This window comes from Drosophila busckii, chromosome 2R (genome assembly GCF_011750605.1).
Source record: "Drosophila busckii strain San Diego stock center, stock number 13000-0081.31 chromosome 2R, ASM1175060v1, whole genome shotgun sequence".
Taxonomy (NCBI): Eukaryota; Metazoa; Arthropoda; class Insecta; order Diptera; family Drosophilidae; genus Drosophila; species Drosophila busckii.
Genome location: NC_046605.1, coordinates 10,650,411 through 10,719,585, shown reverse-complemented (window position 1 = coordinate 10,719,585; position 69,175 = coordinate 10,650,411). Strand labels below are relative to the sequence as shown.

Genomic DNA, 69,175 nt, shown 5'->3' with positions numbered 1-69,175 from the left:
TAACAACATTATTGGCGCACAATGCTTTTTATTCTTATTCTCGCATTTTATTTGATTTGATTTCTTATGGTCATGTAGAATCTCCAATTCGAAATGAATGCCAAGGCACTTAAGTATTTTGGGGCGTCGCTTTACGACGTGTTTGTGTGTGTGTGCGTGTTTATGGCCAACAGGCCTGTGAGCATGAATAATGGCAGCATATTGTCCAAACCGTTTACCGCAAGAATAAAAAAAGAGAGAAGTTTCGTATTGTTAAGTGAAGAGTGTGGCACGCAAACATTTTTGACAACGGTCAGGCCACACCCTGATTGAAGTTGCAAGCACGAAGAATTCAAACGAAAAGCTGTCGCCCACGCAAAGGATACAAAAGTCACATATTTCTTATTATATACTTTTATTTCAAGTATTGCGTTGTTTGGCCAAGAAGCTGCTAATGCCTTAACAATGCACATCCGGCGTAACGAATTGTTTGCCAAGCCAACAGCAGCAACATCCTCCGCTTAGGCAGCCCAAGGTCTTTGGTCTAGCACAAGCCTACAAATCCGCTCAAGCATTGCAAATTAGCTAAACTCGCTGTGCATTGTGCAATCTGCCACTGACCAAGTTAGTAGCCAGCCCAAAAAGAATGCGCCAAGACTCTTATACGAGTTGAAATCGCTGCGCGCTTAATCAATTTCGCATACGCCCCGTTGTACGCGTTTGTCGCGTTCGCTGTCAGCTTTCCTAATTCTATTTAACTGCAAGAGCTGACAAACTGATTTACTGACAGCCTGCGTGGGCTAGAGCGCTCAGCGCGCTCTCACATGATTCTTAGCTTGGTATTTATTATTATTCTTGAGTTTGTGCGCCGCCGCCTCGTTGTTTAGTTTTTGGCATTTGCAACTCTATTTGGTCGACAACGCACGTTTTGTTATTTAAATAATAATAAAAAACAAGAACTCAAACGCTTTCAAGCAGCGCAGTGAATTTTATTTGATGTGTCTGACATGACATCTTGTCGCTGCACCATTTACGGCACCAAAGCAGACACCCACCAGCTGCTTTTGGCCCGACTCCATTGAGCAGGAAGTCAGTCAGCCATTGCGCAACGCGCTCCTAGACAAACAAATGCCAAAAATACAAAGCGAAGCGATGGGTCGCTGCTGCTGGTCTTGATTAATTCGAAATTAATAATAGCGCTGGCCATGACCAAGCTACAAGGTTCAATGAACTTTATGGCTCCATCAATTGGCCATTAGAAGCTGGAGCAAGCGTGCTTACCTTTGGTTCGCGTGAGGTCTCCTCGCTTAGTGCATGATGTTCGCGATAGCGCGAACGCATCTCCTCCTCCCGCACCATGTAACGCTCTCGCTCGCGCTCTTTCTCCTTCTCTTTTTCTTTATCTTTGTCGCGGCGACTGAGTGTGCTGCTCGTGCCGTTGGTTAGACGCGATTGTGTCTCCTTCTTGCCGCTGGACACATTGCTGCCGCTGCTGCGTCCGCTGCCGCCTTGACTGCCACTGCCAGAGGTGCCTGTGAACAGCTGCTTGACCTTCTCAAAGCCGCCCAGCTTCTTGTTGCGCTTCAGCGTGCTGGCGGATTCCTCGCGCTGTTTGTTGGCCGTCTGCTGCTCGCGACGACGCAACGTGCTGGTGGCCACTGGATATTTGTCCAAATGTGGATCAAAGTGTGAGCCATCGTCAATGGAGCGCTCGCGATAAATGTAGCTCTGCTCCCGCCGTGCCTGCCGCTGCAGCTGCAGCTCCTGGGCACTCTCTCGTCGCTCCTTGCGCAAAAATGTCTCGCAAGCTCTCATGTCATCCAAAGCTGTGCGCTTGCGCCATCTGTTACGCCAAAAATAGTCAAAAATTAGTCAAGTGAAAGGCAAACGTTATTACATAATGTATAAAATTAATTAATTACATTAAGCTTTTAAATTTTATTGTTTACATTAGTGAAATACGCGCGGCACTTTCAGCTATAATTGCTAGCTATGAACTTAATGGATGACATTCACTAACGATAACGTCTTTTCAAATGTTATCGCTTCAATCGATATGCGCTTATTACAAATTTGAGCCGTTGTGACTGAATTTTAGTGGTAAATGTGTTAATTACTAATCTGAATGACATTACCTTGTGGTTATATCGCCATTGAATGACTCTTTGCGAAAATCATTCTCAATGCCCGAATCTCCTTTGTCGAAGCTGCGCTGCTGCAGTTTATCGCGCTTGAGGCTGCTTTGCCAATAGTCCTGCTGCTGTGCCTGCTGACCACGCAGCTCTGGCGAGGACCTATACTGATCTGTGCCCGTAAGTTGTGAATCCAGGCTCTTGGGCTCCTGCTCATCACGCGGCGTGGAGCCCAAGCGCTCGCGATGCCGCGACTCACGTACCTGCCCGTCTGTTTGTGTCTCCCTGACATAGGTTTCCTTGACGCCACCATGACCATCATCATAGTACTTGGTGTGGCGATAGCGCGAAGTTTTCTCTGTTTTGGGCAATGTGGTGTCCTGACGCTGATAACGCGGCTCCGGCGCAAGCTCACGCTCTGGACTTTGAAAGTCGCGCTGTTGTCTGTAGTGCGGCGGCTGGCGCTCCAAGGTGGCGCCCTCGCCAAAGCGACGCGTCAAAATGCGATTCTCCAGCTGCGCACGACGATAGCCCAACTCATCCAGATAAGGCGCAGGACTAACGCTGCGTATAACAGGCACAATGGGCGGCTCGGCACGGCGCTCACGCTCCCGCTCACGTTCATCATCATAGTAACGCTTGCGTGTCTCAAAGCCCAGACCCTCATCCTCGTCGCTGAGATTGCGTGGGCTTAGCTGCTGCCAAGGCGAAGGTGAATGAGAGTTACTTACTCTAGGCGGCGGACTGTGCGGACTATGCAGCGCTCTATCGTTGGCGCGTGGTGGACGCGCTGGCGCAAACTCACGCTGTGGCGTGCGTGAGTCACGACGCGCATGCAGCGGCTGCTGCTCATCGCTCAGATCCAGCTGAGCATAGGTAATGCCCTCGTTGGGGCGTATATAAGAAAACGCCGGCTGGCTAATGGCCGGCTGTGGCGAGAAGCGTTCCATGGACAGACGCTTGACCAGACCGTCGACAGTGCGGCCTTTGGTCAGCGGCAGTCGCTCCGCCGGCAGCTGTGAGCTATGCATATTCTCACTGGACTTGGCCTGCAACGTTTCAATGCGATCGCGTATGCCTGCGGAAATGGAGGCGCCTGTGGCTGCGCTGGTTGTGGCTTGTGGCTTTAGCAGCGGACCGTCTAGCTCCGCTTTGGAACGACTGCGTGTCAGCAGCTCGGCTAGACCCTGCACGCTCTCATGCTTCTCACGCACGGTAACTGCGTCCGATTTGCGTCGCTCGCGCTCGCCAAACTGTTGCTGCTGCTTCTCAAAGTAATCCTCGCGCTGCGCTTGCTCTATAATGGGCGTCAATTGTGGCTTTGCCGTATTACTGTTGGACGTATCCGCTTTTCTGCTTAGACGACTGCGCGTGTCCTTTTGAGCGCTGCCCACATCACTTTTACTACGCACTAAACGTCGACCGCCGCCGTCTTCGAAGCGCGGATCTCTGTCCAACTGTGTGTCGCTCTTGCGACTGAATAGACCAAAAATGGAAGGACGCTTGGCGGGCTTCTTGGCTGCTGCGTCACTGACGCTGCGTGCCACAGGCTTGCCCTTCTTCTTGCGCGTTGGCAGCGAATGAAAGCGCTGCGAGTCGCTGCTGCTGGTGGCTGCGGCGCTGCGCTTCTGTTTAACTCGAAACGTGGGTATGTTATCACCGTTGGCCGCTTTGCTCTGATGCTGTCCAGCCTGTGCCAGCACCAAAGCCGCCTCCTTGCGTATATCCTCGGGATCTATATCCGGTGGCAGCTGATGATAGCCCTGCGTAGGCTGCAAAGTCGTTGATTCGTAATCGTAGGGCTCAAGTTCACTATCGCGCTTGGCTGCAAAAATAAAAATAAAATGAAAATAATTAGTAAAATAAATTAAACAATTCTAACTTTATATCAATTTATGCAACAAATGTTGTTTACACACTTCTAATATACAAATTTTAAATTTAACAGAGTTAAAATTTGCTGTAAGATCTTTGCGTCGACTGCTTAATAAAAATAAATTCAATTTAAATACATAAATATTTATATAAGAAAACCTTCTCTTTATAACATTATGTGATCAGATGATCACAGATAATGATGGAATTTTATACTTCGAAATTAAATTATAGGACTTAAGCAAAAAGAATTGTTGCTTAAACTTTTAAGTTTATTTTGCCTGATTCTGTATAAGTTTCGTTTTATACAAATTTTGATTGTAAAAATTACAATTGTTACCATTCCTGTTACTGACTGATTCAGCGTTAAGAGCAATAGAACAAACAGCCGGCAATTAGCAAAAATGTGTTCTGAACTAGTTCGCGTGCTCATGTAATGACAATTAGCACATTAGTATGACCTCCGCTCACCTGGCCTCACCTCTTCTAAACTCTCGCAGTCAACTCGGCTCAACTTAGTTGAGCTGATGATGTAATATTTGCTGGCCAAGCCACTTGGCCAAGCGAAAGAAGCTAAAAAAAAAATAAGTGTGAATTGGCAGCAGCTGCCTGCTTGGCTGGCTGGCTGCTAAATAAGGCAGCCTGAACTGAACTGACTGACTAACTTACTGAGTGACTGAGTGACGAGCTGTGTGTTGTGTGTTGGCCTGGCCAACAATGGATTTGGCATTAGCCCACGTCTCAATTGGAACGTGTAGTCTGTAATCGGGCGCTGTAAGCGCTAATGGCCATTGAAGCGGCACACTGCAGTGTGCCTATGCCCAGATCATAAAGATTCTTCCACTTCCTCACTTGTTCATAATCATTATTATATAATACGCCGAAAACAAAAGCAAAAACAAAAACAAAAAACATGCCGCTCTATCTTCAAGCAGCAAAACAAAACGATCATCGTGAAGAAAACAAGATTGCTAAGCAGAGCTTCAACAGCAACAACAACAACGAAGACGACAACGACGACGAAGAGCAACGTGCGTGCTTTTAGCTGATGGCTTTTCAGCTGTGGAGCAGCTGCTGCTGCTGCTGCTGCTTCTGCTATTTTGTTGCCTTTCGCTTTGGCCAGCAGAACGGGAGCAAGCTGCTGAGATTACGCATCTTTAGTCGCTGCTAGTTATGCTAAGCTAAAGCTTGTTAAGACACGTTCGTTGCCTAAGTCTTTTGTTTTTTTCTTTGTTTTTTCTGCAAAAAAGACAATCACTTGTCACCTTTGCGCAGCAGCACCCACAACGGCAGCCAGGTAGGTAATGGAGCTGCTGCTGGACAACAATCAATACTGACAGCCTGGGCGTGTCCAAACTGTCAAATTGGCTCTACTGCCATGCTCAGCACTCAGGCAACTCACGCGTTGTGGCATTAGAATGTAAATGACAATAGGCTAAAACTATCAGATCGCAAACTCAGCTTGACAAATAAACAACAAAGCAATTTGGGCAAGGCGCAAAAGCAAAACACTTGACAAACAAAAAATAAATTGAAAACCGAGCATCAAAGGAATTCGTTTTTAATTGTTAAGCAGCACACAATATAAATTCTAATTAACGATAAGCGTATTTATTTATGCAATCATTAAAATCTTTATATATTTTTAATAACATTTTAAAAGCCAAAACCTGACGCTGCACGCTGCTGTCCTCAGGCCTGCCTGCAACTTGCCACAATGAAACATAAAACGCGCAACAGCAACAATCAACTGTCAGCTGATATGTGTCAAGGTGAAATGTTGCTACTAGCTATAGGTTTATACACACACTCAAAGCTGAGATTGATCGCAGTTGTAAACTCATCAGCTTAGTTGAGCGTCTTCTGCGCTGTGGCTGCTGCAGGCGACTTTTATTTTTATGGCTGTGGCTGCCTTTTGGGCAACAGGAAGGCATAAATTGCTACAAAGCGACAGTTGGCTGCAGCTAAAGTCAATGTCAAGTAACTGTAAAGCGTTAGCCCAAAACACAATGCCGCATTCTCAGGCGCGCTCAGCTCAGCTCAGCTGTTAACAACAATGATCTGGAGCTGCAGTGCGATGATTGATTGAGCACAGCAACACCTCGCTAGAGCCTAAAGGGGTGGTGTGTAGGGCGGGCGGGCGAGCGAGCAGAGACAAAGCGCTTGGCGCTGAAAGCCATTCATTAATTTAATCAGCGATCCACTTAATGAATTCGAGCCAGGGCCAACGGGCTCTATGATTTGCTTGCCCGTGCCGAATGAGTCCGCAATGGGCCGCCGCCGCAATGAGCCGGAATTAGCCGCCGGCATTGGTCTAAGTGAAATGCAACAACAACCAAAGTAGCAGCAACAGCAGCAGGAAAGTTTCCAAACTTGCTCGCATTGTGATATGAAATCTGAACCACTTTTTTATATTTTTGGTTTGTTTGGTCTGCGGTCTGTGCTGCATGTGCCGCTTAAGCTCTTGTGGCACGCAGCACATAATTTGCTTATCGTGATGGCCACAGCAGCAAAATAAACTGCCAGGCTGACCAAGTTCCAAGTTATAAGCGCGTATATAAATAATAGTATTTATGCAAAAATGGCTGAGAACTTTCACTTGCCACAAGTTGCAGCTCATTAGCTGCTGCTGCTGCTGCTGCAACAAGTTGTCAAGTCCGTGGACTCTGCAAAGTTCGAGTGGCAAGCGAGCTCAGGGCCGCATGCCACAGCGCGCGCGGCACGTTGCGCCGGCGCGCCTTTGGGGCAATTCAATTAACCCGCGAACTGCACTTTCGATTTCATTTGGCGGCCTGCTAGGCTCTGCGCTTTGGCTTTATCTAGGCGCGTCCAGCTTGCCAGCAATGCCAATGCTAAATGGCTAAAAAGAAATATGCGAGCCCGCACTGCTGCTGCTGCTTGGGCTTGTAATTGAATGCCACTGCCAGCCCCCCATAGTTAAGCTGCTGTTGCGACTGGCCTGCCTGGCCGCCTGCCTGCCTGCTGCTAATCACATCAAAAGACAAGCCGCATCGCGTCCTTGAAGCCAGTGCCTGCCACTGCGACAACTATGCAAATAAGCAAACTGTATTGACATGAGTCTGAGCCTGCAATCTCTCAGTCTGTGCCTAGACGCGCAATTAAAATCGCTGCGCTTTAGCGGCTTTCAAAACCAAAACACAAATAGAGAAACTTTCGTTTCAAGAATCAAAAGACTTGGGCGACAAACTTGTTTTTAGCAGCTGTGAGTGCCGAAAAGCTTGTGGCTAAAAATAAGCAGACACTCATTTCAATACACAATTCGATAAACAAATGACGCAATCTGCACAAACAAAACTTTTTGCGCTTTTTTTCGAAACTAAATTGTTAGATTTGTTTTTTTGTTGCCTGAAGTTGCAAATTTTGAAGTTGAGCTGAGCTGAGTGTGTTCGACAACTCCATTTGCCATTTACCCAATTAAAATTTAAGCAATTTGCACTCCAACGCAGTTGACTCCCTATTGCGCGCTCACTCGCACTCACACTCGCACTCGCGCTCGCACTCGTAATTGTTAATTCGTTAGCTTTTATTGCCGCCAGCGTTAAATAGACTTCAAAACACACACGTTTAATAACTGCGACTGCGACCGCGACAGCAGCAACACCCAATGCCAACCAGGCAAAGAACCTGACTGAGCAAAACCAACTACGTTCACGCCGAAGCTCGCAAGAGTCAGGGGGTTAAGCTTTGTGTAGCGGGCGGCAACTGCTGCTGCCTACGCCAATGTCACACACACAGACACACACGCACAGAAAGAAAAAATATAATGTGAGCTAAAAGAGTGCGAATTAGTGGGCAGACAAAGACCAAAAATGAGACTTATTAATTAAGTTTCTTTTTAGGCAAGCTGACAGTTCTTATTGTGGCTCTTATGCAAATTATAAACAATAAAGCCGAAGCGACAACAACACATAAATGGCATTTTAAATGCTGCCAATTGCGTACGTTGCTCCAGCCAAAAAAAAAATAAACTTACGTGCCCCAACAACAACTTGAGCAATAAAGTCATTTGGGCTGCTGACAAAAGATATGAATAAATTTAATAAACTAATTGTTTACACAGTGCCGACAACATTTCGTTTAATCTCTACTAATTTTGACTTAATTTTGTGTGCGTTATTTCTTTCACTTGCTATTCAATATGAGCGTAAAGTTAAGCGCAAGCGACCCCCGCTGTTTATACGGAAAATTTGAATTTGAATATTCCCGAATTTATTTAAACGATCGTAGCATGAACAGCGTGTGCTGAATTTTAAACTTTGTGTGTAACAAAATTGATTTCTTTAGCGCTTAGAGTCGCTGTAGCGAAGCGCTGATTGAACAAGAATATATATGCTTTGCACAACTTTATGCTAGTCTATTGCATTTATTATTTTTCACAATAAATTATTATACAGCAAGCGCGCTGCTTGGCCTCGTCAATTAAGTTTATAGGAAATGTTGCCATAATATTTTACAGTTTTTAGCTGTAACAATTAAATTTGATTAATTTAAATAGCGCGCTCATTAAAGCAGTAAATATTGTGCACAAAATTCCGTTGCGTTGCGCATTTGCTTACATTGAAATTAAAGTTGCAATTGTGCGCAAATTGCAGAGATTGCGCAACAGCAGCAGCAACAGCAGCAGCAGCATTAGCTTTAGGGGATATATATGACTTAAGCGTAGTTTCCCAGTGTTGCTGGCTATAATTTAAATTAGCATAGGCTACAAATATTATGTCATATCTTTTAAGAGAGCAGCATGGGCACTTGCAGCATTGAAGATCAACCTTAACAATAACAATTACAACAGCAATAACAACAACAACTGACAGCTGGTTGGCTTTGTAAAGATTTCTCAGTTTTTTATTACAACGCGCAACTTGTTTTTGCCAAATTCGTCGCTTCACAAGGTTGCCACAAGCCCCGCCAGCGACTTGAGAGCGTATTAAGCTTAATTTACATTCATCAGCTGCTTGATGTTGTTGTTGTTTTGATTGTCTTCAAGTGAATTTTGTACTTAGCAAGTCAACAACAATTTGTTGTTACCAACAATATAAGCCCTGCAGCTGTCTAATTTTCCACACACACAGACACACATGTTGTGGCAAAATTAAATCATCATTTAAAATACGTTTACTATTATTATTATTGTCTCACATAATTGCCACAATTTCCATGCGAACCACAAAGTCATTTATTTTTTCATGTATAAATGCATTTAATAAAAATACATGTGGTTAACTTTTTTAATTGATGGCGCCACTCTAAGCAAACTTGGCTTAAAAAAGAGACAATTAAAATAAATTGAAAGCTTAGCAACAAATTGTGGCAAACGCAAAGTCCTAAATAAGAGTAAAATAAATATTTAAAAAATATTCACATGCAACTAAAACTTGGAACGCGAAGTTAAATTAAAATTGAATAGCACTATAAAAATAACTATTAAATAAAAAAATGCTAATATTACTATCTAGTTAGTAAAATAAAACTTATGATTATCTCCGACTAAAACTAAATTAGCTCAAATTAATTACGCTTTTGTGCTTGCCACTCATTTGAAAAGTAAACAAGCTGCTCAAATAGCTATAAAAATAAATTGCACATAAATCAAATTAAAAGTTCCAAGTGTGCCAAAATTGTAACGAAAATGTTGAGCAATAATTAAGCTTAATTACAAACTTAATTTGGTGGCTGCTAACCATTTAAGCTAAGCAAACAAACTTGAAGTGCGTTAAGGAAATGCAAGTCGCTCGTCAAACAAAAGACTCAGGCAACGAACTTGGCTTGCCAATTACAAACACGCATATGGACGCATGAGTTGGCATAAGCGAGCGAGCGAGCTATTGGGCATCTATGAAAGGCCTGGGCTAAATAATTTACATTTGTGCCGCTTTTGTCATAATCAATTTTTAATTTCTTCATTTTGCCTGGCACAGCGGACAGTCGTCATAAATTCCAAGCCGGCTTTGGCATAAATCGCATTGCACAGCAATTAAATGCGCTGCTGTTGCTTCTGCTGCTGCTGTTGTTGTTGTTGTTGCTGTCGCTGCTGCCAGACATAATCATAACAATAATAATGTAGTCGACTCTGGAGACAATCAGACAGTGCCAGAGTCTAGAATGCGTTTGCCACTGATGAGTTTTTTAGCTGCAGCGAGAGCGTGAGGGGTGGGGAGTGGGCGCTGAGCTGTTGTGCAAAGTGATACTTTAGTTTTAACAGCCAACAGTGGAGATTGTGCCAGTGTTTGTAGCTAGTTGTTGCTTTTAATGCCTTATAAAATATCTACTTATTTAAAATAGTTATATGTGCGAATTCTCGCTCTCGCTCTATCGCGCTCTCTCTCTTTTTGTGCGTGTGTGCGCGCTCAAGGTAAACTACATTTTATTGTTGAGGCGGCATTGTTACGAGCATTGCTTTTGGCATTCGTTCTGACTTATTCGCCCACTTCTGTCACACAGACGCAGACACACACACATACATAAACATAAGTTTAATTGTGCTATTTATATATTTAAAAGTGAGGCATCATAATATTGATTGCATTTATTTATTTATTGTTGTTTTAAATGTCATTTCTTATTAATTGCGTTGCTTGTTGCAGCAGCAGTCGCAGCTGTTGCTGCCACAAAAGTTGGCATAACCATTTTTAAATAAGATGAAGGTGATTCGCTTGCTTTTTATTTGGTCTGACCATCTTAGAATCGCCGCTGACTACGACTGCCCAGTTAATTAGTTAGTTGCTTTTATGCATGTGCTTACATGTGTGTGTGAGTGTGTGTGTGTGGCGCGTGGGTTGTTAGCGCGTCATTGATTGACCAAAATTAGCTCGTGCACATCATTACGTAGCTGCGGCTTTAACTGCTAAGCGTAGCTCGCAGCTTTATTTTAAAGTTATTTTGTTAAGCGCCTGCAGCAAGTTTTTTAATGCTGTCACGATATGCAGGCAGCACATACATATATATTAAATATATATGCAAACTGGGTATTTAGTTGTTAATGAATGCCTTGGCTGCATTTAAAATATTTTCGCAGCATTTATAGTATTTTTAAAATGTTCTCTGCGTATAAATTAAAAATATATATATAAATGTATGAATGAAATGAATGAATTTGCTTTGCACTATTTTGTTATTTTAATTTTATTACTTGTTTCCGTGCAATAAAATATTTGCAGCTGCAAATCAAAAATGTTTATTTAATTTTTAAAACATTTTTTTAAGCAAACTTCCCGTTCATTAGCGTATCTCTTGCTTAACATTATAAATGAAATGCCACTAATTTATTGTTATTAACTAATGTGTAGCTTTTGGTTATAGATGCTTGTTTTTTTATATATGTGAGTGTATTGGTTAATTTAAGCTTATATTGCCTTAACACAACACACTGACCTATGCGCTTCACATGCACATCTCGATTGAAGCTGACACGTGGTCCACCATTGGCTGCTGCTGTTGTTGTTGTTGTTGTTGCTGTGCTTCCCGGCAGTTGTTGTTGTGGTTGTGGCGGCATTTTCAACAATTTAATGCTCATAATATACCAATATGTTTATTATATGTTTAACTTTTGATTTGCTGTAAGCTGTGCTTTTATTTTCGTTTTCTTTCTGCGCTCAGAAAAAGTAAAAAGCTGCTCGTCTTGGCATTTTGTTGATCCGCTCTTTGGCAATTGGTTGCTGCTGTTGCTAGTATAAATTTATAATGACAGCCACATGCGTTTGCATTATGTTTTTGTCTGTCAAAATGTCAAACTGCAAATCGAAATTGGAAGAGAGAGAGACAACATTGAAACTTGTGCAAAAATTTGTTTTGATTTATTTTAGTTTGTTGTGTTGCTGTTGCTGTTAGCGTTGGTTGTTGTTGTTGGTTGTAGACAGCGTTATGATCGATTGTGTCGCTTGTTAGACTCATCACCTCGTTATGTGGCGACCTCGTTATGAGTAGTTGTAGTTGTTTTTATTTTGGTTTTTTTGTTAACTAAATCAAGTTTTTACTGGGCGCTTATTAATGTTGAGTTCACATGCGCTTGGGCTTGTAGCGAAAGTGTTATTAAAATTAAATCAGTGTTTTAGAAAAAATATAGTAAAGAAGGAAGCAGAAAAACAATTTGAAAAAGTAAGCAACCTACTTATGAGTGTGTGAGCAATTACAGCGCCAACTGTTAGAAACAGTTTGTATCTCAAATTTGTGCGTCTTGCTGTGAGCAATAAAAGTTAACAAAAAACTGAAACAAGCTACGTACGACTAGTAAGCACACTTGGAAATTAGTCTGCATTAAAATTCAAAAAAAAAGTTATAAAGACATTAAAGAAAAAGTTTATTTTTATTTGTATATATTAATTATTATGTTAAGCACTGGCATAAGCTAAACTTGTTTTATATATTTATATAAATGAAAGCAGTGTATCAAACTGAAACGTATAATTGCCAATTAATGCAAAGGCAATGGACTCTACCCCCGCCCCCAGCTCTCAACTGCTGTAAGCGTCTTTAAATTAGCGTAAGTTGACAGTGGGGGGTGTTGGCCTGGAAGTGGCCAGAACGAATCAAGTTTGTTTTGCGTTATGCTCGTTAAGCTGCGCGCATAGTAAGCAGCCAGCTATAGCTCTCTCTCTATATATATATAGTATATTTATAACTACGTATACATATCGTAAATATCATGAGGGTGTCTCTGCTAGATTCGCATCAAGTCTGCGGCATTGTCACTTTGCCAATGCGAAATTTGGCGCAGAGTGTAATGAATATCAATATAAAAAGTATACACCAGATAGCTTAAGTATCCCGCATAACGACATTTTGGGTGTGTCCTGTGGCCAAGCCGAAGCAGTGAACAGCGAAGAGGCAAATAAAAAGCAAAGCAACACGAATTGTTGATTGCGATTAAACAAATGCGATAATATTCATATTTGAATACGAGTTGTATGTGAAGCGCACAAAACTCTATTTAAACAATGCAAAAGGCCCGAGGATATGCCGCACACACACACACACACAGAGATAGAGACACGCATACTAATGCACAGCTGGACGCTAAGCAGGCGCAGCCAATGAGCAGCCACTTAGTTGAGACTGACTGTGGCATAGACACGCACCCACCCAAACTGGACACATGCAACACAGGCTGGCTGGCCTGACTCTGTGGCAAGCAGCAGGCTCAGTAATGGGTAGAAAATGCATGCCCATTATAGCACCTGAAGCAACACTGATGAGCAAAGAGGGGAGCGCAACGAGCGAGGTAGAGAGTGAGAGAGGGAGAGAGCGCGTAGTGAGATCGAACGTTGCTCATTCACTTACTGGCATACTTATAGACTCTAACAAGCGCACACACACATACAGTAGAGTAATCGGCATACGCCGTCTGATCATAAGCAGTACACTGAGCGAAAGCAAACAAGCATATTTCATTGATATCACAAACAAACAAAATATTTGTGGTTTAAATATAATTGATTAAACTTTAAGCCAGCTCAAAGATTTGTTCAAAAGACTTTCAACAATTCCAACAAAAAATCGCGTGCCGCTCTACATTTTTTTAAATTATTGTTAATATTTTGCTCATTTCATAAAAAGATCTACTAAGCATAAAAGCTTCTGCATTTATTGTTTAATGTAATTAACATAAATCGAATGCTCGCCTTTCGAGCTATATATGAGTCTACAGTTAGTAGACTGAATTTATATAATGTTATATACATATGCTGCTATATTTTATAAAGTTTTGCTTAAGCTACTTCGTATATTAAGCAGAGTTCTGTGCTATGCTTAAGCAAGGAAATGAATAACTTCTAAACATGTGGCATATAAGAATATGATTGATAGAATTTATAATACAATAATGTTTAAACTCGCTTTATAAGTTAACAAACATTTTTGTTTTCACTGCTATTCATTTATTGGATCAACCCGCAATCAAAATTTAAAACTCTGCTTCTCGAGTTCTAATGTTTAAGTTCTAGGTTTTATTTTTATTTTCAGCTCTAAGCTCAGCGCTCTGTTTTTATTATTTTTATTCATTAAATTCTTCTGGCATTCGCCTATGCTAATTGCTGCTGTCGCTCAAGCGAATGTGTTTTTTATTTATTTTTAATAAATCAGCAAACGAATTTCCGCTCTGTCGTGGGAATGTCACACATTTTTATTGTTTTCTACAAAATATTTGAGTACTGACTCATTTAGTTAATTTAAGCTACACATGCCTGCTTAATTAGTTATGATTTCGCGCAGTGCATTTGTCTGGGCAGTGGAGTGCGCGTTGGGGCGACGCAAAACGCTCGAAGCTGCCAATAAAAATCCTTTACCATATAATTTGAGTGCGCATGCGTGCGCTCCAGCCAACTGTGAGGGACTGACTTTGATGGGAAGCTGACTAGTCAGCGTATAGACAGCCCCACCAGGTCGCCAGCAGAGCCAACAGAGCCAACAGAGCCACCAGAGCTGGAGCTGGACTGCGGGCTCTGTGGCAGATGCCGATGCCTGATGCCGATTGTTGCGCGTTGATTGCGCCATGAACGTGATTTGTTTGTAAACACGCATTATTAAGGTGTAATAAACATAAAATTTGTAGCGCGTACGCGCGTCCTTGTGCTAACTCATGCGCTCTCGCTCCCACTCGCTGCCAGTGGCAAAAAAATAAAAAAAAAATAGCTGCTGTCTTTTGCAATTTAAATCTAATTTCTTGCGTTGAGTGTCGCCAATTTTATAAAAAATTATTTCAAATTATACAAATTATGTACAGTGTATAAAAAAACAAAAATAATTCTCGACGCGTTAAACAAAGAACAATAATGATTCTGAACTTGAACTTTAACACGGCGAATAAAAGTGCAAAGCAACAAAATATAATAATAGCCCAGCCTAGGCCAGTACAGCACCCCCCACACACCCCGTTCCATACACCCACTGTTCATGTCAAGTGAAAACAAAAGTGCGCACTGAACTTGGCAGTGGACAAAGCTTGAAGTTGAAGCTGCTCAACTAAACAAACGAACATTCGCCCACTTTGCGTGTGTTCTCAGCGCCAGCGCTGACCTCTGGCTCCAAGTCCGAGCTCTGGAGCTGGAGCTGGAGCTGTAGCTGTAGCTGTGCTGGGCAATTGAGACTGGGCCTCGTCGCGCTCAAGTGGAAGTGAAAATGAAGGTGTAGTCCAATTTGTAAGTATGGCCAAGCCCCAGGCGCTCGCTCGGGCGCACAGCAGCAACAGACGTCAAAGTTATGCAAAGCTTGGATACCACTGGGGATCTGTGTGTGGAGCTGGACCATTGGACTGCTCGCTGTATGTGTCTTGTGTGCATTTTTCCATGCGTGCCGCCTTTTGCTTTGTTGGTGGCGCTCAGAGTCTTGCAGTCGCCGTCGCTGCCGTCGCTGCTGCTGCTGCATCCATTTGCCGACTTGGCAAATACTTAATTGCATTTCGATATCTATGCTCAGGCATCTGTGGAGTGCATGCCGCACTCTGTGCCTCAATACCTCAATACCTCTGAGAGCTGCAGCTAGAGCCACTCGAGCATGCAGACAGCAGACAGCAACAGGAATAGAGGAACGCGCCTCCGCTCGTTTCGCTGCGTCTTTTGTGCGCGACGTTCAAACATTTTGGTTGCCAACAGACAACTGTTGCTGCTGCTGCTGCCGTTCATGTTGCTGTTGCTGTTTCTGTTGCAAGTCTGGTTCTAAGCCAAACAATTCTTACAACTAAATTCCCTTCGATTCATGCGCTTTACTAAAGAAATTAGTAATTGCTACTCGCCATTTAGAGCCACATTGCATACCATGGCATAACCACAATGATGACCAGAGCGAGACAGCAATAGAGTGTGAGTGAAAGAGCGCACGCCGCTGTTGATGACAAGCGAAACATTGCATTGAAGTAAAAATAACATAAGCTATATAAATTATACTTTTGTTCTAATGCTCAAAGCCGCAGCTAGCGCCCACACAAAGCAGAAAAAAGCAACTTAAAGTGCACTTAAAAAAAATTAAGCTAAGTTTTGACATATTAGGGAAACTTAGTTGCGTAGCTCAATAGTAAAAATTATTGAGATATAAAATATAGTAAGCAATATTTTATATATAGAGCTTCAAACAATTAAGGCAAATAATAAATATTTAAAAATATTATAAAATGAATTTGTGTGAGTAAAAAGTAAGAAAAGTCGCTTATTATTTATTATTTTAGTTTTATATTTTAACTGTGTATTTAATAAATTGAGTGCTTTGCATATTAAGTATACGCCTTAGTTGAATTTTAGGCAGCTTAGCTCTAAGTTTAACTGCGAATTTAATAAGCTTTGCATATTAAGAATACGCCTTAGTTGCATCTTATGCAGCTTGTCGCTAAATTTGAAAACTGCTGCTACTTTTCGCTGAGTGCATTCTGACAAATTTGTGCTGTATCCGCTCGCATATTGTTTGTCATCGTTTTGTTTCGTGTGGTTTGCCCGCTGCTCTTGATGGCCCGCCGTCAATCTTAAAGTCAGTCGCTCACCTCACCGCCCCCCTGCCCTGCCGACCAGCTGTTGGCTTGCATTGTGCTTGGGCACGCTGTCATTTTCACGCTTTGTTAGCCAACTAAACTGTAGTTGGCGTCTAGGAAGCATTATTATTGTTTTTTGTTGCTCTGCCGCCGTCGCTGCTGCTGCTGACTATGTATTTAGTTTATTATGTATGTTAGAAGGTTAATCTCTAAGGCATTACATTGCAAATTTGTTGTGCCTTTGTAGCATTTTCTTTAGCGCTTTACAGCGCTTTATTTGCTTTTGCTCACTTTTCTGGCCAAATCAATTTCTTGTTGCCTTTAATGGCCAAAGGCATGATTAATGTAGCCCTGGTAACAGCGCCAGACAACACAAAAATTTCACTTTTTGTATGCATAAAAAAATAATTAAGCCAAAGCTAATCTAGCCAGACATCTAGCCAAGCTATATGCTGCCAATTCGTTTCTTGTGACTTTTAACCTGCGCCAAAATCAATTAAACACTTAAGTGTATAAACATATAAGCTATATATGTATAAAATGATCGATCGATCTGGCAGCTGGCAGCCCTTAGCGTGCGAAACAGAGAGAGTTTATCAATTAAATGCATCGCATTTAATGTGCGCAATTACAGTTTGAAATATGAAACGTTGCAAGTTTGTTGCCTCAGTCATTTTGCACGAGTGCGCCATCAATGGCAAAGCGTGCGGCAAGTTGCCAAGTTGCATCTTCTCTATGGCCGAGCCTGTCAACATTTCCGGCAAGTTTTGAGTCGCTGCGCCAATGGCAAAGGTCAGCGAAAAGCGAAAAGTTGTTGCTGCTGCTGCTGCATGCAACATGCAACATGCCACTGCCAACAGCCAACAGCCAACAGTGGGAATCACAGCATTAAGGGCGCTCAACAGCTTGTTATGATAGCATTACATGCAACAGCAGCACAGTCCCAGTCCCAGTCCAAGTTCCAGTCCCAGTCCCTTCGCTTTTAATTTTTGGGTCTCTGTTACAAGCAATAAAAGCGCAGCTTGCATGCAACACATCTGGAGCCGCACATCTTCCGCCTTACATAAGGTTGCAACAATAGTTTCACTTTTTTTGTGTATTTTGTATTTATTATGATTATGCAGAGATTTTTTGTCGCTGCCGGGTTAATTAAAGTGCCCAACGGGCTGCTTAACATTTTGTAATTTATGCAAATCTTGTTCAATTTAATTCGTCTGTGTGTTGATTGATAGCAGCCACTGTGACACAGTTGTGTCAAATTTGCTGTGTGCTTTGAATGCTTTGATGAGTTCATTTGACCGCAAACTTTGTTTTGTGAATTGATATGAATTGAATTACAACATTTTGATTTCGATTGAGCAATGGCGCGCGCTCGCCTTTTGTATGACAAACAGCAATTGAAATTAGTAAAATTAGCAAATGCAAGCGTCGAAATGTTGGCTCATCATCATTAGCGGCAAAGTGTTGGTTGCTCCACGTTTCGTTTTGATTTTAATGCACTCAATGTCAGGTTAGTTTTATGATTTGCTTTGCTTTGCTTGTTGGCCCACAAATGACATCACGACAGCCCACACACTAAACAATAAACAAGCTAACAAGTTGGCTTTGCTTTTTGTGTTTGTCTCTTTGTTTAAGTCTTGCGCTAGTGGGAGAAATTTTGGGCTCAGTCGTAGACGCAGTTCTTGGAAATTCATAATTGGCTCGAGATGAAAGCTGAGCTCGCGGCCAGCGGCGAAACTATCAGCGGCCAATACATCAATTTAATGACTTCATTGAAAGCATTTTCGGTTAACATTCAAGCACGCCCAGCAAACGAGAATTCAAACAACACAATATATTTCACTTCGATCTATATTTTATGGTCCGGGCCGCCTGTTGATCAAGATTCTTTTTTTGGCACTCGAATTATCACCAAGTCGAAGACGAAGCTGCAATGCTCTGCATAGTTTTTTAATTAAACGCAACAGCAAAAAAAAAAAATACTTAAGCTCTAGAACTTGTAGCAAGTCTTAAACAAATGACTCAAAGTACTGCAATAAGTTTGGAATTTCTAAATGTTTGTTTTTTTTTAAAGGTTTAACGTATGAATGAAACTTTATTTTATTTTCTTGCTGCTTCTTACATTTATTTAATTTCAAACTAACATTAAATTATATAACATAGTTCCCAAAAACCTTTTAACCAACTTTCTCTTGCTTTCAGCATTTTGTAGCGCATTTGCTAGTCGCTCAGCTCAGCAGCTTCTCAGTCTTGTTTGTTATCGCATCGTTTGTGGCTCGTTACACTTTGTGTTCTCATTTAATTTTTAATAATAATTTTTCAAGCGAATTTTTTTTGTAGCCAGCGCTAACTTTAAGGACTTGAGCTACCGCTTTCGCTACGAAATTTTTAATTACTTGTGGCTTGGAGCAGCAGCAGCAGCACTAAATCTTCCCAGGGCATCGTGTTGCAAAAGCAACAAATTTTGGCGCACCTGCCCCAATGCTAACGGCACACACAAAACACTTGACACCCGATACACTTCAGTTGAGCCAAAGAAGGAGGTCAGACTTATGTTTATATAAATTATTATTTGCTTAATTGTGCGGCTTAACAAGTGCGCATTTCCGCAAAAGTCACAAAGTGTCAAACGATCGATCAACTTCCGCATTGAAGTTCAATTCAATGCCAGTCGGCGGCGCTAAATGCGAGCAAGTTAACTAATTTTTTAACAATATTAAAACGCTGCTTGACTCTTTTAGGCCCACTACAAGCAAAGTAAACAAATCAACAGACATATGTATTTAAAGCTTACGCCATTTGGCCGACTTGAGCTTTTGTTGTTACTTTTTGATTTCAATTTTTTGATTTGTTGCGCCCCGTTGGCAATTAAAGGTGGCACGAAAGTGAATGTGCCACTGCCCATAGTGACTCGTTGTTGTTTTTGTTGTTGCTGCACGATGCGCAGCGCTTTTTTTTTCTCTGCGATTAGGTAAGGTCACAACAACTGGTAACGCATTCATTAACAGCTTGTTTCACTTGAGCAAATAACAAATACTAATAAGTAGGTAAAAACGCAAACACGCTCAACAATTGTTGTCAATTCGTATTTGTCTAGCGGTATTGGCTGATTGTAACTTGTGGCAAATTGACAAATAGCAATAAGCGCAAAGCGTTTGATCTTGCCACCAGATGACGCAACGTTCTTTAACACTCAGGGGGAAAAACTAAGAAGTTTAACAGAATTATGTTGCATAGTTGCTTATTTATTTATTGACAAGCTTTATTATTATAGAAAATATAATAACTAAAGTTGGTGAGTGCTAGTTGCTAAGGCTACATATTTGCTTAAACCTAAAAATATATAAGAAATATATTCACTTAACATTTCCATAATTTCATTATAATATTTGATATAATTTTCATATTTACATATTTGCTTAAAGCTAAAAAATATATAAGAAAACATATTTACATAACATTTCTATAATTTCATAATGATATTTGTTATAATTATGCATATTGTTTGTCATTCTTGTCTCAAGTCTAGTGCTAAGCTGTGCCTAGCTTAACATTACTACAATTTAATAAAGATATTTTTTATTATTATGCATATTGTCCGTTTAGTTTAGTGCTAAACTGAGTCTAGCTTATAGTTTATAGTTTGTTGTTGCTTGTTTTTGTCGCCTGACCCAAGTTGCTGCTTAAATAAATAATTAAAAAACAGCAAACAATGAGTCAAAGTTGCAGTTAAAATAAATGCATGTATTTCATTAATATTTTGTGCATTTTAAAAAACAAATCATCCTTGACGCATGCGCACAGCACCAAAAACGGCAGCGTCGTCCCCACAACAAAATAAATACCCAAAAAAAATACATACAATGTATAAAAATGAAACAAGCCGTAGGACTGCATACAAGGCAAGGCTGTTTGCCATTTTTGGCAACAACTTTGTTGTTGCTGCTTTTTGCCAGAATTTTCAATGTGTGCTGCTGCTGTTTACAGATTTTTGCACACACAGGTTCCTTTTTTTTTTAAGAAATTGACGTTTATTTCCAGACACAACAAACAGACGTTGGCCCCAAAAATATCGCAACTTTCGAAACTTTTTAATGAGCACAAAATGTGTGTGCGTACATGCATGTGTGTGTGTGTGTGTGTGTGTGTGTGTGTGTGCCTTAACTTAATTTTTGCTTGCCGCTTTGGTCGTTTGAACAGAGAACAGAACACAGCGGCTGCTGCAACTTGAAATCCTCTTTTGGCTGCTTGGCTTGGCTGCTGCTGCTGAACAAAACGAGGTGTTTAGTCTGCTTGAAGACACCTACACACACACACAGATACACACACACTTACTTAAAATAAAGCTGACGTCATTTGGCATTGGCATTGAAGTGGAAACTTGCACCCAAAAATTATTTTTATACAGCACAAGTTCAAAAAACGCATCACATAAAATATATATATATATAAAAATATATGTAGCTGCTTTTCTTGCTGCTTAATATTTCCACAAAAGAAAGGGCCTTGTTATATACAGCGTATGCGTAGGATATAGATTCGACAGCGACAACAGATCGGTCAAGATAACGAGAGTTATGCGCGCATATTGCACGCTGGGCAAATGGCAGAGACTTTTGAGCTTTTGAGTTCCAGACATTTTAGTTTATTTATCTATATCTATTTTTCTCAGACAGTTGATCAGAAGTCGGCGGCGCCTACTTGCTGCTGATTTCAAGATAAATCCTTTATAATTAAGTAAATTTAGTTTTATGAGCATTTTTAGCCAATTTGTTTAATGCTCATTAACTATGCATAGAATTTAAGCATTTGGCGCAAATGCATAAATTATGAAGTCTAAGCTTGTTTTAAAAATACAAAAAAAATATATACACTGCGCAAAAAGCGCTGAAATAAGTTTGCAAGCAGCTGCAAAGCTACGAACTTTTGTTTCAAGTGTAGCGAAAATTTATATATACTTAAGTCCAAAATTGTAGAAATTCTTAATTTCCAAACACATTTGCAATGCAAATTTCGAGCCAGGGTGAGGCTTTAACACATTTACTCTAAAGCTTGGACTTTAAATAAATAAATTATAAGCAATTTGAACAGACTTATGCTGATGAGTTGTCGTTTCACAAAAATATGCTGTAATGCTCGCAGATCAGCTCAACTTATTTATTTTAAACATATGTTAAGACAGCTTAACGATTTTTCTCAAGTTCTATTGACTGTAAATGGGTTAAATATAGCTCATTATGCCTGCCGTTGAACTTAGCTCGTTAAAATGAAAATAAAACTAAACAAACTGCACAAAAGCAAATGTGTTATAGCTATAAACTTTCACTATAAGCTTTTGGCTTATACATTGCATTGTAAGCTGAAGTTAATTCTATTTCCGTTTCGAAACCAAACAAAAATCTCAGCTCTCCATTTCGTTGCGAATTAGCAGCATCAAGATTATTGAATGGGCAGGTACACGAAACATTTTTTTTCTTTAATAGCTATAGAGCTTTTATTAACATTATAATTGGTTATTAATTTGCATCCGAAATTCAAAGAGCAATCGCCGTGCTCTGATCGCTGAGCACGGAAACTTGAGGTATTTAATATTATTGATGTGACTGCCATATGGTCGGTCGGAGAGGAAAGAAAGTAGCCAGGTTAATTGGCACACACATACACACACACACACAGACACAGACACACAAATAGCTTCAATTAACAGTCAAAACAAAAAGCATGCAAAGAGAAGAAGCAGAGAGAAAATGCCAAAGCTGTAGATCAATTTGTTCTGATTCGCGTCGAGTCGAGTAGCTAGAACTATTAATCAGTTTATTTTTTAGCGTTAGTAGAATTTTACACTGTAGTTGTGACTCAACTTTCAACACAGAGCAGAGTGCGTTGGTTGTTGTGTCTATGCAACGCCCACATATGGCGGATATATGTATCTGTGTAACTGGCACAGCTCTAGGGCCATAAAAGTCGAGCTTGGCCAGATCTAAGATAAGCCATTTTACTTGACATATTAAATTTGCAATTAGCATAAAGAACTTTTATAGAAAATGTTTAGTGCATTATTTTTGGTTAAATTTGGCATTGGCTAGGGGGTAAAAGTAGCGTTAGACTAGGTTCTACTGTACTTGGGTATATATACATATTTAACAACTTTTATTTTTAATTATAATACTCACCTCAAAGCGTATACGCGCAGCTCTAATTACAATACTCGTTGTTGTCGTTGTTATTGTTGTTAACTGATATTGTTGTTGTTGTTGTTGTTGCTGTTATTTTGGGGTAGCGCACGAATTGTTACACTTGCTCTGGTCAAGTGTCGTTCGAATTTGTTATTTTGAAAATCGTTTGGCAATGCACAACAAATTTTAATTAGTTAAACACACATACACATATACAAATTGTTTAAAACTCAATTCGAAAAATGAACAAAAAACGTTTGCACAATTTAAGCCAATATTTATCACGATTTGTGCCTTATTTGATTTTGCATTTAAACTTTTTGTTGTCGTTTGTTGTTTTTTTGCTGTTTGGTTTTTTATTTTGCTTTTTTTTTTTGTGTGGGTCGAGTGCAGTTGAATGGACGTGCCGATGGTCAGAGTGTAGGGTAGTCGTCGTCGTCGTATCGAAGTGCCAAAATGCGTGAATTTCTAATGCTTTCTGCTAATTGCGTCGCAGTGCAATTTTAAGTTGTTAGCCAGCTGCTGCTGCTGCTGACCAGTTCGTTAAATAATCGTTAAACAAAAATTTTATATGCACGCACACTCACACACGCGCACACACACAGACGTACGCGTTTGAAATTTACACGACACAGACTTGGGAGGCTTGGGGCCCAGCTGAACAGCGTCACGTCTAAAAGTCGTCTGAACGAACTGCGAGCAAAGATCTTCTAGCCGACGTCAAAGCTTGGCTGCTGCCGAGAGCTTAATGAACGATGAGCGCAGCAGCAACAGGTAGCCGGCATTTCGTAAACACGCGCTCGTGCTCTCGTTCGCTCGCGAGTGAGCAAAAAGCTTAGAGAGCGCTCTGCATTAGTCAGGTGCGCGCGCTCTCTCAGTTAGACTGTCTGTCTGGGCGCTCAGAGAGAGAGAGCGAGAGCGAGAGCGAGTGCGAGCGCGCTTTGCTTTTGTCTGAATTAAATCAGAGTAAGTGCGAGTTAGAAGTCAACAGCTCTAGTACGTAGTACGACTAAACGTACTTGAAATTGCTGAAGATGGCGCTGTAAACAAGTGAAACCAGCTCGCCCAAGCATTCTTGAAATGCTGATGCAGTTGATGGCGCCCGGAAAATGAATGTGTATATAAATATAATATATATATGTATGGAAATCTGTTCTGGGCATTGGCACTGACATTGCACAACAGCAACAAACTAAGCAAAGCTGATAGCCTCGCTCAACACTAGTTGCTACTTGTTGCTTTTATTCTTGCTGCCTCTGTTGCTGCTGCTGCTGCTGCTGCGTAAGATAAACAAACAGTAACCAAAAGTTACAGACAGCACCACACCCCAGCTCATCAATCATGCTCTTGTCTCTGCTACACACACACACACACACACAAACACACATAAGCTGGAGTTTTGCTAATTAATTCGTTTTGCAGCTATACGAGTTTAATCTTCAGCCAAATGAAACCATTCTGGCAAGTGTCATAAACAACATAAATATACAAAGTTAGCAGGTAGCTGAGCTTTCAGCTAAAGCTGAAATAAAATAATTCACGCACATATTTCCACACACTTCAATTTGAATATCGCTGTAATTAATCAAAAAATTCAAGAAATAAATAATCATAAGCTGAGAAATAAGCAAAATATACATATAAATCATCAATCGTCATCGTCGTCTTCAACGGTCAAGAAACTATAAAGCACCCAAACAGCGTCCCACGTCCACTCCAAGCTGCTCCCCGCCCACTCTCTCTCTCTCTGTGTCTCTCTCTCTCTCTTCTCTCCTTGAGCCAAGGAGCCCATTTAACTTTAATAAAGTTGTCAACGCACGAACAGCTGTCGCGCTGTCTCTGTCGCACAACATCTTATGTGCCATGTGCTGGCTGCTGCCAAGTGACAGAACCAAGTGCTCAATGATCCAAGTATGCATTCCTGTTCGAGTGTGTAATTGTGCGCAATGTAACGGTACTTTGTATATGTATATGTTTAGTTAAATATTTATGCTTGCTGTTGCTCTTACTGTTGCTTGTTGTTGACGAAAAGAAAGTCCATGTCAGTAGGTGAAAGCCCTTGCTTTGTCTGCTGTTTTGTAAACAACCCCCTGAGGCCCAAAGCTTTCGACCCCCACATCTTCAAGTGAAAGCTCAGCCCAGTGAAGCCTGTAAAGCGCACAATCAAAGCTTTCTTTTCGTTTTCGTAGGCAAATATTTTCTGTATAAACTTTTAATATTCAGTTGTTTTTCATATTGTGAACAGCCTAGCAAGCGCCTCTTGCGTTTTGTCTGCGTCAAGGACGAGTAAAAGTGAAAACAATGAACAACTAATTAACGCAACTAAAATATATTAAATAATGCAAAAAACATTAATTTAACTTAATCAAAATAACAGCAAATCTTTGCGATTAAATTTCTTGTGACAATTGTTGCTCTTCCTCTTGCTAACGGTCACGCAATCACAGTATTAGCCAAGTAGCTATACACGTGCGCTATATATAGCCCACAAAGGTATCTATAAATCTGGCATGCTGTCATCAGCTTCCGAAATGGAAAGGCAATAAATAAAGCGCCCATGTTGTAGATGGGCATGCAGTTAACAATTTGTAATGCCAATGCAAATAAAAATGAAAAGCTTTTAAGACACAAATGTCAAGCAAACAAGCAGAGCTTTCATCCCGTTACCTGCAAACAGCTGATTTGAAATCAGAAATCCCATTAAGCGTACCCCCAACCCATCGCCGACTCACATCTCGCGCTAACAATACAAGTTCATGGTCAACACTGTTGTTGCTGTCGGATTAGCGCGCTCAAGCTGAAGTCCTAGTGATTCCAAATGGCTTTAATACGTTGCTGCTTTGAGCCACCAGAACTGGAGCTGCCCGAGTTTTTCGATGGCTTTATACAGAAATGCACAGATCCCAGTTGTAAGTATAAACGTTAAATCCTGTTTTTGAAAAAAAATTAACACGAGTGTAAATAAAACAACATTCAAATTTATGCGCTCATAGCAAGCGCAGCCAACTTCATGTCACGATAGACAGCGGCTCGATTGCGGTTCGATAAGACTTATCGACATTGCATTGTTGCTCATTCGCTACGAATACAAAGTGTAAAAGGCAGCAGCATAGTTTTTTATCATTAAATTCATTATCTAACGCTGCGATAAACAATAAAAGTTGTTTACGACCTTAAACAAACATGCCCGGTGAGTAGAGTGATTAAGGGTGATTGAGTGACATGACCTCGACCTAGAGAACAGGAAGAAATGACGTTATGCTGGCAAATCGATCAAAGTTTGCCAATTGCCAAAGATGTGGCCACAACATAAAGCAAAGAAACCCACACACATCACGCGACGCCAACTGGCTACTGTAGTAAAAACGACTATGGACGATAAGATAATAGTTAACAAAATGGCTGTCGCACCCAAATGACTTGCTCCCTGCTGGGGGCATAGCTGAGAGAAATAACAGTCATTGGCTTGCAGCCGCGCAAAGGAGTGCGATGACGCATACGCATACGACGCCAACAACGACGCAAGAAAGTCGTCATGTTTACCTATCGCTGCATACACGTTTGCTTGCCGAATCCGTCTAAACGTTGTGCCTTCCCTTGTGCTGTTCTAGGTTGTTGCGGCTGCTGCTCGGCGCTGCGACCGCGCTACAAGCGGCTGGTTGACAACATCTTCCCAGTGAATCCAGAGGATGGCTTGGTCAAGTCCAATATGGAAAAGTTGACGTTCTACTCGCTCAGCTCACCGGACAAGCTGGATCGCATTGGCGAGTATTTGTACCAAAAGGCAACCAAGGATATAAATCGCAAGCGTTACAAGTGAGTGTAAGCTAATTGTTTATATTGGAATGCATTTTAATTTGGTACATTTTTAGGCTGGCTGAGATAGCTATGGAGGCTATGGACCAGCTGCTGCAGGCTTGTCATGCGCAGACTTTGAACCTCTTTGTGGAATCTTTTCTACGCATGGTGCAAAAGCTGCTAGAGGATTCGAATCCGAATCTAAAGATAATGGCAACCAATTCGGTAAAGCTTGAAGCAATGCCAGCTCAAAGCAATAACTAACTTTAGTCTAACTGTTGCAGTTTGTGAAGTTTGCCAACATTAACGAGGACACGCCGTCTTATCACAGGCGCTACGACTTTTTCATATCGAAGTTCTCGTCCATGTGTCACAGCGACAGCTCGGATCTGCGTGATAGTCTGCGCTTGGCGGGCATTAAGGGTCTACAGGGTGTAATACGCAAAACAGTATCCGATGATCTGGTGGAGAACATTTGGGAGGCACAGCATATGGAGAAAATAGTGCCCTCGCTTTTGTTCAATATGCAGGTGCGTTCAAGCTGCAACACTTTACTCTTAACTGTATTTAAAACCAATTGGCGTCATGTTGGAATTTTAACTAACTTGCAGTTTTTGTTGTTTATATATTATATACTTTGTTCAAATGCAAACACAACACACATAACAACAACATCAATAACGAACGGACATAACCGCACAGTTTTGTGTAAACGTTATGTTTGTGAAGAAAAATTTAATGGCGGTAATTGTAAAAGCAAAGAAAATATTCAAATTAGCAAATGCACCTATGATGTAATTGTGTATACATATGTATAAGTAATTCAATTTGTACATGCACCTGCTATTAGCTACTCTACACTCTACGCTAGACTTGCCACAGGCCTCTCCTTTAATTGCCACTAATAATGTCATTTTTATTGTATGCACAAGCAGTCGGGCGACATGGTGCCCGTGGAGGATGCCAGCAATGTGACGCCACCCGTGCTCGCCGAGGAGGTGCTGCGTGAGCTTGTGGGCCGCGCCAGCTTTGGCCACATCCGCAGTGTGCTCAAGCCCTTGCTTACGTAAGTTTGCTGCATTTTTATTGCTGTCACTAAACTTATTGTTTTCGCTGTAGTCATCTGGATCGCCATGAGTTGTGGGTGCCCAACACCTTTGCTATACACACATTCCGCATTGTGATGATTTCCATACAGCCGCAGTATTCCTACACAGTGGTGGAGACACTTATGCAGCATTTGGACAGCAATTTCAAGAGCTCGCCACGCACACGCACCTCGTTGGCAGTGGTGCTCTCCAAGATTATTGCCATTGCGGCTGGCGAGAGCGTGGGTCCCTCTGCCTTGGACATTATCAACAATCTACTGACGCATCTGCGCACCAGCGTTAGCACCACCACTGAAATAACAGCCGAGGAGTCGCAGTATCAGGAAGCGCTAATCAATGCGCTCGGCGAGTTTGCCAATCATCATCCGGACTATCAAAAGATTGAGATCATGCTGTTTATTATGAACACAGTGCCAGATCTTTCGAAGAAAAGCAAAGGCGATCAGATGCTGCAGAATATTCTGCTGAAATCACTGCTCAAGGTGGGCACCCAATACAGCACCGTGTCCTTCGAGAAGGCCTTTCCAGCCTCGTTTCTGCAGCCGTTGCTACGCATGGCGCGTGCACCACACGATCCCACGCGCATTATTGTAATGCAGATCTTCCAGGCGCTGCTCGATCGCCATCAAAACGAACAGGTGCTGAGCACAGTGAGCATTAAGCCGTATCCGGCGCTATCACAGGAGCCGCCTTCGCGCTCAGACATTATCTTTACACATAAATATGGCGCCAATATAATGCAGGCGCTGATCGATAGCATGGCACTGTCCGATCGCGTCGATGCGCTCTCGGCAAGCTACAACACGGCCGCTTTGCTAATTGTGGAAATGTCCTGCAGCGAAACAGTGCAAGAGTTCTTGCTGTTTATACTCGGGTAAGCACAAAGTCTAATTCATATATATAGCATATTAAAATTCAATATTTTACAGCATACAGCAAGTTGCATGCACTGTGGACACTTTGGGCGCCGTGCATCGCTGCAATCTGCATGCCATTGCCATTTCGCTGCTGGTGCTGATTTCGCGCGTTAGTGGCATCAACAATCTGCTCGAATATGCACAAAAGATAATTGAAGCACGCCGCGAGGAGGCGGTTTACTATCTGCCCCCGCTGCTCGATGCCAAGAAGGTGTCTGCGAAGAACCTTAATCTAGCGCTGCCGCATTTATCCATCGATAAGCTTGCTTTGGGCGAGTGCATGCAGAACGCTGGCATGGATGCACAGCGTCTGAACACTGGTGCGCCCTATATGCTCAACCAGACCGATAATCCCGGACATCGTCACTCCTGGGTGGAATCTGTGAGCGCCAACATGACAACGCGCAATAGCTCCGCCGATTTGACAGTATATAATGGTGATGTGGACAGCGTGAATAGCTCGCCAGGCGTTTGCAAGAAGCTACTCGCACCAGAGTACAACTTTGATGCCATGAAGCGTGCGCTGGCCGAGCCCACCGAGGCGGCCAAGCGCGAGCAGCGTGAGCGACAAATGCAAATAGTGCGCACCTTCCGTGAGGGTGAATTCGATGAGCTCATGCGACGCACAGAACCGAAGGTAACTATATAGGCAAACATATAGACTATGCATTTTTAAATTTGTCTTATTGCTTGCAGCACGATCTCATACAGAATCGTCTGAATGAACTCTTCAACTCGCTGGCCGTGGAGCGTCAATTAACGCAGAGCGACAGCAAAGCGACGCAGCAACATGCGCAGCAGGAGAAACCCGTCTATGAGACAAAGTTTCCGGAACTATTCTATTATTAAATGGCCGGCGAATATATTGTATTGAAAATATAAATTATTAGTATATAGCTTGGGACTGGATTAAGTATTAATTTATTGCAAACTCTTTTTGTTAAATTGTGCAGTTATTATTGTTACTAACGAAATGAATAAAAGTACTTAAAACACACACGACAGAGAATTTCTTTTGTAAACATCCATTTATTAAGTTACTTTGAAATGCAGAGTTTTGATGTTTAGTGACACATACATATGAGTTTTGGTTTTGTTTTAGCAACTACTATATTTAAACGAAAACGTTTTCAATTAGGATTGCGCTTAACACGAGTAAACATACATATATAAATTATTACATATACATATCAAAACTTTTGTGCGAGCACGCACATTGTGTGTGCGTGTGTGTGTGTGTTTGTGTAAAGAAACTTAAATTGACATTGCTTTACAAAACAATTTAGTTGTACGTAGGAATATTTAAGGATTAATTGCGTTTTTTTTTTTTTTGTTTAAATGTAAAAGATATACAAAAATATATAGGTGCGTACCAACGAGGGGCGGCATAATAATATACAATTGATTAGATATTTAGTAAGTAGTATGCAAGGATGAGGACTACAACTATATAGATATAGATATATGTACAGATAGCACACGCTAGTCGTGGCCAACAATGAAACGAATTTACAGACTAACGAAGCTCGAGCCAAGAGCGAGGAGCGTAGTCACCAATTGCGCAATTGCAGTTGGGGAAAGGGTTCCGAGGATTGGCGCATGCTCAGCAGGCCACGTCGCGGCATAGCGCCTCCTCATCGCTATGCACCCAGTTGTATCTGATCGGCAGACGACGCGCCGATGCAGGCGTGGACGGTGTCGAGGTCTCCGAATCGCCGCTGGCAACAAACACAGCTGAATCATCCGCGCTGGCGGGCGTCAGCGAACGCTCACAGTTGCCGCCAATCTCGGATATGGGTCTGTCTGCTGCCGACATATTCGACTCTTCGCTCTGCGGCACAATCTCCTTGAAGCTCTGATTGGGCGGCATCACCAGCAGCATGTTGATGGAAATGAGCAACGGATGCACTAGCTTCGGATCCAACACCATTAGCGTCACCTCCTCGTTCTTCTCCAGATTCAGTGTTATAATATCAGACGATTGCGTGAACACCGGTTGCCGCTGCGCATTAATGGACGTTATGGTGGTGCGTATCATGAACTTGCGTTTCGTCTGCAGGCTGAGCACGCGCTCATGCTCGTGGCGATGATGGCGGCGTATGTTCAATCGACGCGAGTCCATAATAAGTATGAGATCCATGCCATAGTTAAAGCCAGTCCAGCGCCACTTTTGATAGCCGGGCTCGGTTAGCAAGCGGCCACAGCGCATGCAGTTCTCAAAGAACTGCTCGTCATCCAAGTGCAGCGGGTTTCTAAAACAGGAGCTAAATCATTGATGACGTATACATACTTAAATATTAAATATTTACCCATCCTCCTGGTGATGATCAATGCGCAGCAACGCATCCCAGTGGCTGTGTATATGCTTGTAGAGCCACTCCTTGGGTATAATGTTATCGTTGAAGATAATCTTCAGATCCATATAGTGATTGGTTAGATATTGTGTGCGCAGTCGTTGGAATACGCGCACATATGGCTGGCCCTCGGGCGTGGCTAAAAAGGAGCGCTCCTCCATGCGATTGGTAAAGTATGTCCACTGCGCCACATCCATGCTGGGTGTGTTCGTCTCCACGCCAGCATTGGTCAGGCGCTCTTGAGTCTTCAGCGCCTCGGCGCGCTGCACTGGATCCTCGGGATCGTAGTGTGGATGCAGTTGCAGAAACATCCAAGTGCGCAGCAGCGTATACAATGAGAATTCGGTTTGCAGTACGTACAGATCGTGACTGGCAGTGAGCAAGTTCATCAGATCGATGGATATGTGCCGCAGCAGATTGGGGTGCTTGTTATAAATGCTAAGTAAATTGATTTGGAACCATTGGAAGGTGGACTTTTTGACGCTTATGACGCCATATTGGCAGGCAGCCTCATAGTACTGTATGGCAGTTTCCGCATTGATGGTGTCGGCCATTACCTCGGCACACCTGTCGATGATGCCGTCCAAATGGAAGAGTGTGGCGGTGGCCAGCACGGGGATCACATCATTGGCCTCAATTTCAATCTCATCCGAGTACATGGAGCCAAAGACAGCATCCAGGCTCTCCACAGTGATGCGCTCATCGAGTATCTTAATGTGCACAAAGTTCTGTTGTGCCTCCTTCCATGTGCCATTGAACATGGTGAAGAAATAGGGACTCTGACTAAGATAGACCTTGTGCAAATGCCAGACCTTGTCCATGGCCATGACCGATACATCCGAGTTCTTCTCCTCCTTGAACAAAGCTTTGTATATATACTGAGTGGTGGTAAGCAGCTTCTTTCTAAAATGGAATAAATAATTTAAGGGTTGAACTTTTGTATAATTTCAATTACGCACTTTTTGGGCGACGCATTTTGCTGCTTTGTGCGCTCTCGCTCCTCCTCCGAGTCAGTGGAGTCTGTGCTGCGTCTTCGCTTGCGTCGGCTGCCAAACGCTTCAGCCACATTGCTTTGCATAGCTCCTACAATCTGGCCCATGCTTGCGGCTCACTCCGGCCCAGACAACAATTCTTGATAAGCACACACGAAAATCTACAAATATTAAAATATATACCAAGTGTACAGAGATTAGTTATGGGGACTAGTCTTATCGATTGTGGGTGTGCAAAGTTGGAAAAGTTCACAGGTGCTAGGCCTACCGAGTGACCCACATTCAACAACGCCCACTGACCTAAAAACCAGGGGTTGGGGCTCAATACCAAGAGCTGCAGTCTCTATTCTGTAGGCGTTTAACAATATCAAGCGCGTGCGTGCTCGGCCCACATAAAAAGCTGACGAAACTCACAAATGCAACAACTAACCACCTCCCCCACACTCTCTCTCGCTCTCACTCTCATTGCTCACACTCTCTCAACTTTTTGCGCTCAACAGATGATGTCACCACATTATAGTGCAAGCTTCAAAGGGAGGGAAAGAGAGACCAGCAACAAAAATAGAATACCAAGAGTCTCAATAATTAACATCAGCAATTTAGTGAGTTTGTAATATTATTTATACTTATGTTTATACTATGCTAGTGGCATCCGATTGTTGTTAGACTCTGGCGCTGGTGTTGTAAGCATGTCAAGGCCGTTAGCCATAAACAAACTTCAATATTGTTATGATTACAAAACGTTTCCAACACACAAGTTACGCACACACTTAAAAATAAGCATTTATGCATGTGTGTGTAGTTTGTTTTGGTGCGGCGCATTTTGAGCTCTCAAAACCAGTTTCCATTTTCTTATAAGACCAAAACAAGAAACTCGGTTGCAATCGTTCGCTCGCTCAGTTCAATTACGTCATAAGTTTTTGAGCGCGTTGTTACTTTTACAATGCGAATACATATATGAAATTAAATCAGCGAAAACCTATAGCTGCCGTTCCAATCATTGCTTATTGTTAAGAAATAAAAAAAAGTTAATGTTGCCCATGTAGTTACGGCTAGATAACGTGAGATATTCGTCTAGGTAGCCAACAAGCACGGGCGGGTCCGAGCGGGAATCGAACCGCTGATCAAGCGCAGTAGCGTAAATGAAAAGACCAAAATGTTTAGACGGCAGCGCCACCCTCACTTTTTAGTTATAGAAACCAAATCACGCACTTAACTTGCACGCACACTCTTATCTATAGATATACTTATGTATATTTCCGTGTATATGTATATAGTGTTTGTTTAAAGCACACAGGAATTGATAAATAGTTTTAATTGCAAAATTATGTGCGGTCTGTGTTTGTACATACATATATTTACTTGAAGTTCAGCGAACTTGCTCAGACACGATACGCAATGAAATTGAAACAGCTGTAGGAGTCCGATTGGCCCTGCTGATGGCACGTTAAATCTATCAAAATTACTGTTGTGCGGCACTGATAGCGCTGCTGCTGCTGCTTCAAAACATATTCACACACATGTGTTTAAAAGACTTTCCAAAATAGTGTAGACAATAGTCTAGACATACTTGTGTATGTGTAGTATATGAGTGTTGTCAACAAATGCAATCGGACAACTTAATACAGGCTTTATCTCTCGCGAAAGACAACACGATTGATTTGCATGTGTGTGTCTGTGTGTCATTGTAACAGTAAATCCTCTCTATAAATAGCGCGCAGAAGTAAATTTGGGAGCATGTGGGGGTTAAATGGAAGCAGGCAAAAACAACAACGCAAATGCAGCTAAGAATACACCACCATGCACAGACACACACACACAGACAGACGTTACTGCATACATACACATAGGCAAATGGGGAAGCGCACTGATAAAACAAACTAAAGCGCAGACAATAAAAATGCATACACTTACTGTAAATCTGCAATTACAGTTTGTTTCTTTATGTAATTTCACTTTAATTTAACTTTTGCAAGTCTTTTCAACCAGTTGCACTATTTATTTTCAATGTAACAACAACAAATTCTGTTTTTTTTAGCAAATGCATTTATTCTGCATTAAATCTTTGTTTGTTACACACTGAAGAGCAATGCGCGCTCTGCCTATTGCGACCGTTCGGTAGAAGAGTAAATTCGTGTTAGTAACACCTTCGTATACAATGTAAACTTTACATCCAAAACAAACGACTATGTTATTAAAATTACGCGGTATCGATATTGAGTATCGAGTATCACGCACGATACATCGTTATTGCGTACTCGATAGTCTCACCCCCGTATTTTCAACATTGCTTTGAATGTAAACAATGTCTTAATTGAAAGGAACCTGTTACTTATGGAGATAATAAGTGGCTTTGATCATTATGTACGTCAGCTAGGCGAGCGACGTCCAGATATATTTGGATTAGATGCAGACATTTTCCCGGACGGCGGTCCCAAGCGCAACTCACTTGTTGAAATTTCTGGCGCTCAAAATACTGGAAAGACATTGCTGCTCATGCAACTTGTTGCCAAGTTTTTATTGCGCGGTGAAGTAATATTTATTAATGTTAGCCATAAAATCGATGTGCAGCTACTTGGAGGCTTCATCAAAGATGAGCTGCGTAGCGCCAACGACAACGCCACACCCACCGAAATACAGGAAAGTTTCGAAAAGTGCATAGGCTCACTAGAGATGATTAATTGCTACTCAAGTGAGGAGCTGGAGATGACATTGGAATCTTTGGACAATCACATGTTACTTGAAAAGGATCGTGTTGGTCTTATTGTCATAGATGCTTTGTGTGAGTTCTACTGGCTGGATTTTACGGAGAGGAAGCGCATGACCAAATATTGCTACTACATGGAAACACTAAATCGCATACGAATGATTTGTAATAAGTTTCATGTTTGCTGCATGTTTACTGTAGACACTAGCTTTATAAATCCGCGCCAAACAGCCTCTAGATCGGTATCAATAGACCATAAGCTTAGGTTAAATGCTCTTAATAATGGCCAGCGTACTTTAAATAGTCGAATTATAAAATTTACCGAAAGAGGTGTTCAGTGTCAAAAATAAAGTAATTCGATTATACGTGCACGCTTACACGATTAACATTTAGAGCTTATCGTATTTGACAACCCTGGCCTTGTGTCATCTCTGGATTCTTCACGAAAAAAGTACAACGTGCTCGTTTTTTCGTCTCCGACTTTATTAGAAAAACTTATTTAGCAAAAAAATGGGCGTACAAGTTGTTCCAATCACTCCCGGCGATGGTAAGTGAATAGCTTGATATAAAACAATGCAGTTTTTCTATAACAAAATGTTAGAATTCAGCAAAGTCTTAACCTTAGATTTGCGGCTTTTCATTGTGTTGAGAAAATTGCTTGAATTTTTTAGTGTGTGTGTGTATAAGTATATCTAACTCTTTCCCTCACTCGCGCATTTATTTTGCAGGCAGCACATTCCCCAAGAATGGCCAAAAGGTCTCAGTGCATTACACTGGCACTTTGGACGATGGCAGCAAGGTAATTATATACACACGAATATATGTATGTATGCATACTAAAAGTAATCTCGCTATAGTTTGATTCGTCGCGCGATCGCAACAAGCCATTCAAGTTCACCATCGGCAAAGGCGAAGTTATTCGCGGCTGGGATGAGGGTGTGGCTCAGTTGAGCGTTGGCCAGCGTGCCAAGCTTATCTGCTCGCCCGATTATGCCTACGGAAGCCGTGGTCATCCAGGTGTCATTCCTCCCAACGCTACCCTGACTTTCGATGTGGAGCTGCTCAAGGTCGAATAAATGCCGCACCGCAGTCTCCGTGCATTTGTGTGTGTTAGCAAATAATACCAATGAACTTTATACACACACACACCAACTCAATCCCAAGTCATGAAAAGCATGAAGAGTACCAAACAAGAACAATCCAACAGCATTTTAACTCTATTCAAAATTAGATTTAATTGCCAAAACATACACAAGATTTATGAAAATGGAAAACGCATCATCTACGCATACAAATAAACATTTATTCAAATGAAATTAAATTCTAATAGCTTTTATTATTATTCCCGTTTGCAAACTGCATCCATAATCTGGTCAATAACTTCGTAGCGCTCCCGCTCATATGCTTGCGTATGCTTTATCCAATGGCTTCGCATCTGCTTCCAGCGACTCATATTTTCCGCCAGCAGCTTATCCTTGTCCGCGTCCTTTAGGCTGCTGTCTTCTGCGATTGAGAGGCGTGGCGGTATCAGTGGCAGCTCTGTCTTACGTGGCTGCGGCAGCTGCTTTAGCACTTTAAGTTCACCGCTTAGCAACTTGGCCAGCACTTCATCGGCGTTATCCTCACGTTTAACACTGGGAAGGCTGCCATCTGTATTGAACATTGCTACGTTCGGATTTCTTGGCTGGTTGGCCATCCAGGCACGACAAATGGGATACAGTGGTGTCATTTCTTTGTACTTGGACAAATCCAAACTGCGCTCAAACAATCGCATCACATACGATTCGCTATGTCCCTTCTGTGATGAGTTACTGCTGTTGGAGCCGCCGCCATGCTTTTTGTAAAGCGAACGCTTGGCCTTACTGCGTCCTGATCCGCTTCCCGTCACTTCTCGTGAAGCTGTCGCTGCATTCGCTGACTTCGTCTCCGTTTGTAACTTCACATTGAACTGGGAGCGCTGTTGTTGCTTTTGTAAGAGCAATTTTTTGGATGGCCGCCCTCTTATGGGTAACTCAGACTCCACATCATCGTCCATTTGCAGCATGGGCAAAGGTGCATCTGAGTCGCCGCTAGCACTACGCTGTGTTTTCTTTGGCGTAACTTTCATGTTGTGTTTTTACAAGCAAATATTTGTTTATTGAAAATGTTGAAAATTTCAAATTGTCGTCGCTGTGAATGTCAAAAATATGTGGATGGTGGTGGGATGTGGTTGTCTATCGATATATCGCCAACAGCGACTGTACAGAGTTGTTGCTAGCCCAAAATAAATTAAAGCAGAACGCCGAATTCAATTATTTTGTAAATGCAAGCAGTATTATGCAAAAGCTAAAATGTATTGTATATAAAATAGCAATAAATTGAGGTCAACTTCTTTTAACGCTACGTAAGATCCCAAAATATGTGTTATAAACAAATGCAAATGCGAGTCGACAACTCTACTTGGAGAGCATAAGTGGACCAGCTGCACACATGTAGTTTATTTTTAATCACAATTGTTTCCGGACTGAAAAGTTGTTGCGTCGTGCAGCATGCAACCGGAGGCTGAGCCAAGCAGCAATGCTAAGAATACACGGGCAGATCCAGATGGCCCTAGCTCCAGCAAATGCTGCACTGTTTGTGGCAGCGCCAAGGGTTTACCCTCGCTCTTGGATTTGTCGACTAACAAAGTAATGCGCCGGCGACTAAACAAAGATTGGAAGTTACCAGTAAGTGAGTGAATCATAAAATGTACTTAGCGACTTGTGTATTTTCTTTAACAGGCAGAAGTTGTGCAGAAAACACTGTGCACTATTTGTGTGGAATGCGTCTGCAAGCTTAACATGCACTCGGAAGTGACGCACACAATAATGCAGCGCCTGCAGCGTGTCAATGATGTGCGAACGAGTCCGGCCAGTAAGCAAGACAAGCCAGCAAGCTCGGAGCATGCAGCTGCCCAATCGCGCAGCAACAGTTCCTTGTGCTCGGTTCTGCAGCCGTATTCCGTGCAACCAGCCGAATCTCCCAAAGCCAATCGTGGCAACAACTTGGATGGCTGGAAATGGCGTACGCGACTTGTGTGTCAATATTGTGAGCGCGCCTATTTTCGCAAGGATCTGTATTCGTTGCATGTGCGTCGCTGCTGGCGTCATCATACGCAGCGGCGCCCCCAAAAGTGTCGTGTGCTCAATGAAGCTAGTCATCATGATGACGCAACAAACGCTGGCAAACTGTTTACGCGCTCCTTTCAATGTAAACACTGTGATATGGAATTCACAGGAGTGCTGGAAATGCGCCAGCATCAGCGAGCTGTGCATCAGCTGCAACATCGCTGCAGTGTCTGTGAGGCAAGCTTTGGCACCAAATACGAGTGGGACATGCATCACACTATATGCAGCGCAAAGCAGGAGGTGATTATAAATCGAAAATAGTTAGTAGTTTGTAAACAAATGTTTTGTTTTCTAGGCACTTAAAACGCAGCAAGAGCCAACGCAGTCGAGATCAACGCGTGCACGCTCGCGCGCATGTTCATCCGCTTGGCACAATGGTGAGCTAGCCGATGAGGAGGATGAAGATGACGAGGACGATGCAGCTGACTCGCAATACGATGAACAGGATGATGTATCTGTGGCAAGCACCAATTACAAACGTCGCATGAACTTTACCGGCGACTGGATTGTTAATCACAGTCGCAGCAATAGCAACAGCGCCCTAAATCTAACAATGATGTATGATGACTATGTGCTGGAGGAGACGCAAATAACCACCGACAAGGAGTACGGTGCGTTTAGCTGCAGTTTACGCCAAGCAATTAAGTAAATTGTGTTTGTTTTTAGATCTTTATTTGCTGGATTTGCTGAAAACGCAGGTGCAGCTAAAGGCGTTCACTTGCTTTGTGCCCAACTGTCGCTATCAAACGAACACACTGGTGGATCTGATGAAACACGACTATATACATCACTGGAAAATGAGCTGGTTCTACTGCAACAAGTGCGGCGATGTGTTTACCAGCAAGTGCGTTAGATTTTTTAAGCAGCTACTGTGTTTTGTATAACAAACTTTTAATATTTTTAGAGTGTTTCTGGACTATCATTTGCATCGGCAGAATCGCGGCGTTTATATATGCCACAAATGCTACGATGAGTTTGAGTTTCAGCATCAATTGGACAGACATCAGCTGCTGCATAGCAAGGGCATTAACTATTATTGCAAATATTGTCGCCTGGAGTTTCTGAGCGAGGCCAAGCTGCTGGCCCACTGTGAGCATGAGCGTCATAGTCCCAACGATGAGCCGCCGCAAATACATATAGATCATGCAATATCCATAAGCAATACTGTGCCTGCGCCAGCGGCACAGCTAAGAAAGTATACAGCGCGTATACTCAATTTGCCGCAAAGGCCTTGGATATCAAAGCGACCCATGGTGCTGCCCAATCACAAGCCCTATCGCTTTGCCATTGGCATTTGTGAATTCGACAATCGTCAGCTGCCCAATTGTGTGAGCTGCACTTGAGTAGGCTCAACTAGTTTAGGTTTAGTTTAAGGTTTTAAATGAAAGCTTTGCGCTTTGTGTATTTTAATATGTATCTTCAGTCATTGTTTATTTCTTTTGCATTATTACATACCGAAAATGTTAGCTAAGCCTAGACAATTGTTGCATTACATGAAATGTTTTAAAATTAACACTAGAGCTTCTCAATAACGGCAAAATACTTAGTTTGCATACAGTTTTTTTTTTTTATATATAATATATATGTGTATTTATATGTCTCTGTACAATGAATGTGTAGTCTAGCGTTGTATAACAAAGGAAATTAACATTAAACATATAGTAGTTAGCAATTTATATAAACTCTATATAGTATATAGGATGTGAAAATAAAACTATTGCATTGCCCCCAGCGCATGTTTGTTTGATTTTTGCATTACAAACTACAAACTAAATGCTAAATTTAAGGCTTACAGTCTAAATTACATGTTTTTATTTAATTTGTACGCATTAATTTGTATTTAAAGTTACCAGTTATATATATATATATATATAATTATGTGATTGGGTGTACAAACGAGTCGGTGTCAGTCTTATAAAATTCAAACCCAGAACATTGAATTTATTTTAATGCTTAATTAAGTGTAATGTTTAACAAAAAGCAAATTTATGCTGCACTTGAGCTAGTTGAGGTAGTTTTAGTTTTAGTACGTTGTGTGTTTTCTTTTTGTTTAAGAGCTAAAGTTTAAGTGCATTTAAGTGCTAGAAGAATTTTTAAAACAAATCACTGGCATTTAAACAATTATTGCTAATTTGTTGCTGATCTGTTGTTTGAGCCTCTTTTACTCTGCCACGCCCCCTTTTTGTCACTGTCTAATGCGCACTATTCTTCAGTCTTACATAATTCATTTATGTTGCTGCATATGCAAATTCGTTTAAACTACTAGTAGTATGTAGCATGTGTGTGTGTGTGTGTGTGCGTGTGTGTGAGTGTGAGGTGCGCTTAGTCTAAGCCTTAGTCTAATTGTTATAACTAATTCTTTACTTTACTTATTTTTTAGGCACAAAGTGATGCTGACAACAACAAAAATGTTTTAATTATTTTTTAGCAGCTGCTGTCCGTTAAGGACTTTTTTTTAAATTGTTAGGTGGGACTTTAAAGCTTCACTACCGCTGTTTGCTGAGCTCGGTTTGGGGCTCGCTAAGTTTAAACACAACAACAACAACAAGAACAACAAGAATTGTTTAAGTTTTTTTTTTTAGTTTTGCACGTTGTACGCCGGAACCAACAACAAAATATTACTAGTGATATTTTGTGGTGATTGCATAAATAATTAAGTTAGGCCTAGCAGATGGAATCGCGGCTATCGGCCGCATACTGCCAGGCCATGGTGAGCATCAATCAGTCGGAGTGCGTTTGCGCCGGCGACTCCTCGCTGGCCAGCAGCTCGCGCTCGTGCTTGAGGCTCAAGCCCAGTGCAGGCGGCGTGGGCGAACTGGCGTTGGCCAGCTCCGCTTCATAGTCGGTCTGCTGCTGCTGCTGCTCTTTGCCGCCATTGGCGTGCATAATGACGCTGGCGCTTTCCATGGGCGAAGCAGCGCGTGGCGGCGGCGGCGAGTAAGGCGACTCGGGTCGCTCCTTGCGCGCCAGCGACAAATCTTCGACTTGATCATGCTCATCTTCGTCGTCGGCATCGCAGCGCTCCTCGTCCATGGCCTCGCGCTTGAACAGACGCTCATGCTGCTGCTGCTGCTGCTGCTGCTCGTCATCGTAGTGGGAGGACGACTCGCCGGCGCCATGTCCATTGGCGTCCGGCGGACTGCTGGACATGCGATTGGCTGCAGCATGCGCCGCCGCTGCCAGCGCCATGGCGTGCAGCGCTTCACGGCCCGCCATGTCGCCGCCGCGATTCTCCAGCGCCTGCTGTAGGAACGCGTGATCCAGCAGCGCTGCTGCCGAGTGCGGTATGGTGGGCGGCATGCCATGATGCGGGCCAGCGTGCTCCTTCTTCTCGTAGTTGGTGGCAGCTGCTGCTGCGGCGGCGGCGGCATAGGGAAAGGCAGCGGGCGACTCGACGCCCACGCTGGACGGACTGCGCTTGGGCGTGCGATGTGTGCCGCGTCCGGTGTTGATGTTCAGCTTGCGCACCTTGTCGTAGAGCGTGCGACTGGGCAGCCCGAACTTGCGGCTGGCCTGGAGCGCGCTCATGCCCTCGCGTACGCACTGGATGGCGCACATCATGTCGGCGCGTGTGTATTGCTTGTAGCGCTTCCACTCCGGTTTCTTGCCGCCGGCGCCGCCGCTCTCCTCGTCGAAGCTGAGATCTGTGTGCGGCGACATGGGCTCCTTGTTGTCGCCATAGTCGGAGCCATTGAAGCTGTGATTGCCGCTGGCTGCGAGCAGCTGCTGCTGCTGCTGCTGTTGCTGTTGTTGCTGCTGCTGCTGTTGCTGCTGCTGCGGCGTCTTCTCGGACTTGAGCAGCATTTGGGAGCTGTCAGCGGGATTAGCTTGGGCCAGCACATTGCGTAGTATGGGCGTGTCGCGACTGCTGCTGCTGCTGGTGCTGTTGAGCAACATGCTGGAGATGGCTGAGAGCTTCTTGCGCTTGAGCGGATTCATGTCGGCGGCGGATTCGTAAACAGAGTTCAACATGGCAGCGGCGGCGGCAGCAGAGGGCGTCAGTGGCCAGGCGCCCGCTTCACCAGCGGCTGCATGCGGCGTGCTGTGTGTGGGGGTTAGCGGCGCCTCCGCTGCGCTGTGATGCGCTGAGCTGGGCATGTAGTTGGCATAGGGCGTCTGATAGCCGCCGTAGTGTGGCGGCGGCGGCGGTGGCGGCGAGCAGCTGCTGCTGATGGCAGCGCTGGGCGAGATGTGCGTAGATGTTGAGATCACATTGGAGGAATTGTGCTGCCCATTCAGCGGCTTGCAGCCGGAGCTGGAGCTGGAGCTGGGCTGTGGTGCAACGCCAATGCTGCACTGATACGGCTGGCTGGGCTCCGCATTGGACTTGTGATTGAATTTCATCAGATTGTCATAGAGTCCCTTGACCTGCAGCTCCTTGGCGGTGCGCAGTATCTCCGGCTCCTGGCTCTTGGTCACCGTCGTCTCACCCGTGTACATGTATTGCAGCAATGCGGCAATCTCAAAGCCCTTCACACCCGGCAGTATAATGCTGCACTGATCCTGCGGCACATCCTGCAGTATGGCCTGAAAGTAAGGCGAGTTGGCTGCCAGCACCACGCGATGCGCCTTGAACTGCTCGTCGTCCACCACGAGTGTGCAGTCCACATAGCTGCCCACCTCGTGCAGTGCGTGCAGGATCTGCACTAGATTCGTCTGATGATTGTTCCAGCGCAGACAATATGTTTGACCCTCATTGGCGCCGCCGCCACCGCCGCCGGCTGCAGCTGTGGGCGCGCCGCCCGCCATCTCGTCACGCTCTCTGTGCTGACGCTGGCGCGAATGTGAATGGGAATGGGTGTGCCCTGTATGATGAAATTGAGGATGGGCGTGCGGTTCGGGCTCCTCGTCGGCGGTGTTATCGCTGCTGCTGTGATAGGCGCTGTTCAGGCTGCTGAACGCGGCGCTCAGCAGTGTGGGCGAGTAGCTGGTGAGATGCTTTCTGACCTTGAGCGCCAGCTTAAGGCTTCAACTGAGCGTTGTACTCTGTGCCAACAAATACAAGTGAAAAAACGAGAGAGAGAGAAAAAATTACAGATTAGAATTGCAAAGATTTGCTAACTGTGCTAAATGCTAGAGAGAGAGGCAAAATATGTACAAAGTTTTACTCAATTTTTTCGCATAGGTTGCTATAATCAAAATAAATTTGCAATTAAAAAAAAGAAGCTAAATTTATGCACCTGGCGGGCAGGTGTGCAAAAATTATAAGCGCAGACTTGGGGCTCAAAGCAATTCATTGCCAAAGTTCTTTTGGCGCAAAATCTTTTGCTGCTGCTTTTTTTTTTAAGTTTATGCCAACCCCCAGCTCGCAGTTTTATGCGCTCGTAAAAAAGTGAAAGCGCCTTTGCCAATAAGCGTGGTGAGGGTGGGGGTAGGTGGGCGTGGGTGTGGGCGCTGCGCAGCGCGTATGAAAAAACATAAACAGCAGCAGCAAAAAAATAAGCGCAGAAAATAAAAAAGGGGGGAAAATATGCAAACATCCCTTGGAAATGAAAATGAAAATGAAACGTGTGCGCGTATTTTTCCGGCTGCTTTTCGCGCGTTTTACTTTACATATTTTCCTGTTTTTCTTGCTGCTTTTTTTTATGTTATTTTTGCTGATATGCAAACTGGAAAATGGAAGTCACACGCACACACACAGAGACACACACACACACGCATTATGTATGTATAAAATGTAAACTTGCAATAATTTGAGCTGCGTAATTTTTCATTCATGCCGCTTAATATGGCCTAGGAATTGCCTTTGCTGCTTTTCACTGCTTTTGCTGCTTTTCCTGCTTTTCTCTTTTTTTTTTGTTTTTTAATTTTAGGGTGTGCATTTAAATTGCTGCTGCTGCCTGCACTCGAATTTCAGCTGCGAAAAACTCGTTAAGCATTTGCTGCTGCGACTTCGACTTCAAGTGGTCGCCATATGCTGCTGACCATGCAACATATGCTGCATATGCTGCACACATGTGTGTGCTGCAGTTGCCAATACGATTTGGCCAACAGGTAGTTCCAAAACTGCGACGCATTAAAATTGCCAGCATATCTTCAATGTCAAACCAAACAAAAGGCGCCTAAACAAAAAGGCTCAAAATGGAAAACAAACGAGCTGCATTGTCTGCCGCTGAAGTGCGGAAAATGCGCAAGACAGTTTGCTATCTTTTGTGTGTGGCAACAACAAAAAGCGTGCAACGTGCAACCTGCAATATCAATGATCCCTAAATACAATCAAACAATTGCGCAATACAGACAGACAAACAGATAGACTGAAAGATATAGATCCAGACAATTTAGGCAGCAGGTAGCGCACTAATCCTAACTGGCTTGAGTCTTGTGGCTTAACGTTGGCCACAGTGCAACGCATCAACGCGTACAAAAAATTCTTTAAAAATTAAAATTTAGCGCACTGCTTGACCCACTGTGCGATCGCTGCAAGCTTTGGCGCCGCGAGCTTTTTATTAACAGCGCTGTTAACAGTCGCGGCCACCATTTTGTTAGCACTAGCGCCAGTTTTAATTAACAATTTAAAATGACAAAAACATTGCACTTGAAAACCGGTTTGTGTTTTTTATAAAAAAAAAATTAAATAAAATTTACGCAAAAATTTTTAGCTTGTGCTATAAACTTACCAAAAAATATTTGTAAACAAAACTGCAGCAATTTGCAGTTTAATTTATAATTTTAATATAAGCAGCTATGCGCTTATTGTTTTATTAAATGCAGCTTTGATTAATTGTCACATTTACAAACTGTTTGCAGTTTTATTTTTTAGCTTGCAAGTTTTTTTTTTAAATTGTTTAGCACACAGACACACACACTAATACGTAGCAGTTTTGCAGTTTTTATTTATATGTGTTTAATTTTAATAAATGTTGTAGTTGGCGTTAAACTGCGACACGTTTATTGGTTTTAGTTTTAATTTTAGTTTAGTTGTTTGACTTGAAGTTGAGTTTGAGTTTTGCGTGGCACGTTGTTGCAGATTCGAGCGCTCAAACTTGAATAAAACTGCCACAGCGCTCGTGTGCAGCAAGTCATTGAAAACAAAATTTCCCGAGCACATTTCCACGCACACCAGCGCAGCAACGACGCACACACAGATACACACACGCACACATAGAGCGACACACAGGCGCATGTTCGCTCGCAGGGGAAATTGTTTTGTGGAAAGAAAGGAAAAGCCAAACAGAAAACTGTGCTACGACTGCAATGCTTGCTGTCTCGCTCGCACACGCTTGCCGTTTGCTGCACCCAAAGTGCGTGTGTGTTTGCATGTGTGCGTCACATAGATACAAACACATGCGTTTTGCTCTTTTTGGCGTATAAAAAACATGGCATAGCCATTTATATAAAAAACTGCGTCGACTGCTGCATTCTTGTTGTTGCTTTTCATATATATATAGCTATATATATATATGCATGTGTATTGCTGTTCAAATTGCCCAACTGGCTGCAGGTTGTGTGTTTTGTATTTGTGCGTGTACAGCTCAGTCCTAAACTGGTTAGGCCTCTATACCCCTTTGACGTTAACGCGTTTCGGCCATTTTCATGCGCTTAACGCTTTTTGGTTAATTCCAAATTTTGAGTCTTGCAGTTTGCTAATTATGCAAGACGCTCGCAATCTTTTGAGTTTGGGCCAAAGGGTTAAAGCCAATAAATTGTATGCAAATTCGGTTTGACAATCAACAATGGCAAACGACCTTCAAGCAATCAATATGCATTGCTTGCAATTGCTGCACTATTACTTTTATTATTTTCATTTATTTGCTACCTTCAAGGGTCGCTGTTCGCCTTGAATTTGCATATAGCCTTAGCCGATTTCTTCTTCGGCTTCATTTATTCATTTGTACATATGCAAATTTCCAATATAACGGTCAAATCAGCCCTTAGGGGGGTTGCGGCTTGCGATTGTAACGTTTTTTTCCATATTTACAAAAATTAAATTCAATTATTGCTTAAATTCTGTTTTACAGCAAATTATAAAATTGAGTATAAAACACAAATAAATGTACAATTAGTTTGCTTAACTATCATAACATTTATTATATTTTTTACGGCTTGCAAAAATATTATTTATTGCTAACTTCTATATATTTTAAGCAAAACTAAATTTAATTTATTATAATTTTTTATATAAGAATTGCCTAATAATGAAAATATTCATCACTGTATTTTACGGCATGCAAAAATATTGAAATTTGTAGTTAACTTCTGTAACTACATTTAATTTATAAATAAAATTTTCTAAATAATTAGCTTGTTAAGCTATCAGCACATTTATAAATTTATTTGTTGCTAACTTCTGCATATTTTAACCAACACCAAATCTAAGTTTCAAATACAAATAATTAGTTTGTTAAGCTATTAAAATATTCATAAATTTATCGCAAATATTAAAATACTATTGCTAATTTCTATAGATTTTAAGCAAAACTAAATTTTATTTATATATAACATTTGCTTATAAACAATTAGTTTGTTAAGCTAGCAGCACATTCATAAATTTATTTTACGTCATGCCCAAAATTCAATAAAATAATTGTTGCTAACTTCTGCATATTTTAACCTACACCAAATCTTATTTATAAATTTTAATAAATAGTTTGTTAAACTAGCTGTTGACTTGTGAAAATTAATACAGTCATTAATTGTGCGACTGCACTAAAAGTTCTAAAGTTGTTGCATATTTTATTTAATGACTTGTGCTTGAGCACGCTTTAAATTTTAGTATTATACTAAAGCAAAATCAGCTGTAGTAATTAATAGCTACAATTTTAATTTTAATACTAAGCATTGTCAACTATTTTACTAACTTAGCAGTTAGTATAAAATATGTGTAATAATTTGTAATAATTTCTATAATTTTCAGAGAGTATTAAACTCATAACTCGTTGTAAAATGAAATCAAATCCACCATAAATTAATCGAGCTATAGTTGCTGCTCTTTTAATAGACTTTAAACTAGTTCAGCTGCAATAAATATGCCGCTATAATTGCCATATAATGATAGTTCAGCCCGATCGATGGCAGTTGCAGTTGCAGCATATGGTTGCAGTTTTTGTTGCCACACATATTTGTTAAATATATTCTGCTCTATGTACCTGATAGTTGCAACTTGTTGTTGTTGTTGTTCTTGTTGCTTTAATTGTGCATCATTAATTTCTTTAGCCCTTTGCTGTAGCAACGCCTTCGATGGCTTTGGCGCTGCTTTGTGCTCGCTTTTCCACATTTTTTCGTTGTGTATATTTTTTTTAATTTATTATTGTTGCTGTTTGTTGCTCAATTCATTAATCATGCCGAGGCTAAATTAAGGTCAACCGCATGTATGAGTATTTTCTAGAATGCATTTTCTTTTTTTTTTTTTGTTTTTGGCAGACTCGTTATAACAATATAATTATTTGTATGTCTGACAAGCTACTAAATCTTTTGGACTATTTAAACTAGTTTGCAAGTGCATTCACCTCCCCCAACTGCCGCCTGCTGATAGTGCAGCAAATAAAAAAAAACAAATAAATGTATAAAAAAAAATGAACAGCTACAAAATGCGGAAGTTAACGCACATTAAATACACTTTAATATATTAAAAAGAGCAATGGCAATAAAATGAAATTGGAATTTTATATTTGTAAGCCTTAGTTATTAATTAAACAACAAAATACACTATTAATTAATAAAAATAAATCAACAACAACTAAATGAAAAACTTAACGCACATTAAATTCATTTTATATTAATAAAAGTAATGGCATAGTTTTAATTTGAATACAGCAATAAAATGAAATTGGATTTTAGCAAATTTTTAAATCCAAGCAACAAAATTCACTATTAATAATTTTTATATAAAAAAAAATCAACAGCAAATGAAAAACTTAAACACATTAAATAAACTTAAATATATATAAGAACAATTTATGCAGCGCACAGTAATAAAGTGAAATTGGATTTCAACAAATTTTTAAATCTAAGCAACAAAATTGAATATTATTAATTCTAAATTTATCTGCTTAGAACTAATTCTAATTTTAAGTGCATTAATGCTTATGCTTATTTTTATTTTATACTATAAAATGCAACTGATTTTATTACTTAAGCTATAAAATGAACTAACTCTTTTATTAGAGTATTTTGTACTCAACAAAAAGTTGCGACGACTTGCACTTCAAATGGCTCTTGAATATATTATACACATATATATGTCTCATATACTTGTAGTTTGGTAGCTCTCGGGCTGTTTCTAATCTTATCAGCATTTTCTTTTTTTTTTTTTGTGGACAGTTGCAGTTGCAACGCAGTGAAAGTTTCAGTTTTCTTGCAGTTTTCGTTTTCCTAGCATTTATTATTATTTTTTATTGTTGTTGCGATAAGACTACAGTGCGTACTCGCACGCATGGACAACTGTACGGATTAGTTGCACATGTGTGCGCATTGAGTCGTCAATTGGCCGAGCAGAAATTCCTTAAATGGGATTATGAGTGACTGACTTTTGACTTTGTTATTCTACAAATGAAGTTGCAACTAAGCGCTCATTATGCGAGATTAAAGCAACTAAATCCGCACATAAGCCAACCACACAAGCAGCCACAAAGAGAGTCAGGTACGCATCTTTGCAGAATTGATAATTGTTTGACCTTGGGCTGTGCGCTTTAATCTTTAACCTCTCAAATCGCTTAATTATCGCTGCGGAAATGCAATCATTGGCTGGCTTATCAAAGTTTTAGAGCAAACAAAGCGAATATTTTCGTCAATATTTTCGCGATAAGTTTTTATCAGTTCGTGGAACAACAAGCTGCAATTTATGATGGTCAAGAGCCGAAAGGGTTTTATGTTTGGGATTTTTTGCACTGAAAAAAAATTGCTATGCGAAAATAGTTCGCCAGAAATGCTTTCTATCTTTTATGGCTCGCTCAAAGGGTTACTCTCATTACCATTCAGCGCAGACTCGTTAGACTATGCGTGTTTTCCAGGAATTCAGCCCAGTAGCTGACATTAGCTCAATCAATGTCCGTAGGCAGGCAAAATTTTAATTTTCTGCACATTTGTCAGTCGCTTAACCCTTTGGTTGGGAGCGTCTGCTCTACCTGGTGTTGGTCCTGGTGGTCCTGCTGCTGCTTCAAGTGTCGCCTTTTGTTTTTGGCAGCTTTGATCTGCCAGCGGCACGTGAATTTCCCTAAATATTTCCTATACAAGCAGCAATTAGCGCACAGTTCCGACAACTGAGGCGAGCATGAGGCGTCTGCTGTTTACTCAGGCTCTCTCTCTCTCTCTCGCTCTGTGGCAGCAACAGAAGCTGCCGCCAACACAATGGGCGACCTGCCGTGCACAGGTTAACGACGTATTCGTTCCGGTTAGCATCCTGCAAACTGCAAGTGCCATAAAACTCAAAACTCAACTCAACTCAATCGACAATCACTTTCGCAACAGGATGCTAATGGCAGCAAAAGATACAAAACGTAGCGGTGTCTTTTGAAAATAATGCAGTATCAAATGTAACTAAAGGTTTATCAAAACCATAGATTAAATAATTGATTAAATGCTTAAAATGTTTTTGTGCGTTTAAGTCAATAACTATGACAAAGCGTTGAATGTTTTTAATAAACTTTATAACTAATAAGTGCTTACATTAGAATAAAAAGCAATTAAGATTTGTTTGAAACTCTTAAATTAAATTCTTAAAATGTTTTTGGGCGTTATAGCTAATTTATGAATGAATTATAAACTATGAACTGTTCTTAAAATCTAACAAGTGATTACATAAGATTAAGATTGGTTTGAAAGCTAATATAGTCAATAACTATGACAAAGCATTGAATGATTTTAATAAACTTTAAAAATTATCATAGCATGTATAGGGGAATAGATATTTGTTAGATCTACAGAATTTGCATAAAGCTGACGTCACTAAGTAAAGAAATAAACGTACTTTGTGCTAGATTTACAAACAATAATTTTTTTAATATTCAAAAAAATTATTACGCCAAAGTTTCAAGCCAATCTTAATGTCTTTTTATTGTTATATAAGCACTTATTATATTTAAAGTACAAACTATGCTATAAATTTCAAGCTTTAACTTTTTGTAATCATTGTACGTAATATTATTTTTCTAAATGAATTTCCTTCAAACATTTATTATTGCAATTATTGAATGACTGCGCTCAATACTTGACGCAATTGCTAAACTCTGAATAATTAAGCTGCAGCCAAGTATAAGCTCTGGCTATATACAACTGTATCTTCTTATTAGTTATAGCTGTTTAATATGGGCACATGCATTAAACGTGTCATTTTTTTCTTTATTTTTTACTACTGCTACCATATCCGTATGGTCGCCCCCCCACCACCAATGTTTACATAAAAATGCGACTGACGGAAGGGCAAAAAAAAATACGAAATATCTAATAGATATTTATTTATATGAATGTATAAACATGTGCATGTGTGTGTGTGTGTGTGTGTATAAAGCAACAGCCAAAAAAGCAAACAACAACGAAAATTAATAAAAATGCAACAAGACGAGAAATTCAATGTATGTATGTGTGTGTTTGTGTGTGTGAACAGTGGAATTGAAAACTCTGAAAAATTTATCGCGCGCGTTATTTGCTGCAGTCGTGTGTGTGTGTGTGAGTATGGAAAGTAGCACGTAGGCATAGAACAAGAACTGCGCTGTCGACGTCGTGTTGGCGTCAGCGTCAATAGCAGCGCGACTGCGACTGCTGCTGCTGCTGCTGCTGCTGGTGTCTAGCGCGGGGAACGGGGGCGTTCATTTGCGCTACGCATGGGTCATTGCACTTTTGCAACGCGGCAAGCGCACGCACACACACATACACAGATACAGATATAAACTGAGATACAGATACATAGATAGCAAAAGGCAACATTTTGACAAGAGTTGTGTATTAAATAAAAAAACGTACGAAAATTTAGGCGAAAGCAAACACACAGATAGAGAAACAAGAAAAAGAGAGTTGGGGTGCAGCGAAGAGCGCGAGAGACAAACAGACTGTTAGAGCGAGATAGCTGCATGTGGAGACTGTTGCATTGTTGCAGCCGCGACTTTGACTTTGCCATGCGACGCCATTTTGTTAACATTAATTTTGCCTGCATTTACACACACGCACACACACATGCGCTTTCTAAAAATAGGGCCCACGCCGGCGTCGAGAGCTCATCTGCTGCTGCTGCTGCTGCTGCCCCCCGCTCCTTGAATGTTTCACCATTTGGTTTTCGGTACTGCCATTTGTGCCGCCAACGCCACTCGAGTGTTGCAGTTGCAGTTGCATTTGGCAGTTGCACATGTGGAAAGAAAATGCCGAAAAGCCTGACCAAAAACAAAAAGTACAGCAAATGAGCAGCGAAGCGGCGCATGGGGTGCGTTTTCTTTTTGTTTTTCACCAAAAATTAAACACACACACACATACACATGTGTTATTTTTAGCAATTTGAATTTTGAACGAATTTTCAAGTCGAGCGCAATGTGAATTTATAAGGCTTTGCGCACTAAGGGGCGCAACGCCTCTGCCCACGCCCCTGGTACGCTGACAATTTGAACATAATTTTATTTTTTGGGAAAAATATAAACAGCATATGCATGTAGTTACCTCCTTCCACTTTTGCAGTTGTTGGTCGTCGTTGTTGTTGCAGTTTTATTGCTTGCTGGTTGTATCTTTTAGTTCACTGTTGTAATTGTAGTTGCTATTATTTAAACATTTTGGCACTTCCATCACTATTTTGGTTACCGATTTGCAAATTTTTCCAGCACGCCACGTGTCTTTCACATTTTTTGCTTTAACTTTTGCCACTTTGCACATTATTCATAACTCGAGTTGTGTTCTGCGCTCATTATGGAAATGCAGAATGGGAATGCGAATCGAAAAGAAATATTTATATTCATACAAGCGGCGTTTACAAGCTTACAAGCGCGCCTTCTTCTTCTTGCTCTAGCGACTGACGACTGAAAAGTTCATTTTACACTTAGATGCTTAGTTCTTTTTTTTATTTTTTTTTTTGATTTGGGGGAAACGTGTACACTACGTGCACTGACCTTGAGTCCAGAAAGCTAGCCGAGGGTCTAGTTCTAGTTCTAGGTCGGTTGTTAGTTTGTGGTTTGCCTGGCGAGCGGACTGAATTGCTGTTTCTGGATTCCGTTTCTGAATTTAGTTGCTGTCTACAGTGAACGACTGAGAGCGTTGGCAAAAGCTTTCGCTGTCTCCACATACAATACATGCTAGCTTATATACTAGAGTACATAATATACAAGCAAAGCGGCAGCAAAAAAAACTGACTCATAGAATTTTGAGCAAAACAAAAAATTCATACATAGACACAAGAACTGTAGTTTTTTTTTTTTTCATTTTACATTACAACATCAGCAGCGCGCGGGCGTGTGCGGAGCAGCGTTTGTGACAAAGAGCGAGAGAGTGAGAGAGTGTGAGCTTTTTGGGCAGCATAGAATTAACAGCTAGCCCTTTTTGGGAGCACAATTCTCCTCTCACACTCTCTTTACATTGATTCTACGAAACGCAGCAACATTTTGCAAATAACAAATAAACGAAAACAAAATAATAAAAGCATTAACAAACAAGAACTGCTGCCAGTTGTTTATCAGTACAACATTTTCAGGGTCACTTAATTATTACACAATTTGTTGCTGTTGTTGTTGTTGTTACTTTTGTTTACAGCGAAAAATATAGCAGCAGCCATGTAAGAAGAAGAACTAGAAAATCATGTTGTTGTTGTCAAAGCTTACAAGCTGGCAAAAAAATATAATTTTTTGTAAGTTTGTATGTGTGTGTGTGTGTGATTAAGTTTGTCTGGCGTTTCAGTTGTTTACAACGAAAACAAATTTCATTAAAATAGTTGTTGTTGTTGTTACTGTGCCAGGGCCACTAAAATATTTTGTGTGTGTGTGTGTGTGTGTGTTGGAAATAAAATACGGAAGGTCTTTTACACTCAATGCTAGGCATGTAAATTGTCTATCGAAAGCGCTGCGGCTTTTATTGTATTTTAATGTAGTTCAAGGCATTGTTGTTGTTATTTTTGTGCTTTTGGCACATAACGCTTTTCTGCATTTAGTTTGTGCCATCCCCCAGCTCCTGCAATACGCCCACACTCACGCCCCATATGGAGCAAAGCAACAAGTTACGTCAATCTGTTGCCTGGGGCGTGTTATATACCAAGAGTTCATTCCAAAGCAACAACTACAATAGGAACGCAGACAGCCGTCCCTAAACTTGAACTTGAAATACGCGCGCACAACGCGAAAACAAATTTCAAGAGCAAAATGCCGGCAAAAAAAAAGCAACACGCAAAAAAAATAGCAGTCGAAAACAATAACAAGATTAGGCAAAGCGCACAGCATAGTCGACTAAATGATACCCTAAGCTAAGCAAAACAGCAGCAAGCGCAGCCAAAGCAAACATAATTTTATTTATTTTGTTTTATTAAATAAGTTAAATTGTTGTTAAATTAATTGCCATAACACAAACTCAATTTATTCTACTATTATTTGCTGCTTATATTTCGCTAACGGCCAACATAACCCTTTGACAATGAGTTTTTTTTTTGTAGAGCATGTTTTAATAACAACTGGCGCTCTCTCTTTCTCTTTTATGCTGACGCCGCTTCGCTGCTTTTCGTACTTTGGCGATTGTTGACGACCCCAGCCGAAGCTTTTTTTCTGCAATATTGCGATTCGGCTCTTCACTCGCGAATTTGCACGCCGACCAATCAGCTCTCTGTGGCGAGCCGAAAGCTGGCGCTATATACAAACATATTTTTTGCATGTATGCTGTATATGTGCGTGTGTGTTCACATGTGCTTGGGCTTGCCTTTGCTTATTTTTGGCACAGATAAGTCGCCATTTTTGCGCAAAAATATACACAGCGTCAACGCTAGCGAGCCAAGAGCGTGAGATAGAGAACTAGAACTAGCTATTTACTATGCTATTTACTGGCTGTGTTGATTAAATAAATTGAAGAGAGCGACCTGTGTAGCCGAGAATTAGAAGCAACAACTGGCAAGACACGTGGTCAACTGGCAACAAAAGATGGAGCTACAGTCAGCATAGATAGCAAAGCATATTGTGTAGAACGAAGCTTTCTGGAGAGCTTCAGCGTTGGCTTATCTGGGAACGTGTTGAGCTCGACGCTAATTACAGGTTAGTTCTGGCTAATGAATAAATATACACAGCTACATTTAGATAGGCAAATATAAATAAATGGCAATGCTGCAAGCTGGCAGAAATTTAATATAAATAAATATAAATTGTTTGCCAAGAGCTATAATATAAAAATGCCATTAATGTAATATTTATTTCAATTAATTTAATTTATTTTTAATTTAATTTGCAGCTTGTAAATGTATAACGTGCGCTGTTGTTTATTCAACAAATAAAATAAACAAAAGTTCAATGGTGTTACAGCATTTTAAATTTGCCCCACATTAATTTTGGCATTAACAGAGAATTTTGCCATTAACAGCGAATTTTGGCGCTGTAGCTTTTTGCGCTTTTATTAACAGCGTGGTTCATGTATCCGCTTAACGATCATAAGCGCGACTAAGCTGATTGGTTTACTGTGTTATTATTTGTGAAAACCGCAAGCAAAACAATTGCCTGAATTTTGATTAACCCCTGAAATCCTATTATGCTACTTTCACATAGCCTCAGGGCTCTCAATTGATGCAACCTGCTGCAGCGTTCAGCTGTTGCAACCTTTGCGCACTGACTTGCAACATGTTTTTCCTGCCATTCGAATCGTGTGACTTTTCTTTTACCAGAAAAAAAAAACAAGAAACGAATCAAAAAGTTAACTTTTCCCAGGGTTTTGCGCTGCTGCTGTTGCAACCCGCATGTGTGCGTGGTGTTTTTATTTTTCTTCTGCTTTTGTATCCTGTTGCATGCGTCCTGCACGCACAGCGCATAGACCCCGATGCTCCCTCTGAGCTATAACCCCTACTCCACCAACACAGAAGCAGCAATCAATTTGTGCATTCGCTTTGGTTTTGCCTGCTCGTCCGTGTGTGCATCCTTCATCCTTTATATTATTTTACTATTATACTGTGTGCCATAATTTCTCGTCATTCTTTTGGGTCGCCTATTGTTGCTGGGTTATTGAACTATTGATTCCACAGAATTTATTGTCCAATGCGCACAGGTGATAATTTTAGAGATTTCCAGCGACAAGTGATTGCAGTTAGTATTATGATAATAATCGCATTAAGTCTAAACTTTAGCTGCAGCTACTACTACTACTACCTGTTGGGCCTTCCCCCCTGCGCTCTGCGCTAAGCAATTGCATTTGCACTTCTCATAAAAACGGGATAGGGCTACGAAATTTTCACACATTTTTCATTCTCATCTGCCAACAAACTAAGTCAACAATTGCAGGTATGCCAGCAATAACAACAGCTTACGATATTTGGTCAAGAGACGATTTGTACGTGTGTAGATTCTTTTAGGCCAAGTCTTCGCTGCTACTCTCAACAGGCGCAAATTATTTTGACAAGTGGCCGAAAAATTGTCTAGCATTGTCTACCAAACACACACACACATGCATACATACAAATGCATTATAACAAATACATATGGCAAACAGCAGAACAAAGACAGCTCTTCTCTCTGCGTTTTGAGTGGCAGCGACTATTAACAACCATCGAATCTTAAGAGTCGCCAGGCCAATGCAAGAGACTGAGTGTCGCTGCTACAGAATAAATATTATGTCTCATTAATTACAAACAAAATGCCACACACACAGATACGCACACACACACACACACATGCATGCAAGCGCATTAATAACCTTTGACATTCTATCAATGTCATTTGGGTTAAATGAATTTAATTGCAATTTATTTGCATGTCTCTTGCCAAAATCAAAGGCTTGTTAAGTATTTTTTATAATGTCAAATTAGGAAATAGCATAAGAGAATAATGCAAATAAAAGATGCAGGCAAATTAAGAGTAGAAATCGATTCATACATATTTATTTTTCAAACTTGCTTAAAGCAAACAAATTCAAATTCTAATATATAAATTTTCTATTATAATGTATTCTAAACTAAGTTTTCGAGTTTATCTGCAGTTCGAATTGGAATTACTGATAGCTAAAATTTGAATTTTGTTAAGCAAACCGATTAACAAATGATATTGAACATCAATTAAGCATTTTCAACACAAAATTGTAGCTGATATACCTCAGCCTCAGTTAATTAGTCATGCTTAAAAATGGTTTTATAATAAATTAAAGTAAAACAAGGCCGGCTGCGAAATAAGCAGGCCTTAGAGGGTTAAACACGCGAGGCAAGCAAATTATTCAAAATATTTAAAAGCAAGCTGGAGCTATGCGTGTTTGTGTGATAAATATAATTGTTTAATTTATGGCGCTTATAAATTATTATGCTGCTGCTTCTTTAGCGAGTGCAATAAGCATTTAGTACAGTTGCGGCGCTGCTTGCTAATGCAGCCGGAAATCGCCAGCAATTGCACGTTTCGTTGTTTGTGTGCGTGTCTTCCCAAATGTGTGTGTATGTGTGTGTGTTGTTTTTTCTGTTTTTCTATTTTCCTAAACATTTTTTTTTTGGTGGAAATGCCGCTGACTGCGACTGTGGAATAACAAATAATTAGCATTAACCACGCAATTGAGTGCAACAACAGAAGCAGCAGCAAAAGCAGAGAGCGCAATAGAGCTGCAATGTGCACACACACACACACACACACATGCACACTTAAGTAGAAAACAGACGTGGCCGCCAATCAAGCAAACAAACAGCACAAGAGCCAGAGCTAGCGCTAGAGCCAACACAGCGATAATAAATGCTACGCTGTAAATGTCAACAAAACGAAGAACGAAAACAAAATGTGAAAATGTAAAAGAAAATGCCAAACAATTTGAGGCGCAGAGATCGTGCGCGTTGAGCTCCCAATCAGGGGAAATTGGGAATGGGGCAAACGTGGGCGCAGCAACTTTGTCTTTTGACTTTGTTGCTCTTGTGCTGTCGATGGCCGACGCCATCTTAACAACGCACGCAAATAAACGTTCAAGTGTGTGTGTGTGTGTGTGTGTGCTGCATGTGGCAGCCCTACGCCAACATAAACTCAAGTTTGTTGCAACTGCAGCAGCAACGGCAGCAACTGTTGCTGCTGGCACGTCTGCAAGCAATGCCTGGCATTCAAATGAGTTAACGATTGCATAATAGCAGCTTATTGCCGTTGACTAATTTAGCCACAAAAGGTCAACAAGGCAGCAGCAGCAGCACAATGGGCAAGCCAAGGATCAGCGAGTGTTGCCCCCGGGGTGCAGGCGCAGACTCAGTCTCAGTTTTGAGTCAATCTAGCAAATAAAAGGAACTGCAAACGAAAGTGAAACGCAGCTCAATAGACCCACATTTACACACACAAAGAGACGCACAGACAGACACAAGGACAAGCGTGTCCGAGAGTCTTTAAACAAAGGACAATAGCCAGCGACTGACACACGTACAACTGCAACAAAAAAATTGTTGAAGAAAATGCGACAAATTCAAACATATTTCAAGTCAAAACTGCCAGCTCCTGCTATTGTATTGCACATCCAGTGTAATAGGATCCTTTTTTATAAAAATATCCTTGCGCGTGTGAAGCGCGACGAGTGCGCGTTGCATTGTTGCTGCTGTTGTTGTTGCTGTTGTTGTTTATGGTGGTGTCGCTGTCGCGTAAAAAACTTCAAGCGACAGCACAAAATGAAACCAATCCTACACACCCTCGCCCTTATGGTTATCCTAGCTGGTGCAGCACTTATGCTCCGGAGCCGGCCTCCGATGGCGTCTAATTTATGCCAAATATACGCGTCGATGTTAGTTTACTTTCAAATGTTTGCTCGCTCCTTTTATCTATTGTAAACATGCGCACATGCATCGAAGTATTTTGCGCTGTGCAAGAAAATCTATGAGATATAAATAAATTATTGAGAATATATACGCAGTAAAATGAGTGTAATTAAGGGTAGTCAGCATCTTACGAGTTTAACAGGCATGAAAATTTGAAAACGGATGCGATTTCGAGGATCCAAGATTGATATTTAAAAGAAAGTTGTTTACTTTCTTGTTTACTCTTTTGTGCATAACTTTGCCAATTAATTTTTTAAGGCATTTAAGTTTGTACTCATTTGAAATGTATTTTCAACGCCAACATAAAATGGCTTAAAGCAGTTAAGTCGGATTTTTTTTTTGCTGAGTTGCTCAATGTTTGAAATTAACTAAAAAGGAACTTATTGACATTGGTTTTATTACATATTTTGTCAAAATATTTTTCGTTTCCACAACATAACAGACTATGTTTATTTCAATCTCATTTGGAGTTAATTAGCCAAAACTCTTCAGTTCGGATTTTTTTGGCTGAGTTTATAGCATTCTCAAAGTTAGAAGTGTAAGAAATGAAAACGGCATCGTTGGCAAAAATTTAAGGGGTAAATCACGTTTATTTCCAAAATACGAAACCTCTTAAAATCTCCAAGTTTGAATGCAGTGTTATATTTTTATGCATCTCACGAGTCTAACAACGCATGAAACTCCGAACGGACGCAATTTCGCTGAATTACGGCTTATCAAAGTGCGATATTCCACAAAAATTTGTCTTGTTTAGTTTACTATTTTGTTCAAAACTTCGCCAAATAATTTTTTATATCAAAACCTGTTTAAGCTCAATTTTAATTGCTATAAGTCACTTGTAGTGTACATTACATACATATAGGATCGTGAAATAGGATATCATTTTAGAACTTCACACAGAATTTTTATAGTAGCTGACAGTATATAGACATGATTCGATTATAGTTGAGAAAATACTAAAAGAGTAGCTCGTGAGTAGTTGATGTGACGCGGCAAAGTGCTGTGTTAGCCCAATAACTTGTTCAAAGGAAATGTTGTTTATACGAGAATCATCGAACCGTTAATGCAAACAGACTATACTTCCATTTACGAAGTTATTTCTCTATTACGTATTATTAAGCCAAACACTCTTCGTCCGATTTTTTTTGGCTGAGATATGACCTCGCATAGTTAGAAGTTATAAATGATAATTGATATATTGGTATACTAACGCTATGCCTGGTAGGGCTATTTTTTGTCATAACAGCCTCAATATTAAAAAGAAAATCGGAACTGAGGAGTGGTTTTTTGGGCTATTTTATGAGATGAAGAGTAACAGATAAGGAATGTAGTATTCTGACAAACATAAAAATAATCCGAAAATAATCCTACAATACTTCCAAATTGAAGAAATGGCAGAGTAGTCTCATGTATCTCACGAGTCTAACAGGGCATGAAACTCTTAAATCGAATGCAAATTCGCTGAGTTACAGCTTATCCAAGATTTATATTTCACAGAAATTTGTATTGTTTGTTTACTATTTTGTTTATAACTTTGCTAAATGTTAATCAACTCTGTGATATGAATTGGCAATTATTTTTGTTAATAATAATAATATAAAAGCAAAACAAAAACAATAGCTTTTAATTTAAAAAGAACTACATTTATTTTGAATAAAAACGTTCAATTTGAATTGAATAAAAGTAAATGTTGCTGTTGGAGCGAAGGTAAGTATGGCGGATATATAAGGTAAGTGAGGTAAGTATTTTGACTTACTCTCAATTGAAGGATCAAACAGAGTTTGTTTAGTTCAACGCTTTAAGCACCTGCATCACTTTCGCCTTCTACTGAGAGTGGAGAATCTACAATTAGCAATTGCTTCAGCGCTCTCAGCTCTGCGATCTTTAGGCTTGACCATTGTTTCTCCCAATGCGTTTAGCATTGACAATTATAATAATCATAATCAATCATAATCAGTCAGATTTACTCAATTCAAATTAAACATTTATATTCAAAATGAATATTGTTCTTTTCAATAACAATTTTATTTAGACTTATTATTATTTCGCGGAGCTACATAAATGTAGGAATTACAAGCAGAAATAAATTGAAGTCTACTATTTGTTTTATAACTGCTTAAATTTAAAAGCATACACTCAATAAAACATTTATAAAACCGACAAAACCGATATTTAAATATGCAATTGTAATATTTTGAATTCAGACATTTATACGCAACATATTCAACTTGAAGCTGACTTTCATTGGAATTTAATACATTTAATAATGAAATGCGCGTACAACTGCATCTTAGGAATAAATTATAAAATTAATTAGATGCTTTCAACCCTAGCAAATATTATTTGGGTAAAAAATTGTCAATCAACGTTGGAAAAAAAATGTTTATTTTAGTTGACAGAGGATTGCGTTTGATGTTGTTGTGTTTTTCTTGCGTCTAGTAGACAAGCTGTGAACTTATTAAAACAAATGTGAAAATTGCAGCAGAGATTTGTTGCTCAAAGGGGTTTCACCAAATTAGAGGCAAGTCCACCCCAGTGGCAGGCAGTGGGCTTGACCACAGCGAAATGGACGCAAAGCTTTAAATGCGAGAAAGTTCTTAGACGGCTTTTTAGCATAAACAGCGTTAAAAATAATAACAACAATTGCACACCAACAACACCGCAACAAGGGGCGCAAATTGTAGCCCTAGGTGTGTGTGTGTGTGTGTGTGTGTGGTGGTGGCACAGTTGCAACCCCTATGCAAAGCACTCGAGGGTAAATAGTAAAAAAAAAATTTGCATGCTACTGCTGCTGCAAAATTACGAAAAAACATAGATACACACGCATACATATACATAAACACGCATGTAACGCAGTCTACTTTTAATAATGTCTTCGATGGAAAGTGAGAGTGAGAGTCCATTTCGCTGTAGCCGGGGTGCAATGCCTCGTCCACGTCCTCGTACGCGTCCTGTGCCTTGTTTGGGGTGTTTTCGCTAAGTACTTTACGAGACGCAACCCTCGTTTTGCGGATTTTTTTATGGTTTTGCCACGCAACGCAGCAACAACAACAACAACTAGGCGAGGCAAACATCAAAGTTCATTTTCGCTTTGCAGCCAGCGTATGCGTAATGTCGCAATTTCGTAGAGTGGGGTAGCTAAGAACCCAAAGGTGGTGGCAAACAAACCCAAAACTCAAACACAAGCCCAATTGCTCTTTCGCATTGGCTGGCATTGCAATTTTATTATTGCATTTGGCAAATCGCATTGGCGATTTTGCAACAGCTAAACGCTGGGGGTTGCAATCGACACCCTAAGCCTGGTGGGAGGAGCTCTGAAGTGCAAAAATTAACACAAACAACTTGTTGCAAAAAACAAAACAGCGACAAGTGTTGCAAATGGTGTTGAGTGCAGCCGCCGCTGCTGCATTTAATTTGCATAATTTTCGTTGCATTATGCAAATTGATTTGGCAGCAATCGTATCGATCAAAAATTGATTTGTTGCCTGGCGCGCCTTAACCCAAACATAACCCCAGCCTGGGCCAAGTGAGCAATGAGCTCAAGCAGCCTTTTGAGGCAAGCGTGAGAAAGTTTCTCGTGTGTGTTTTCTTTTTTGCACAGCAATAATTTACATAATTTTGCTTTGGCCAAATAGAAAAAGGAAAACTAAATTGCGTGCGTCTTGCGTAAGCATATGCAAATGAGCAAAGGTCCTGTCGCTCTCTCTCTCTCGTGCTGTCCCTGTTCAACCCCCTGCCGGCTTATGGGGTGTGCGAGCGTGCCAGCATGCTGAGACGATCACTGTGCGCATAATTAACCCCTGTTGGCCTCAGAAAATTTTCCTATTTTCACTTTCATTTCGCAAGTCGTCGCGCTGCATCTTATGCAAATCAAGCAAAGTGCCCAGCCGAAGCCCAAACCCTTTTACAACTATTTTGCCAAGTGAAAATTTATGCAAATTATTCGGCAAGATCTGCCAGTGCCGCAGACAGCGCAAAGCAAAGATGTGCTGCTCTAATTTCCTGCTCGCTCCTCATCAGGTACACTGCAGCGTGAGAAACTCTCGGCATTTGCATAATGCAATGCGGAAAATTCGCTGCACTACGTGATCTTTGCATAGACAGCACAGGATGCGCACATTCAGAGTATTCGCTAAAGATCCGCAGATCTGCAGTTGAGCATAAGTATTTTGTCAATTCGACCTGAGGGTTATTGCTAAATGCCGAAAGTGTCAATGACTTGCAGACAGCTGTAATTTTTGTACGAGAAGTCCCTTGAATTCATTGCTTGCTATTTAGGCAGTTAAGGATATTCATAACCTTGATCTTGCTTTGTGTTTTAATGTTATATTAAGTTTGCTTTGAATGCCAAAAAAAAGTATTCAAAATATATTACTTAAATCAAATATTGACAACTAAACTGTTAAACATTAAACTAACAAACTGCATTTAAATATTTTTAGCTTTGGTGTTAGCGACTTCAACTTCAGTGCTCCGATTTAATTGCATAAATTAAAATTATGCATTGTATTAAAAAAGAAAAATTATCTTTACAATTTAAATGCAAGCAAAAATGTAAGGCCTGTAGTTTTAAATTGTTCATATGCGCTAAAGCTAAAGATTACAATTTAAAGTTGGCAGAAGACGCAGTTAAGGGTATGAAGCTGTGGTCCAATTATAAATGCAAATTCTTTATTAATTTTACTAGCATATGTGCAAAATTTCTGCTCTTTAGCTTATGAACTAAATTTTATGTCAGTAGTGGTTGAATTAAGCCACAATAATGAGATTATTGATCAGCTGAATGAACTGACAATAGCTTCAAAATATTTCTATTTCTTTAGAAACTCAGCAATTATTAGAATTTAGCTGTAAATTACTGCAGACTAAGTCTAATTAAATTAAACCATAACAAATATGCAATTGATTAAGACTACAAATATCTCAAGCTTTTAATTAAGAGAAGCAGCAGCCACATTTTAATATTGGATAGTTGGCAATAATTAGAATCTATCTGTAATTTATAGTTAAATTAAACTATAACAAATATGCAATTGATTAAGACAATAGCTCAAGCTTTTAATAAAAAGCAGCAACAACAAAGCAGCAGCAACATTTTAATATTGAATTGGCAATTATTAGAATCTATACATAAATTATAGTTAAATTAAACTATAGTTAAAGACAACAATAGCTCAAGCTTTTAATAAAAAGCAGCAGCAGCAACATTTTGATCTTTGACAATTGTCATTGCAGTTGCATTTATTTATTTTAGCTTTATATATTGTGTCTTTTTATTTGTTTATAAACTGCAGCTTACATATATTCATGCTGCATATTCAGCTCGTAATCTTCGGCTGAATGTCTGGTTTCATCATTGGGCGAGCTAGAACTGGAGCTGGAGCTGTCGCTGTCGCTGCCGCTGCTGCTGCTGCTGCTGCAACTATTGCTGCTTTTGTTGCTGCCACTGCCACTGCTGGAGTCGCTGTTGCTGTCGCTATCGCTGCTGTCGCTGCTGCTGGGCTGCGACTTGCCGCCCAAGTGTTGCTGCTGCTGCTGCTGCTGCTGCTGGGACCGCTGACAGTCGCTCTGCTTGAGCCTGGCGTCATCTTTAGTGCCAATTGCATATCGCGCTTTTTTGCGAGGCGGCGCTTTGGTGCGCAGTCGCAGCTGCTGATGCGTGTACTTGCGCCGATTGCCATTGAGCGCCTGGTTGATGCTGCTCAGACGCATCTCGAGGCTGCGCTGCAGATCCTCCTTCTCCTCGGGCTTCATGTTGCGCAGATTGAGCTTCGTATGCGGACGCATGACGCGCTTCATAATGTTCAAGGTGTGATTGGTGAAGTTCTTGATGTCGAACCAGTGCAGCTCGCAGCTCTCCTCGTTGATGTCCTCGGACTGCGCAATGATGCGCATGATTTCAGTCTTGGAGCTCAGAGGCAGTATGAGGAACTGCTCCTGCAGCGCACGACGCTCAGTGTCGCTGACGAACTCATCCTGCTCGGTGTAGCAAGCGCGTGCTGCATCCTGTTGGCGATTGGAACGCTCCTTTTGCTGGCTTTGGTAGCGCAGCTGCTCCTGGCGGCTCAGCTGCTGGCGCTCCAGCGCCTGCTTATGCATATAGTCCAGCTTGAGTTGGTGCAGCTGCTGGCGCAGGCGCTGCGCACTGGCGTCCAGACCACGCAGCAGACTCTGCTCCCAGCTGCACTGCGGCACAATGAAGGGCAAGGATTCGTTCTCAACGCGCCGCACAGCGCAGATGAGTTCGCTGATTTGCTTGCCATGCGGCTGTGGGCAAATGCTGGCGAACGACTGCTGATAGCTGCTCTCGAAGATGCGGCGCAGTGCGAGGCGACTGCACTCGAAGCTGGAGCTGATGTGCAGTTGAAAGTCGGGCACGGTTTTGAACTGATGCTTGTTCAGCTTCTTGGACACGCCTGTCCAGGTCTCTTTGAAGAAGTCACGCGTTTCCGGCTCCAAATGATCGTTGCATGCCTGCAGCTTCTTCAGCTCGCTGCGGCATTGACGCTCCGCGACGACAGAGGCGCGCTCATGGCCCTGCGGACTGGGCAGCGCCTTGGGATCTATGTGGCAGGGCAGCTCCTCGCCCTCGGGCAGCTTGCAGAGTATCTTGTTGAAGAACTGCTCCAGCTTCTTGCCATTGCGATGCACCATATCCTCGGGCGCATTGAACTTGTAGCAATTGTGGAAGAGCAGCTTGAAATCCGCAATCAAACCCTCGACCCCTTGGTAGTAATTGTTCTGCACTCGCTTCATCACCGTGCCCACATCCATGGGGCATTGTATGATCGTATAGTAGGTGGGCACCTGCAGCGCCTCCGTGTCCACGGGCTGCATAAAGTCCAGCGCGAACGCCTTGCGCGGCAGCTCGTCCAGCAGATGCGTCCGCATGTAGTGCAACTTGTTGGTGTATCGACCCAACTTGCCGGGCAGTGGATGCACCTCGGGCTGCACGCGATTCGGTAGCTTAAGGCTGATCATGAGCGCCCTGGAGGACGCCTGTGGAACGCACGTTAAGCTCATGCAACACTCATGTAGCTGCCTCACTCACCATTGCCACCCACCGCTTCAGCAATCTCGCAGTTTTCAATTCTCAATCACTCACTTAATCACAGCGTTCTGCCCCCCAACACGTTCAAATCGCATTTGATTTTGAGACTCGACTGTCTCCCAATAGCTTGCCACATTTTGACAGCTGTGGCGCCACTTGCTGTGGCAGCGATAGTGTTGCCAAGTTGCTAACAAGTGCTGCAAAATAAAAGAGAAATGCAAGCAATTAAATAATATTTTTAATAATAACGCTGAATTGAATAAGCAAATGAATTGAAAATAATAATGAGTAGATGAAAAGATTGCAGACAGTCCTGCACTTTATTATGATTAATATTTTAGTCTATATACGATTTACTTTAATCTTTTGATACAAAAACGTAATAGAAGTAACAATTGCTGCCTTCAGATTTATATGGCCCATCTTTAATCAATAGACATATATGTATATAGAGAAATATGAACAATTAATTAATATTTTTACTTAAGAGTTTTCAATTGTAGGCTCATAGCTATATTAAGCATATGAGTTGAGTTAGAAAATAATAACAAATAGTTGAAAATGTTGCAGAAAATTCAAGAAATTTTTAAATTAATTCAATATTTTTACTAACGTGTTTTAATTTCATGAAGTGAGTAAGAAAATTAATTAAAATTAATAGTAAATAGTTGTAAATGTTGCAACAAAATCGAAGACTTTGCTTATTATTATTTTAGACTTTATACGATTTTTTTACTTTTATCTTTTGATACAAAAAAAGTAATAAAATAATATGTTAAGACAATTGCTGCTCATTTATTACATTTACATTTATTACATTACATTTATTACATACTGGCCACGCCCATTTTCTATCTATAGACATGGCAATTAACAATTCCTTAGCATTAACAGCTTTAATATATTTTTTGCTGGCTTAATCTTTAACAATTAATTGCTTACTTATAAATATCTGCTTATACTACAATTTCAACATTTTTGAATTTAAATTTAAAAATTGCTATAAATTTAATAACAACAATTTATGCTTAGTTTTTACAGCAGTCTGTGTGAACTTTTGCTTAACATTTCAATGGCTTGCTTAAAGCTTAGCTACAAGTTTCATAGGAACTTAATGTAATTTTTCTATTTTTAAATAAATTCTGTTTACTTTTTGGCAAGCGCCATGCACAGTTTGACATAATAGGCAAAAAAACAAAAAAAAAAAAAAATGAACGTAAAATAGATAATGTGAATGCGTTATAAATAGCATAGAAACTACAACAACAGAAGCCACTTCAAAAGCAGCAACCACCCGAAAAACTCAGGCCTAAGCTCAGGTCGAAGCGCCAGCTCCAGCTACCAGGTTTACAGCCAAACCAATCATCCAATGCTGAGGCAGCCGCCCTTGTCTAATAAATTTGCACCACTTCACACAGCAGCAGCAGCCCCCATGCTCCTGTGCCTGGCTGCATTAGCCCAAAATGCGGCAATGGGACATAAAAACTGTATTTTGCAATTTACATGAAACATTTTTATCACCCAACCACCCACACCCCGCACCCCAGCTGGCCGCAGTCGAAAAACAGCCGCAGCCGCAGCCAGCAGAACACACAACACGCTTTTCCTATTTACATACTAACATATAGACACACTTAGCCTAACCAACCACCCACCCCACCCCAGCCACCCACGTCTCTAGTACATTTGCTTAGCTTGGCTGCTGCTGCTCCTGCGTCTTTTTGCGACACTTAATTACACACGCATTCGCTTCAGTACGCGCTGCCAGCCCCTTAACTAGGCCAAGACAGGCCAGGCCAGGCCGCATTTTCAGCTACAATAAGTGTACAGTCCTGCGAATTTGTTTGCTCACACACACAATCAGCAGGTAGCGCGTCCTAGGTGTCAATGTTGCCTTATCATGCTCCGGCTAGACGCACTTGGTCCTAGCCCAGCTCTTGGCTCTTAGCGTCTGTCCATCCTTCGTTAATTTTTATCTTTGACGGCGATTAATGCGAATAAATTTTATAGTCGAAAATGTGCACTCGCATGTCCTTTGGCCCATGTCCTTTTGTCTGTGCTGCGCTGTGTTTGCTTTGCGCACCTTTTTTTCTATCTACTTTTCCTTTTCTCTCTCGATTTTTTGTTATTCTTCTTTTAGCTAGTGTTATTCTTTTTTGACTTTATGTGACTTTTGTTGTTGTTCTTGCGGCACCTGTCCCAGGTCCAGGTCCATTGCCATTGCGCGATCTTGCAGCAAAATGAAAGAAAGAGAGCGCAAGAGAATTGCCACTGACTCAGCATCCCAGACGGCTGCCCCTACTCCAAGCAATTAAGCGAGGGCTCTGCAACAGGCTGCAGAACAGGTACAGACTGTCCAGTTGATCAGCAAACTGGTTTCTCCAGCTCTGCTCGACCCTCGTCGATTGCGCGTTCGCGACACTTGCGCCAACTGGCGGCCATTGTTTGGTCCATTGGCTCCAGCTCCATTGTTGCTCGCGCTGACTTTTCGTTACATTAAATGTTAGCTGCGTGGATTTCTATCGATGTAGGTATATAAACTGTGGGAACGCCGCGAATCCTCGACAATAAGATTCCTTGATAGCGATCAGCATGCACATGTGAGAAAAAGGCAAGCTGCAAATGCTGCAGGTTGCAATGTTGCAAGCAGCAGGCATTGTGACTCTTAAGAGTCTCGAAGAGCAATGCATTTGTAGCAAGTATAACTCTGCGATAAGATCATTAAAAATATACGAATGTCAACTACGGTGACCAAATACATTGTAAGATGTATTACTTATTTAACAATCAATCAAACATTTTATTTACAGCTTGCATTCTTTGATCAATATAATTCAAAATATATAATATGCTATTTATATATAAAGTTGAAGTTTTAATAAAAATAAACGTTAGCTTCGCATGAGCTCCAAATTAAATGTTAACATTTAAAATACATTTAGTGCTTTTTAAACTGCAGACTATTCCGTTTGGTTTGTTTATTGTAATTAAAATAATTGCTTATGCAGTCAACTATTTTTTTTAGTTTCAAGCTTCAAACGAATAGCTAGCTACTATTAATCAATCCATTTATTATATTTAAATGAAACCTTTAGCATCTTTCAGCTTATATATCCAAGCTGGATTGCTTTGCTGGCATCGAGCACTAACTGCATCGGAATTGGATTAACTGCTGAATTATGTAACACACAATTGGATAATGTTACAGCCAATAAGACTGGTTGGTTAAGAAGCAACTCATGGCTGGACTTATGGCTGGACTTATGGCTGGACTTTTGGCTGGACTTATAGCTGGACTTACGGCTGGACTTATGGCTGGACTCAGCTTTGGCAGCTTTGCTGCAACTAAAGTTGCATGTTTCTTAAATTGTAAACAATTTTAAGTAATGTATAGTGCAAAATTTCGTGTTTATTGTTTATTACTATAGTTGTATTAAATTATTATATATATTAAATATTATAGTTTTCGCTGCTTGCCAAATAAAAAGAACTTTACTTCAAATAAAAATGTTTATTTTATTACAAATAGAATTGAAGAGCGTTTGTTGTTCTTTTCAGCTTTCAGTGGCGATCTGGCGCTTTCTAGAACTCGCAGAGATTGTCTGCTAAAAGTTTGTGTAAATAATATTATAACGTTCAATTATTTAGTAACATTTGTGCTGCTTAGAGCACTAAGTGAAAGGCACACCCACACACACAAACATACAAAGAGAATGCTAGAAAGAGCGAAAGGCGAGAGAGGGAGAGAGGCACTCGAGTTTTTGGGAAAAGCTAGGCGCAGCATTTAATTCGCAGAGGGCGGAAGGGAGCCAGATAAGAAGGCGCGTGGTCACGACCTCAGTGCACATGTGTGGCGAAGGCAAAGTCAATGACCTAGACTGGGCCTGGGTGCATGCCACTGGGGCAGAGAAAATGTTGCAATTGCAATTCAAGAGATACAAAAGCAGAAAAGCCGAAAACTGCTGCCCGCATCTACTTTAATAAAAGAGAATTGATTGAGAAATTGTGAAAATGTGCGTGCGCCAGCGAGAAAGAAAGAGAGAGAGAGCACAATTGTGAAAGCAGCCACAATTAAAGTGCAAACAAATTTCTACCAATTATTTGTCATTAATTAGAGATGAGGGCCAACTTAAGAAACAAAACTCTATATAGGGTTGCGCTCTCTCTCTCTCTCTAGCGTATTTACCTTGAATTATGCGGCGTAGTTTATGCTGGTGCTGCGCTGAAATTCAATGAAGCTTGAGCTATGACGGTTTTGCATTTTTGGTTCCCAAGCTTAATTAAGGCAATGGGCCTCGAGCTGTATGGGGCTGAGATTTTTGGGCTCATATGCATTTTGATAGAATTTTATGTAAAGCGCTGTCAAGCGTTGCGTCGTCGAATGCCGCACAAGTCATTGACATGCTGAGTAGTTTCGAAGGGTTTCGAGTAACTGCATCTTGATGCGCTGGCAATGGCCGACGCGGCTGGCCAACGCCTTTACGCCAATCGAGCAAGACCCCCTCCCCGCTCCACGCCAACTCTCCCGCAGTTTGAAGCAAGTTTTGCGTTGCGACTCAGGCAATTAAGCCCGGCTCAAACTCAAACTGAAGCTGTAGCTGACGCTGACGCTGTTTTGTATCTA

At 41.1% G+C, this 69,175-nt stretch overlaps 9 protein-coding genes across 15 annotated transcripts in view; 4 read left to right on the top strand and 5 right to left on the bottom strand.

Annotated features, from left to right (window-relative positions):
• The window catches only part of LOC108594652, a 14,299-nt gene extending 2,803 nt beyond the window's left edge, over positions 1 to 11,496 (bottom strand). The window contains exons 1-3 of the mRNA XM_033293333.1: positions 11,376 to 11,496; positions 2,115 to 3,936; positions 1,261 to 1,822 (exon numbers count right to left, since the gene is read on the bottom strand). Coding sequence (XP_033149224.1) covers positions 1,261 to 1,822; positions 2,115 to 3,936; positions 11,376 to 11,496 — 2,505 coding nt within the window. The remainder of the gene's footprint in view (positions 1 to 1,260; positions 1,823 to 2,114; positions 3,937 to 11,375) is intronic.
• A 13,508-nt stretch (positions 11,497 to 25,004) lies between these two features.
• Positions 25,005 to 29,443, top strand: LOC108596938 (protein EFR3 homolog cmp44E). 3 transcript variants are annotated; one of them, XM_017983171.1, is made up of 9 exons: positions 25,450 to 25,540; positions 26,243 to 26,447; positions 26,504 to 26,654; positions 26,714 to 26,959; positions 27,132 to 27,173; positions 27,365 to 27,495; positions 27,549 to 28,412; positions 28,468 to 29,092; positions 29,152 to 29,443. In XM_017983171.1, the coding sequence occupies exons 1-9, from the start codon at positions 25,450 to 25,452 to the stop codon at positions 29,302 to 29,304; spliced, it is 2,508 nt and encodes an 835-aa protein (XP_017838660.1). In that variant the 3' UTR covers positions 29,305 to 29,443. The 3 variants fall into 3 exon arrangements, with proteins under 3 accessions (XP_017838661.1, XP_017838660.1, XP_017838663.1); XM_017983174.1 differs by lacking the exon at positions 25,450 to 25,540 and adding an exon at positions 25,722 to 25,821 and having other exon boundaries at positions 29,152 to 29,304; XM_017983172.1 differs by lacking the exon at positions 27,132 to 27,173 and having other exon boundaries at positions 25,005 to 25,540.
• Positions 29,444 to 29,482: 39 nt separating this feature from the next.
• Positions 29,483 to 33,909, bottom strand: LOC108596939 (protein germ cell-less). 3 transcript variants are annotated; one of them, XM_017983175.2, is made up of 4 exons: positions 33,716 to 33,909; positions 31,769 to 31,962; positions 30,765 to 31,712; positions 29,483 to 30,719 (listed from the first exon to the last, which is right to left on the bottom strand). In XM_017983175.2, the coding sequence occupies exons 2-4, from the start codon at positions 31,906 to 31,908 to the stop codon at positions 30,059 to 30,061; spliced, it is 1,749 nt and encodes a 582-aa protein (XP_017838664.1). In that variant the 5' UTR covers positions 31,909 to 31,962; positions 33,716 to 33,909; the 3' UTR covers positions 29,483 to 30,058. The 3 variants fall into 3 exon arrangements, with proteins under 3 accessions (XP_017838664.1, XP_017838666.1, XP_017838665.1); XM_017983177.2 differs by having other exon boundaries at positions 29,483 to 30,707; XM_017983176.2 differs by lacking the exon at positions 33,716 to 33,909 and having other exon boundaries at positions 31,769 to 32,012.
• A 226-nt stretch (positions 33,910 to 34,135) lies between these two features.
• Positions 34,136 to 34,858, top strand: LOC108594654. The gene has a single exon (XM_017979795.1). It carries the CDS (start codon positions 34,136 to 34,138, stop codon positions 34,856 to 34,858), a length of 723 nt encoding a protein of 240 aa, XP_017835284.1.
• A 76-nt stretch (positions 34,859 to 34,934) lies between these two features.
• LOC108595214 (12 kDa FK506-binding protein) lies at positions 34,935 to 35,829 on the top strand. The gene is made up of 3 exons (XM_017980401.2): positions 34,935 to 35,055; positions 35,237 to 35,307; positions 35,366 to 35,829. Exons 1-3 carry the CDS (start codon positions 35,019 to 35,021, stop codon positions 35,582 to 35,584), a joined length of 327 nt encoding a protein of 108 aa, XP_017835890.1. The 5' UTR covers positions 34,935 to 35,018; the 3' UTR covers positions 35,585 to 35,829.
• Positions 35,830 to 35,839: 10 nt separating this feature from the next.
• LOC108595213 (protein lin-37 homolog) lies at positions 35,840 to 36,692 on the bottom strand. The gene has a single exon (XM_017980400.2). The coding sequence runs from the start codon at positions 36,613 to 36,615 to the stop codon at positions 35,848 to 35,850; it is 768 nt and encodes a 255-aa protein (XP_017835889.1). The 5' UTR covers positions 36,616 to 36,692; the 3' UTR covers positions 35,840 to 35,847.
• A 269-nt stretch (positions 36,693 to 36,961) lies between these two features.
• LOC108595460 (zinc finger protein 761) lies at positions 36,962 to 39,201 on the top strand. 3 transcript variants are annotated; one of them, XM_017980703.1, is made up of 5 exons: positions 36,962 to 37,174; positions 37,268 to 37,894; positions 37,950 to 38,265; positions 38,321 to 38,498; positions 38,559 to 39,201. In XM_017980703.1, the coding sequence occupies exons 1-5, from the start codon at positions 37,037 to 37,039 to the stop codon at positions 38,995 to 38,997; spliced, it is 1,698 nt and encodes a 565-aa protein (XP_017836192.1). In that variant the 5' UTR covers positions 36,962 to 37,036; the 3' UTR covers positions 38,998 to 39,201. The 3 variants fall into 3 exon arrangements, with proteins under 3 accessions (XP_017836192.1, XP_017836191.1, XP_017836193.1); XM_017980702.1 differs by having other exon boundaries at positions 36,962 to 37,213; XM_017980704.1 differs by lacking the exon at positions 36,962 to 37,174 and adding an exon at positions 37,200 to 37,217.
• Positions 39,202 to 40,146: 945 nt separating this feature from the next.
• Positions 40,147 to 42,681, bottom strand: LOC108595413. The gene has a single exon (XM_017980641.1). The coding sequence runs from the start codon at positions 42,401 to 42,403 to the stop codon at positions 40,376 to 40,378; it is 2,028 nt and encodes a 675-aa protein (XP_017836130.1). The 5' UTR covers positions 42,404 to 42,681; the 3' UTR covers positions 40,147 to 40,375.
• A 20,047-nt stretch (positions 42,682 to 62,728) lies between these two features.
• LOC108594655 (bromodomain-containing factor 1) lies at positions 62,729 to 64,657 on the bottom strand. The gene is made up of 2 exons (XM_033293075.1): positions 64,552 to 64,657; positions 62,729 to 64,499 (listed from the first exon to the last, which is right to left on the bottom strand). The coding sequence occupies exons 1-2, from the start codon at positions 64,552 to 64,554 to the stop codon at positions 62,796 to 62,798; spliced, it is 1,707 nt and encodes a 568-aa protein (XP_033148966.1). The 5' UTR covers positions 64,555 to 64,657; the 3' UTR covers positions 62,729 to 62,795.
• Positions 64,658 to 69,175: the final 4,518 nt, after the last annotated feature.

Coding starts and splice junctions, on each gene's coding strand:
- LOC108596938 (XM_017983171.1), top strand. CDS start 25,450: ATGGCTTTAATACGTTGCTGCTTTGAGCCACCAGAACTGGAGCTGCCC. Junction 25,541..26,242: donor GAAATGCACAGATCCCAGTT/GTAAGTATAAAC, acceptor GTGCTGTTCTAG/GTTGTTGCGGCTGCTGCTCG. Junction 26,655..26,713: donor AGATAATGGCAACCAATTCG/GTAAAGCTTGAA, acceptor TAACTGTTGCAG/TTTGTGAAGTTTGCCAACAT.
- LOC108596939 (XM_017983175.2), bottom strand. CDS start 31,908: ATGGGCCAGATTGTAGGAGCTATGCAAAGCAATGTGGCTGAAGCGTTT. Junction 31,713..31,768: donor CAAAATGCGTCGCCCAAAAA/GTGCGTAATTGA, acceptor ATTCCATTTTAG/AAAGAAGCTGCTTACCACCA. Junction 30,720..30,764: donor GATCATCACCAGGAGGATGG/GTAAATATTTAA, acceptor TCAATGATTTAG/CTCCTGTTTTAGAAACCCGC.
- LOC108594654 (XM_017979795.1), top strand. CDS start 34,136: ATGGAGATAATAAGTGGCTTTGATCATTATGTACGTCAGCTAGGCGAG.
- LOC108595214 (XM_017980401.2), top strand. CDS start 35,019: ATGGGCGTACAAGTTGTTCCAATCACTCCCGGCGATG. Junction 35,056..35,236: donor TCCAATCACTCCCGGCGATG/GTAAGTGAATAG, acceptor TTTATTTTGCAG/GCAGCACATTCCCCAAGAAT. Junction 35,308..35,365: donor CTTTGGACGATGGCAGCAAG/GTAATTATATAC, acceptor ATCTCGCTATAG/TTTGATTCGTCGCGCGATCG.
- LOC108595213 (XM_017980400.2), bottom strand. CDS start 36,615: ATGAAAGTTACGCCAAAGAAAACACAGCGTAGTGCTAGCGGCGACTCA.
- LOC108595460 (XM_017980702.1), top strand. CDS start 37,037: ATGCAACCGGAGGCTGAGCCAAGCAGCAATGCTAAGAATACACGGGCA. Junction 38,266..38,320: donor AACCACCGACAAGGAGTACG/GTGCGTTTAGCT, acceptor GTTTGTTTTTAG/ATCTTTATTTGCTGGATTTG. Junction 38,499..38,558: donor GGCGATGTGTTTACCAGCAA/GTGCGTTAGATT, acceptor TAATATTTTTAG/AGTGTTTCTGGACTATCATT.
- LOC108595413 (XM_017980641.1), bottom strand. CDS start 42,403: ATGGCGGGCGGCGCGCCCACAGCTGCAGCCGGCGGCGGTGGCGGCGGC.